This window comes from Lactuca sativa, chromosome 8, assembly GCF_002870075.4.
Source record: "Lactuca sativa cultivar Salinas chromosome 8, Lsat_Salinas_v11, whole genome shotgun sequence".
Classification (NCBI taxonomy): Eukaryota; Viridiplantae; Streptophyta; class Magnoliopsida; order Asterales; family Asteraceae; genus Lactuca; species Lactuca sativa.
The window spans coordinates 54437573-54509661 of NC_056630.2; the positions used below are offsets into that span (position 1 = coordinate 54437573).

General features: G+C 35.3%; 1 long non-coding RNA gene and 1 other non-coding gene across 2 annotated transcripts; both read right to left on the bottom strand.

The window, feature by feature from the left end:
* Positions 1-31060: 31060 nt before the first annotated feature.
* LOC111899951 (uncharacterized) lies at positions 31061-32378 on the bottom strand. Its single transcript, XR_002853085.3, has 2 exons — positions 32049-32378; positions 31061-31744 (listed from the first exon to the last, which is right to left on the bottom strand). It is a non-coding gene; the product is annotated as an uncharacterized LOC111899951 (long non-coding RNA).
* A 31608-nt stretch (positions 32379-63986) lies between these two features.
* LOC111899965 (small nucleolar RNA R71) lies at positions 63987-64093 on the bottom strand. Its single transcript, XR_002853088.1, has one exon. It is a non-coding gene; the product is annotated as a small nucleolar RNA R71 (small nucleolar RNA).
* Positions 64094-72089: the final 7996 nt, after the last annotated feature.

Sequence of the window (72089 nt, forward strand, 5' to 3'; positions counted from 1 at the left end):
TCCAATCGAGAGCTTGTCGGCTATTAGCAATCCAATCGGGAGATTATGGGCTAGAGTGGCAATCCAATCGGAAGATTGTGGGCCAGAGTAGCAATCCAATTGGGAGATTTTGGTCCAGAGTGGCAATCCAATTGGGAGATTGCGGGCCAAGGTAATCCATTTAGGGGACTGTAGACCCAACATACAATATGTATATTTGTTTGGTTGTGTGTGGTACTTTGGGGGAACTCACTAAGCTTTGGCTTACAATTTAAGTGTTATGTTTTAAGTGCTTCAGATGATCGGGCGTGGAAAAGGCTTGGTCGCGCACATCTTTCGGATTTTATGAGATTTGATTTTGGGATCCTCTGATTTGTGATTTTGACTTTTGGAAACTAATTTTTGTAAACTTTATGGTTTTTGGTTTGGTTTTGAAAAAGAAATTTTATACTTGCATTTTGGGATGTTACAATTTGGTATCAGAGCCCTGGTTTGAGCGAATTGGATGAGCATTCATGTGAATCCATACTCAAACTAAGGATTTGTAAAAGTTTTCAAAAATGGTTTTGAAAATTGTTTTTAAAAGTAACCAAGAAGGATGAGATGTCTACGATCAGCCGGTCCGAGCAAGTATACCCCATTTTACCTACATTTTTATTTTTTCATGATGATTATGATAGAATTTCATGCTATTTGTAAGCTATGGATCCTCAGGAATGGCATGATGGAATTGCCTGAATTATGATGCCTTATTTCCTATGGAGTTTTTCTAGTTGAATGTTGCTTGCTTGATGTTTAGTAGGACTCTTTCGTGTGTGAATTAACTACTAAATGAATATGTTAAGTCACATGTTGCAAATGTAAATAATCTTAGAGTAAAGGATTTGGTCCTATTGCACAGTTCTTATTTGAGTCCAACTGTTGTAGGGTTGATTCTTTTAATCTAAGATTATTTAAGTTATGCTTCATGTGATTGTATTCATGAAGTAGTTAACTGGAACTAATGGGGGTCTTTCGTCAAATGATGGCAGGGTGAGGTGGGGATCCTAGGATAGCCTAGTAAGTGTTGTAGTACACATGGTGTGCTGTTTAGTGGGTTTTGGTAGTATCATCATGAGGAGGTAACTTAGAAGATTCGGGATGATCCTTTAGGAAAGTATGGATAGGTGTGGAAGGTAGTATTGGGCCTATATTACTGGAAGCATAGGATCCATACTCGAACCAAGGATAGTCACGAGGAGTCTAAGAAGCCAGTAGAGGACGGTGTGAAGGTTTATATTTAGTGGGTAAAGTGTGATGGATTAATGATGACCGTTTGGTCTTGTTTAATAGGATGACGACGCCTGGACGAAAAGTAGAGCCCTCTGAGATTGGTGCAAACATAGGGTTACATGGTTGGATTGCCAATGAGGTTTCACATATATTGCGGGAAGAGTTGTCTGGTATCGTGTAACACTCGTGTTTCTAGCCTAGGCATTTATATTGAGTTGATAGTCTAGGTTAACCTTTGTAACTCATTTTGAAGAAATGAAAAGGAATTATGTGAATATTATGTGAATTATGTGTTTTATGCTTAATTATTAGGGCTTAATTAATTAAGAATAAAAATAAGCGTCAAAATTAAAGTGTGAGATAAGCCCGATATCTTTACATAAAGTTGTAGTGGTCGAAACAAGGATTTCGGGGATATAAAGAATACCAAAATCCGAGTTATAACGAAAAAGTTATGACCTGTCGAAGTTTCGCGACAAAACCGGCACGGTGCTGAATGTCGTAAAAAGTGAGTTTTCGATAAACTACTTTTTAGCCTTAGTAATTTAAACGAAAGTCATAGTATTCGTTAGACCGAGAAGTTTGATAAAAAGAACGCCCAAATCTAACTTCGTATGAGGAAGTTATGATTTTTCGAAGTTTCAGCTTAACAGTAGACAGCTATAAACTCGAATTTTAGATAGAGCGATTTTTAGCCTACACAACCTAAACGAGAATGGAAGGTCTCGTCATTAGGAGCATAACGGTAAAAAGTCTGACGAAAACGGACGTCGGATGAAGAAGTTATGAATTTTTAACGGATTTCCTGTCCCAGTCTGTTAAAAATAATAATATAAAATTTAAAGTCAAAATTAGCCGACGAAGTCTAAACGAAAGTTGTAGAGCGTAACTTTAGCTACACGTGCATATAAAGAACGTAAAAAACGGAGCTCGTATGCTAAAGTTATGGATTTTAGAAGTTTTGGCGCGAAAATCGAGAAAATTCGCATAGTCACGAGTTGCCACGTCACCCTCGCTGAAAAAGTGCCACGTGTCCTGCTGAGTCACCAGGCTGCTGAGTCACCGAAGCTGCCGAGTCATGCGAAGCCACGTGTCGGATCCTGATTCGACCGAGGAGGAGGCCCAATCCGAAGCAGCCAGCTCTCTGTCCGAGCCTCGCAATGCCTGCCGCGTGTTCCGAGCCTCGCATAGCCTAGCTCCGAGCCTCGCATAGCCTAGCTCCAAACCTCACAGGTGCACCAGTAGACTTCGGTCCACTTAGAAGCTGCCAACGAGCCCTCGCAGGTGCGACCCATGTGCGAGCCATGCGCAGCCTCGTGCGAGCCACCCCCCGCGAACCCTCTCAGCCGTCAGATCAGAAGGTTCTCAGCCCTTGGATCAGAAGCTTCACCCTATAAATAGAAGGCTGCGAGCCTTCTCGGATATTTTAAGAAATTGCCAGATTTAGCCCCTTTCTTCATATTTTCTTCATCTTAACATCCCGCAAAGCCCCGATATCGATTGTAAAGCCCGGAATACCCCACGAAGTGCCCGAGAAGCCCGGAAAATTTATCTTTTCGGTTTCGAAGCCCGACTTTTGCAGAGCCCGGTTTCTCAATAAAACTCCCGGTTTTAACATAGTATAGCATAAACATATAAACTAGCATGAACACATAAACTGCATACTGCATCGGGCCGTAGCCCGGAACACGTAATCCATAAATCCTGTCTGAGCCACGAAGGCATCAAACATCCTAACTACTGCATTGGACCGAAGTCCGGAAACTACTGCTAGTTAGACGGGCCGACATTGTGGCCTTAGACCCGTTCCTACTGAAAGGAAACTCACCTCGTGACACTGGCTGCTGAACTCCTGAATGAGAAATCCCTGACGGCTGCTCCGGCTGCTTCCCAGCTATAATAGGAAATAAATACTAAATCAGAATAGGGATTCCTTTATGGGTAAAATGACCATTTTACCCCTATTATGGTGTGGAACACAACAGGGCCCAAAACCTCAATTCCTTCTAAGTCCATCTATGGCCCCACTATAGGCCCACTAATGGCCCAATTTGCTATATCAGGCCTAGAACCCTTTTATTGGGCCTTACTCAAGCCCAATACTAAATCCTTGGTCCTTAGCAACTGAATTCTAATGGGCCATAAAGGCCCAAGGACCCTAAGCCTGAAACCCAGCCCACACCGAGGCCCAACACTCGAAGCCCAAACTGGTAGCGTATGCGGGGCGTACACCAAGGTACACTAAGCGGACTGGCTGCAGGCTTGTATGCGGCGTGTATTTCCTTGTATGCCCAGCGTACAGCCCTGTTAAGCCAACATCTCATTAAGTGCTTAATAATCCGATCTAGAAGCTACAAATCCAGATCCTAAGCTTATTCAATGACTTAAGCCATAAAGTTGCTTACTTGATGGCTTACAAGCCTCATAAAGGCTCAAACTCTCACAAATAACATTCTACTTCCATAAAACCAACTAGATCTCATGCATGGTTCCATATAAGCCTCAAAGATCGAAACTTTACTGCTATGGGGACACTTGAGCTTCAAGGATAACAATCCCAAGCTCCAAAAATGTAGTTGTAAGATAAAGGTCCTTCCTTTGGACCTAAAAGGTCCAAACTTCCAAAAACTCCTAGATCTAAACTTACAAGAGGAAAGTTGGAAGCTTTATACCTCTTTTGAATGCCAAACGAAGGAATAATCCAAGATCTATGAGCTCAAGGTACTCAAGTTCTCCATCTTCCACTTCTCTTCTTCTTCTTCTTCACAAAATAAGCTCAAAGATCAAACACACACAAGCAAGGAGCAAAGGGGACGAACTAGGGTTTTTCTGGGGTGAATGATAAGTGATGAGGCCAAATGAGAGGCTATAATGGGGTTTAAATACGTCTCAAACCCTAAAATTAGGGTTTTTCCTCTCGCCGCGTACGCTGGGAGTACACTATGGTACGTTGCACATACGCCTCTCCTTCCCGCGTTTCATTTAGTCATTACGCCCAGCGTACAACGGGTTACGCCCCGCGTACGGCTCATGGGCAGGCTATAACTTGGCCCAAAACAAAAGGCCCACTCTCATATAGTTCTATAATAGCCCAAATAAAACTTGAGAATTTAAATAAATTTATACCTCAGAAAACGATCGCTATAGAGTTACTTTAAATCGATATATGCTATCGAGGAAAAGATAGTTGAGGAATGTTCTAGATCTTGTTGAGAGGATTTCATGGATATTATGATCGTCGAAAACGGAGTTCGTAGGAGAAAGTTATGGTCGTTTGAAGTTTAGATGAAAGTACATTACTATAATGAGAAAGTTAACAGAAGTCAAGTCAACGGTCAAATTTTGATGCCCACGACGTGGCAATGAGTATGAGTCACTAAGACACGTATGAACTGGAGAGTAACACATGGTAATTAATTCCCCCACAACATGGCGTTTAAGGCAACGACGTGGCACCTATGAGTCAATTGTGACACGAGGCAAAAAAAGTATGATACATGGCAAAACATGAAGGCCACGGTGTGGCGATGCCCAGGTTATAATAATAAGTGTTTTATATAATTTGCGGAGTTTTTGGCACGTGATCGGGGATGCCGCTCGAGAGCCGTTCTCGGGAGATTATACTAGAGATGTTATAATATTATACAAGTGATACGGGGCCGAGTATGAGATACGTTAAAGTATCTTTTATCCCGTTAATTTATGATTTAGATATGCTATATTTATTAAGATATATTTGACCTGAATATGTGCTACTGGTATTCTTGATATGGTGTTGTTACAAACCTGTTAGTAAGATTAGTGAGTAAATCTTACGATCAAAGATTTAGTTGAGACTATAAGGGTTATAAACCCTAATATTTGTGAAATGATCATTATGAGAGATTTAACTAATGGATTATAAGTTAAGTCTATTATGTTAATATTATGAGATTTGATTAATTTGGTGACAAGAGGTCACTAAGGGTAGCTAGTAGTTAGTTATGACAAGTTTTGAGAGACTCATTATTTAATGATTAGATGCTACCACATGACGAGCTGACAGGCAGCGAAGAATTGAACTCGGAACTAAAAGATGACTAACTAGGTGAGTAACACTAATTTAACATCCATTGATGTGTTATCTGTTATATACATTATATGATCTAAAATTATTAATTATTAATGAGTAATGTTTTGATATTATAAATATTGATTACCAAGAGAGATTGATATCTGATTGAAAGATTGATCTTGATAGAGAGATGAATCATATTAACAGATAGATCATGTCTGAGTAATTATTGTATTTGATTTTTAATATTTATGATATATGTGATATGCAATGTATGAATTATACATAGATTTAGATACTGGATTATTTTTAGGAAATTATTTATTATTATGAGTTAAATCATTATTGAGAATGACATTATAAATGATAGATTAATTATGATTAAGAGATAGACCATGATAGATAGATTATTCATGAACAAGTGATTGATTAGGATAAAAAGATTAATTTCAATTGAAATAGATAGATCTTAATAGATAAACTTATTAATACTGAGAAAGATAAACTATGATAGTGAGGAACTTTGATAGATAAATTGTGAATTAAGAGATAGATCATGAGAGATAGTGAGAAAGAGATTGGGAAAGAGGGAAAAGGGGGACGAGAGAGAGAGAGAGAGAGAGAAGAAGAAGAAGAAGAAGAAGAAGAAGAAAGAAAGAAAGAAAGAAAGAAAGAAAGAAAGAAAGAAAGAAAGAAAGAAAGAGAGAGAAAGAGAGAGAGAGAGAGAGAGAGAGAGAGATAGATAGATAGATAGATAGATAGAGATGGAAAAGAGAGAGAGAGGAGAGAGAAGAGAGAAAAGAGAGAGAGAGAGAGAGAGTGAGTGAGTGAATGAGAGAGAGAGAGAAAGAGAAAGAGAGAGAGAGAGAGAGAGAGAGAGAGAAAGAAGGAGGGAAAGGGAGAGATCATTGATTGGGGAAATGATTACGATTGAGGAATATATTAATGACAGAGAGATAGATTATTAATTGAGGAGTAGATTCTTAAAAAGAGTATTAGATTATCACACAGAGGTTGGTTATGATAATACCCTTAATTACATAAATTAATTGTTAAGTAAGTTGTAATGTGATTTATATGATATATATCTTATTATGTTTTTAGTAGATGTTATTCACTAAAGTTGTGAGGCTTATTTTGTTATGATGATTTTTTTGCAGTTCTATAATTGTGACGTCTGGCTTGATCCTGTACCTGAGGCCAATACGATCCTTGTGATAACTACTTGTATTCCAGAGTACTAATGTACACCAAAACGATTGCAAACTTTTAAATGATAAGTGAAATTTTTTGGGTGTACATGGTATGAAATCATGGGTGTTACAAGTTGGTATTAGATTCATGGTTTAAATGAATTACGTTCTTGTAGTAGATTCCTAATCTTAAACCATAGAGTATAAATGATAATTTATTTGATATGATAACTCTGAGTTAGATATATTATTTGACATTTTGAAAATTTCGAGAAAAATAAATATATTATTATTTCCCTATAGATTATATTATGATGCTTTGCGGAGAGAGTTGTGGAATGTGACTGAGTGATCCATAGTGAAATACGTAGCGTGGGAACCAATGATGCGCGAAATAGTGATCCGAGATACTTGATGCATTTAGATTGATAATTAGCAATGTACTTTGTTAGTATCGACGTGAAGAGAGAGTGATCATAAGTAGGATGTTATAATGAAGTTGTATAGATTACGACGAGAGGAGAATAAGATCACGACGTATGAATTAAAATAGTGATATAACTTCAAAGTAAAGATAATGTGAGAAAATATAATGAGAACATCTGATTAGGATCATGATATTTACATAATAGATGCATGAGAGGTGATTGGATCTCATTGTATAAAATATCGAAATAAGTGAGACTTCTAATTGAGATCATAGACTTACATGATTATTTCATGTACACAATTGATAGACTTACATGATTGATCTATAAGAGGTGATTAGATCATTTCACGTAGACGATTGAGACTTATATGTTTAGGCCCGTGAGAGGTGATTGGGTTTACTCATGAAGACAATATTTGTGATTGAGTCTCTAAGAGGTGACGAGACCTAATCCCAATATGAGATCTATTATGATTAATTTTAGTAATTAATATGACTAAGTGATGTTAATTCGAGTAATCGATACAAGTAGATGATATTGATCTAAGTGATTCAAGAAATTTATCTGAATGGTTAATTTTAGTTAATAGTGATTAATATAAGAAATGGATTTAAGTAACCGATGAATCTGAGTGAACAATATTAACTTGAGTAATTGATTTAATGAAACTGAGAAATTGATCGGAGTGATAAATTTAAGTGATTGAGCAGAATAATTGATCTGAGTAATTACTTTGAATAGTTAGAGTAATTAGTTCAAATAACCAAGAGTAATCGATCCAAGTAAATTATGAGCATCTGAATAGATTAACTATACTAGGATTTTATAGCTTGAGAATGTATTATTCAACCCTATTTCATGTTCCTTGTTTGGTTGTGGGCTTATGGCAGAATCAAATATTCGACTGTCTATCAAATTCGACGTTATGTACAATCGTGATATATACCTCTATCAACTATGACAATAATGACTTTTGAAGTGATTAAAATCGATTTAAGAAATTTTAAACTTATGGGAGAAATAATCTCATAATTGAGTATGAAAAAGGTTCTGGAGAATAATCAGTTAAAAAGATCAATTAATAAATTTAGTAAGTAATTCAAGTAATTGATTAGGTTGAATTGAGTGAATGATTTGTGTGATTGAGTGAGATTGAACATAATGATTAATATTGATCAGGGCAATTGAATTGACTGGTTGATTATTCTGAATAAATTAAGATTCAATTGAGTGATTTATAATGATCAAAAAGATAGATATGAACGATTGATATTAATCTGAGTAATTGAAATTAATTTGAATAATTGATATCGATTAGAGTGATTGATTTCAGTAATTAATTTGAGTGAATGATCTGAGATATTGACCTAGTTATATAAGAAATTAAATTGAAGAATAAATCATTAACTAGAATAATTTGAGTGATTACCCAAGTGATTTGAGTGATTTAAAGATATTCGAGTGAATTAACTACATTGTAAGTACCATAGGGGATAACATGATTAATTTGAGTACTATGAGAACTAGTAGAACTATTCAGAGGTGAGTGATAGCAGTTGAGATGTGATTCACCATGGATCAATATGTGAAGTGCTTAATCGATATTCATTATATGAAAGACTTAATAAATTTCTATTTTACATGTTTAATAATTAGTAATATACTTGCAGCTTAGAAATGAGCTGTAAGTCAAGTACCAATTGATAATTTAGAAAATGCTAAAAGAAATAGCAAACTTTAAATGATAATATATGAAATATTACGAGTTTGTGATTGAGATGATTAAAAGGAGTTAGATAAAAATGAGAGTTAATTAAAGACGAAAAAAGTGTCTAAATATATGATGAGTTAAGTTGAATGAATAATTATAGTTTGAAACTATGACTAATGAGTTATTAGAGAAGATTTGATAGAAGGATTAATTCAAAAGACTTACAAGTATTTTACGATATAAGAAAAGAGATATAATTAATATACCCTTACTTATTGAGATTCCAAGAAAGGAATCTTTTAGGGGGGGGGGGGGGGGAGGGAGAACTTGTAATACTTGTCTTTCGTGACCAAATATCATTTCAAAAGATATAAAATGATATGAGGCGAGTAGGAGAAATAGAGTGTGGAGTTACTTTAAATCAAGAAATTCTATCTAGCAAAAGATAATTGAGGAATCTTGTAGAGCTTATTGAGAGGATTTCATGGATATAAACATAATCGAAAAAGGAATTTTTATGAAAAAGGTTATGGTCGTTTGAAGTTTAGATGAAAGTATGCTGCTATTATGAGAAAGTCAACGGAAGTCAAGTCAATGGTCAACTTTTGATGCCTACGATGTGGCATAAAAGGCCACGAAGTGGCAATGAGTATGAGTCACTAAGACACATGTCAACCGTAGAGTGACCCATGACAATTAATTCCCCCACAATGTTGCGTTGAAGGCCACGGTGTGGCACCTGATGACTCAATTGTGACACAGGGCAGAAGAGTGTGATATGTGGCAAAACATTAAGGCCAAAACGTGGCGATGCCCATGGTATAAAAATGAGTGTTTTGTATCATTTGAATAGTTTTTTGGCACGTGATCGGAGATACTACTCAGGAGCCGTTCTCGTGAGATTATATGGGTGATACGGGGACGAGTACGAGATGCGTTAAGGTATCTTTAACACCGTTAATTTTTTATTTCAATATTTTATATTTATTAAGATATATTTGACCCGAATATAGGCTACGAGTATTCATGATATGGTGTTGTTACGAACCCGTTAATAAGAATAGTGAGTAAATCTTACGATTAAAGATTTATTTGAGATTGTAAGAGTTATAAACCCTAATATTTGTGAAATGCCCATTATGAGAGATTTAACTAATTGCTTACAGGTTAATCCTATTATCTTAATATTATGAGATCTAATTAGTGTATCATTTGCAATTTTGGTATTTTTCTTTTAACCCTTCCTTTAAAAATCCTTACAATTTGGTCCCTAGCCGAGTACGTTGGGCATACTCTAGGAGTACTTTGGGCGTATTGGCTCGATTACATGATCATGGAGGCACCGTATGTGGGAGTATGTTGGGTGTACGTTCCGCTGGGGTAAACCCTATTTTTTTTAGGGTTTGTGCCCTATTTAAACACCTTAAGTTACGTCTAGACTCTCTTATGACTAGCCTCCACCTCTCCAAACCCAATGAACGAAACCCTGATTTCCTTGTGAATATTTTGATCTTGGAAGTGAACCTTGAGTGTGTTTTTTGGTGATTTTGATGGAAGATGAACTCTTGGAAGTTTGCATTGGTGTAGTTAGAGCTTGTGGATCCAGAATCATCATCAACTTGGAAGGCTATTTGAGGTATAAATCTCTTAACGTGATGGTTCTTTTGATAAGATCTAGTTAGGGATTTTTTGTATGCTTTTTATGGTCCTTTAAGCCATGCTGGAGAGTATGAGCTACTCCATAAGCTAAGAATGGTAGATCTTGGCATTTTTGAGTTCCCTTGTTCATAAAAATGCAATCTTGATGAGTTATCTTGGACCATGCATGAGTTAGGGTTAGTATTATGGGTTATTTTGAGTATTGGGTCCATTAAGTCATGAAAAGGTGTAAAGTTGCCAACTTTACGTGTTAAGACATCATTTAGGATCATATCTGAGAATTTGGCTTAGTGGCTTAACCGATTAAGCACTGAATGGCAAGTTTAGACTTTTAGGGAGTACAATGGCGAACCTAGCTCGTACTTTGTGCATACTGGATAAGGAGGGAGTACACATGGTGCAAGTCTGAGTACGCCGAGCATACTTAGCAGCCGTTGACTTGTGTTGACTTTTGCGTTTTGGGTCCTATTTGGACTATTAGGGTTTTGAGCTTTGTTAGGCCACTAGTCTTTACGACTTTGGGCCATTTGTTAGTCTTTGGGCTTTCATGGATTTGGGCCCATAATGGGCTTTGGGTGTCATTTAGGATTATGGGCCATATTCGATTTTTGGAGCCATTAGGTTGGGCCTTGGTTTTGGGCCAAGTAAAGAAAGGGTAAAATGGTCTTTTACCCTGGGTATTGGACAAGTGAACTAGATTTCTAGTTAAGGTTATGACCCGATTAATAATTGGTATCTTTATTTGATTGACTAGCGTGAGAATTTTTTGATTCAGCAGCCCGATCATTTGTTTGACTATCAACAGACTGAGGTGAGTTTGCTCACTATATTGTAGGACACTAGGATATGTTATGTGCTTGTATCCTTTGTGACTCCTATTGTATGTGTTATATACATGTGTTCCTATTTGCTATATGTATGTGGGGTGAAATAGACCCGGTACAGCCTTGTATTGGCACATGAGTTGAAATAGACTCGGGGGTGAAATAGACTCGTGGTGAAATAGACCTGGCATAAATTTGAGCTGGCATATATGTATGGTATGCGATATTTTGGGGAGCTCACTAAGCTTCATGCTTACGGTTTTCAGTTTATGTTTCAGGTACTTCCGGATCTAAAGGGATGAGCTCGGCGTGATCGCATCGCGCAAACACCATGAGTTCCGCTTTATATGACTCTAATGTATTGAGATTATTGATTGACTCACTCTCTTTTTCCTTTATGTTTTTATGAACATGTTTTGTTGGTTGAACATTTGGTTGATCAGATGCGGGAGTTCATTTCATCTATGATTACGTGCAGTATTCTTGAGCAAACTCCTGTGATCTCTGGTACGATCACGGAGGGTATTAGGGGGATTATGGGCACTTTTTGTTCTGATATGGTGGAGATGATGGGAGCTCGTACTTTAACTTTCTATGAGTTCCGGGCAAGTGGGGCTCCAAAGTTCTTCGGGAATAAGGACCCGATTGCGAGCAGTCATTGGTTGGCAGATGTCAGGAACAACTTCCGAGTTAGCCTTTGTACTAAGGAGGAGAAGGTCAGACTTGTATCCTGTCTTCTGAAAGACAAAGCTTGAGACTGGTGGGAGGAGGTTGGGTATGTCTTGGGAGGCGAGGAAATTGAGTCCATGAATTGGGAGGATTTTTTAGCGAGGTTTCGGCCTTATTTTACACATGTGATTGAGGTCCAGCAGTTGGCGAGGAAGTTTAAGGACCTTCGACAAACTATTGAGATAGTGGCAGAGATCACTGCTATGTTTCGTGGGAGAGCGTTATTGGTTCCGTAGTATGTGGCGGACGAGGAGATGAAGAAAGGGAGGTATCATGAGTTGTTGAGGAGCGATATCAGGCAATTTGTGAGCCGATCCAGTTGTATAACACTGGATGATATGATAGCGTGAGCCAGAGAGAGGGAGATAGACTTAGAGATGCAGAGGAAGAGGAAGCCGAATCAGGTTCAGGTTTAGAGGGTTCAGGAAAGAGGCCTAAGGTATTTGATTCGAGATTGAGAGGCCAGCAGGGTCGGGGTCACTGTGGCAAGTGTGACAAGACGCACGATGGAGCTCTCAGGGGTGGTGGTAGTTCAGGCTGCTATCAGTGTGGCAAGACTGGGCATTTTAGTTGAGATTGCACATTCACTACCTAGGAACCGAGCCTGATTAGCTTTAATTGCAATCAGAGGGGCCATAAAAGGCCCATTATCCAAGTATAGTTGTGGTAGGACCGGTTACAGCTCCCGCTCTGGTAACTTTGAGGATTACGGATGGCCGCCATGGCAAGGAGGATATGCCTGTTTTGAAGATCATGGATTTTTAGTTGACAATCGAGGAGGCTTGTGAAACACCTAATGTCGTGACGAGTATGTATCTTCTCACTATTTCTTTAATTATGTTAATTTTATGCTTATATCTGTGTGTTTTGTTTTAGGATTGTTCCTTGTGAATGGTATCTCTGCTTTGGTATTGTTTGTTTTGGGGGCTCCCCGATCCTTTGTATCTCTTGCGCTCAGCAAGAGGTTTTTTGATGCTCCAGGGGAGCTGGATTGTCCATTAGAGGTTTAGAATGCCGACGATCATCCTATGCGAGTATCTAGGGTTCATTTGGGTTGTGTTTTGGAGTTGTTCAGTGGGCGGTATCCGATCGATTTGGTTCCTGTTCCTGTGCATGAATGCAAGGTTATAATGGGGATGGATTAGTTGAGCCCCAATGGGGAATGATTGATTGAGAACAAAAGTTAGTGTGTATCCGAACCCCACGTAGGGGAGAGTTGGTGATTCAAGAAAAAGGTGTTCATGCGCGGGCCAATTTTATGTTCAACAGCTACGGTTAGACACTATCTTCAGCAGGGTTGTTCTGGATTTGTTGCCTATGTTATGGATACTTGGGAGAAGGGTAAGGCGACTGTGAATGATGTATCGGTTGTTCGGGAATATACAGATGTGTTCCCGGATGACTTTCCTGGAGTGCCTCCGGAGAGGCAGGTGGAGTTTTGGATTGACTTGGCATCCGGTGCGGCTCTGATAGCTAAAGCACCTTATCAATTAAAATATTGGATTGCTCGATGGAAGACTAGGGGTAAACTTGGAAGGGTTATGTTTTGGGCTTCTTGAATAAATTAAGGATTTTAGTTTGAGATGTTTTACTCATGACTATCAAGATACCATTATAGAGCTCGTCGACACCCTTCCGTTATATAAAGATTGTCAAAAACGGAGTTGGAATGAAGAAGTTATGGTTGTTTGAAGTTAAGTTGGAAAAAGAGAGTCTAGCAGTACACTGGGCGTACTCTAGGAGTACGTTGGGTGTAATAGGCATAATGATTATTGTTTTTAGGGTGTTACGCTACGCATAACTTAAGGTACACAGGGCGTACCGCCATAGTGTAAAAACCCTATTTTTGTGGTTTTGAGACCTATTTAAGGACTTTAACCCCTTGGGGTCCCCCGTAACATCAACCTCCACCGTATTGAGCCTCCAACTCGAAACCCTAGCCCCTAGAGCAAATCTTAAGCCTTTTTATGTGTTTTGGGTGCATTTTTAGATGAAAGAGAAGTTCAAGCTTGTTGATTTTTGAAGCTCAAGCTTGTGGATCTAGAGCTTACATTGCTTTTCTCATTTCCAGGAGGTATAAAGCTTGAACCTTGATGATGCATTTGTTAGATCTAACTAGTTTTGGGTTTTATGAGCTTTTTGGTCCCATAATCTTGGTATCTATGAGTATGGCTTACTCTAATCCAAATAAGTTGTCCTTTCAGATGTTTTTAGGTGCTAGGAACCATAAAAATGTGATCATGGTTCTTATATTCCCTCTGTGTAAGAGTTATGATGATTTGGGTTGTGTATTAAGTTAAGGTTTTGGTGTATGGACTCCTTCTAGCCATGAAAGTCATAAATGTGGAAACTTTATAACTTAGAATGATGTTTTGGTTATATATATATATGAGTTGTGGATGTGAGGTATGTATGGAATAAGCACTTAATGAGGATGTAAGGACTCAGATGAAGTACGACGGGTGTACCAAGTGGTACGTTGTGCATAATGGGCAGAAACCCCGATATTTTCATGGAACACGACTACACTCAGCTTAGTGACTAAGTACGCGGGGCGTACTTAGTCAGTGTTGACCTTTTTTGAATTTTTGACTTTTGACCTTGACCATGAATTTGACCAAGTTTGACTAAGGGGCATTAAGGTCACTGTTTGTTGTATAGGTGACCAATAGAGTCGGTAGTTGGAGTTGTGATCTATTCGGCTACATTTCGGACTATGATGTGAGTTTCTTCTCACTGTACTGCGGGTCAAAGGAACCAATGCCGACCTACTATTTTGTGTTATGTATCCTGACATATAGGATGATGTGTTATGTTGATTATATGTTAGATTGGTAGATCTGTATGATTACTTGTACTTGCTAGTTATTTGTTTATCTGTTACATATGTCGACATAGTGTGGGTGGGTTGAGGCTATACTACTTTGAATTGTCAGCCAATAATCCTTGACAATCCAATCTAGAGATTGTAGGCTAATGACAATCCAATTAGGAGATTATGGGCCAGAGCGGAAATCCAGCCGGAAGATTGTGGGATAGAGTTGTAATCCAATCGGGAGATTGTGGGCCAGAGTAGCAACCTAATCGGGAGATTATGGGCCAGGGTAATCCAGTCGGGAGACTGTGGACCCAAAATGCAATATGTGTATTTGTTTGGTTGTGTGTGGTACTTTGGGGGAACTCAGTAAGCTTTGGCTTATAGTTTAAGTGTTATGTTTCATGTAGTTCCGATGATCAGGGCAAGGTGAAGGCTTGATCGTGCACATCCGTCGAATTTTATGAGATTTGATTTTGGGATACTCTGATTTTTTATTTTAAATTTTGGAAACTAAGTTTTATAAACATGTTTGGTTTTGAAAAACAAAAATTTTACTTGATTTTTGGGATGTTACATACCCGCCAAAGCGTACTCCTCCTCCGGTGTCCACCATAATGGAGGTTCTTCGGTTTGCGCGATCGCTTTCCCTTTCTTTTTCTTTTTCCCTCTTCCACTCCTACTACCTCCCAGTTGCTTTTCAGCAACTGTATCTTGCGATGGTTATGTGGTTGACGGTTGTTTGTGACATGGAAGTAAACATATTACAAAAATTTGTTGTAGGTTTGATTTTTGTTGCATGTAGGCCAATGTAGGAAATTACATCGGGGTGAGGTGAAATTAAAATAGTTTTTCTTGAAATGATAATTGTGGTTTGTTTTGAATGTTGAGGAGGTTTGTGTAATTCTCATAGCGTGCAAACCCCATCAGAGTGGTTGTGTTTGTGCTTGTGTTTGGTGGAGGGGTGTTTGATTTTGGCTCGATAGTTAAAAAATGAAATGATTTTTGAATACATTGAGAGAAATTGAAGAATGATGTAGTAAAATGTTATAACACCACGGCGTAAAATGTTATAAAACAAAAATACATGGAGGGAGAAGTGTTTGTGCCGTTACCACGGCGTTGAAGTTTGGCCACGTCGGCTATAACACCTTATAACGGGCCCATATCTAGTCGCTTAAAATAAAGTTAGAGCAAGGAGGTATATTATACCAAACCAAGACCATTATGTAAATTAGTTTAAAAACAATAAGACATTTTTACTTTGTTAAAAGTTTGAATCTAAAATCATCCACGGATACTTACGAAACTTTTATATAATTAATTTTGAATTTTTCATATGCTACATACATAGAATTTTGAATTTTTGTATGCGTAATTGCGTATTGCTAAATAAATTGATCACTTTTGGAGCCCAAAGGTAATTATAGTGCAACTATTCATTAAGAAGCCCAATAAAATATTCTTTAAACATGAACCCAACTAGCTGCTGCGAATTTACTTTCATAGTTTCATTTCTTCTAATTTAACTCCAATAAATAAATTATGTTTAGAAAGGAATAACGATAACTATAATAATTATCCGTGTAAATTACTTGAGAAAGAATAATCAAATTCGAAAATTAAGAATATGTTAAGAAACAAGTGAAGCACTAGTTATGATATATTTTAAATGTAATATGCAAATGTAGATTATATTACCAAACAATATGCAAAAAGCTCATCGTTTGTCACTAACGGGATGATCGCGCATGACATGAAATGTTTATAATATTTTTTAAATTATGACATCAATTTTTTTTAAAGATTATAAATCAAAATGTATTAACTTTTGCAAATGAAGAATTGAAAGTGAAGAAATATTCTCTTGTATCTACTCCATTCATTACAACAAATATTTATATACAGATTACATTGAGCTATCATAAGCCTGTTAATATAAGCCCTAACTATAGTAAGCCTAACTAACTAAAACAAAAACAAAAAGACTCCTAACTAATAACCATTTTCTTAAATATCTCCCTTAAGATGGACTATGAAAGATGTCTTTCGAAGCAATCTTAGATAGTAAAGGATCCATTTTTTCTTTAGGAAGTGGTTTATTAAAGAGAACTGCTAATTGATGTTGTGTTCTGATTGACATTAACTTGATTGTGCGATCAATGACCTTCTCTCTAATAAAGTGGCAATCTAAGTCAACATGTGGTCCTTTCATGAAATGTTGGGTTGGATGCAAGCTTAATGCCTGATTCATTATCATATAAAATCAAAGTTGGTTGTGTAGAATCAATATTGAAGGCTTTAAGTAAAATAATTTCACTTGTTGTAGTTGCCAATGCCCGATACTTAGCCTCAGTGGAGAATCTAGATACCCTGGTTTGTTTCTTTGATTTCCACGAAATCAAAGAATCTCCTATGAATATACAAAAGCATGTAACTAATTTTATAGTGTTTAGACATCTAGCCCAATCCGAGTAATTGAATGCTCTTAATTTAAAAGACTGTTTAGACGACAAAAATAACCCTTAACCATGATTATGCTTTAAATATCCCAATAAATGATTGACAGCTGCCATGTATGGAACTCATGGTGCATATGTAATACATGGTCTGGTTTTAGTGAGATACATCAATGTCCTAATCAAACGTCTATATTGAACATGATCATCCAATGAATTGCCTTCACAATTGGATATTTTATGTTTAGGATCCATAGGGTAATGAGTTGGTTTTGTAGCAAGCATACCAGTATTTTAAAGAAGATCAAGAGTATATTTCCTTTGAGAAACAATTATCCCTTATTGAGATCTTACAATTTCTAAATTAAGAAAACGTTTTAAAGTGTCCAAATCATTTAGTTTAAAATTTACACTTAAACGATCTTCAAACAAATTAATTTCTTTCAGTGAAGCTCCAGTGAGGACTATATTGTCAACATTAATCAATAATGCCACATAAGTGGAACCACGACCTTTATAAAATAAAGAATAATCTGCTTTGGACCGCATAAAACATTCTTTAATTAGAATACAAGAAAACTTGGCATACCATTGTCTTGAGGCTTATCTTAAGCCATAAAGTGATTTTTGTAATTTGCATGCAAGCTTTACATAAGATGGAAAACAAGTAGGAGGTAAATGTCCCCATGGTAGTTTCACATATACTTCTTCTGATAAATCTCCATTAAGAAACCCGATGTTAACCTCTAATTATAACAAGGGTTATGATTGTTGTGCAACTAAGGCAAGTAGCAATTTAATTGACATTGGTGAAAAAGTATCAACAAAATCAATGTCTTCCTGTTGGTTAAAGTCCTTATCCATCAAACTTGCGTTGTAACGCTCAATAAAACCATCATATTTTCTCTTGATTTTGAACACACATTTGTAACCTAAAGCTTTTTTGTCACTGGGGAAAGGAACAATAGACCAAGTATTGTTAACTTCTAATGCATGTATTTCATAATTCATAGCATCAGTCCATTCTTTTGACATTTCATCCTCTTTAAATGTCTTTGGTTCAATTTCAGCCGAAATGCATAAAGAATAAGCCTTTTCATTTTGGGACAATTTTGAATAAGAAACAATTGCTTCCAAAGAATATTTAGCAATGGGTGTAAAAGGGTCATTCTTAAGAGAATAATTTTAAATGAGATTGCAATGATAGTCTTGTAAATATGTAGGCTTAGCACGAATTCTTTGAGGTATGGTTGAAATAGGAAGATTTAGATTTCCGTCATCGATGCCCTCCAAAAAAGAAGAACGATCATTAGAGATGGAGTTGAAAGGGTAGTATCATCATCTAAAACTGGATCAAAAACTATAGGAAATGTATGAAAAAGAAAAGGCTTAACTGTAGTTTGATTCGGAATCTAGGTAAATGGAAAAATGTTTTCATGGAACACATTATCCCTTGAATTAAAAGCTTGTATGGTTTTAGGATTAATAAAATTGAAACCTTCATTCCAGGAGTGTATCCGATAAATATACATGTTTTGGCACAACTCAAAGTTTGTGCGGTTAGAATTCATGGTAGATACAAAGGCTAAGCATCCAAAGGTTTAAAGGTTGGAATAATCGGGTTTGGCTTGATATAATCTTTTATACGGAGATATTTTTCCAAGACATTTAAATGGAATTCGATAAATGAGAAATGTAGCATGTAGAACACATTCAGACCAATAAATGATAGGCACTTTGGACTGAAAATATAATGCATGCGCCAGATTTAACAAGTGTTGATGCTTCTGTTCCACAACATAATTCTGTTGTTGTCTTTCCACACATGAATATTGGTGTAATGTACCCTTTTTACGAAAAAAAAAACATAGTGAATGCTAGCTCTTTAGCATTGTTAGATATGAAATGATATGAAATTTTTAATAACTACTCTAAATTGAATTTGAACCATTTGAAAAAAAATATTGGAATGACAAATTGAGCATCAGATTTATGCATGATCAAGTAAATCCAGGTAAACCTTGAGAACTCATCAACTAATGTGATGACATATCTAGAGCCATGATGAGAATCAACACTATACAGACCCCACATATAACAACGGATTAGATCAAAAGGATTTTATTTAACATTGTTCAAAGATGGAAATGTCAATTTCTTCTATTTTTATAAGTGGAAAACAGAACGTGGAATTTTATCAAAATCCTTGTTTAAAGAAAAAATAACACCGTCAAGCATCTTGAGCTTATTGAATGAAGGATGTCCAAAATGTTGATACCATTTCTGACATGAAATGGCTTGAATACATATTGCTGGTGTAGAAAAAATGCACAACCCTTCGTCAAGAACATATAAACCAACCTGCACTTTACTTGCCAATCATCTTCTTGTTGATTATATGCTTAATTTGATAAAAAATCATGATAAAACTTGATTGTAATTGTGTTTTCACTGGTTATGGATGTAACAGAAATAACATTAAGCTCAAATTGTGGCACAAATAAGACATCCTTTAGTAATAAACTATCACTAAGTTTAATGTTTCATGTAAAACGAACTGGAATTCTTGACTGATTAGGTAATAAAACTCTTGTGTTTGAGATTTCCTTCATATCATCAAACATATCTTTTTTTGTGACAAACATGATGAGTGGCTCTTGAATTTAAAACCCATACATTTGAATTATAATATCCAAAGGTTAGATTAAGAATGTAATGATTACCTATGATTGGTTTATTTGATTCAGTCACCTTGTTTGTAGAAGCCAATTTTCCAGAGAGTAAAGCAATGAGTTATTGACATTATGCATTAGTAAGACTTGTCATTGCATCATTTGTGTTTGTTCTTGAAATTAGATCTTGATTATTAGCTTCAAATGTATGCTTGAATGAGATAGAATTGAGAGCATTATCACTTATAGGTTGATTGTTTCTATAACCTGGAGAGAATCCATGCATGCAATAACACCTTTCTTGTGTGTGTCCAGTCCTTTTGAAATGTGTGCAGTAAAGAGACTTGTAATTGTTCTTAAAACCATAATTAGAACAAAACTTTTACCATTGTTGATTGGAGTATTTTGCAAACAATAAAAATGTAACGCCCCAAAAATAAGACAAAAAATTTCATTTTTAAATTAATAAAGCAGTATCCCAAAACATTATCATAAATCAAGAGTGGACCAAATGTATCAATACGTCATAAAATATTAGATTTAGCATGAAAATGCAGAACAATTGTTAAAAAAATAAATAAGATGATCGATAGATTCTATATTAATGACGTGAAGTTAAGACAAGAAACAATGATCAAAAGAGTGTCGAATGATTAGATTCAAACAGCTCTAGAAAAGTTCACAACGACGGAACTTCTCTGTGAGAGTGTACTAAAATAGTGTTTAGGGCCTACACAAACTGTAACCCTAAAATGTTACATGCATGCACTATTTATAGAGACTAGACAACTCAGTAATTCCGAATCTGGACAGGCCAATTTTGGAATAAACAAAATAATAAAGCATACATTTGACACACCACATAATAGACCTAACAACAATAACGTGTGTGCACTGAAATCACCCCGAGCTCTTCCCGTTTGCACCAGAAGTACCTGAAACACAAACTGAAAACCGTAAGTACGAAGCTTAGTGAGTTTCCCTCAAATACCGCGTACCACACATATCAAACATATAATAGGCCCGCCCAATGAGTGTAACGGGCCCCTCCCTAACTCGCATAATGGGCCCCTCCCACTGAGTATAACGGGCCTCGCCCTAACTCGCATAAAGGGCCCCGTCCACTGAGTATAACGGGCCTCCCCCTAACTCTCATAACGAGCCCGCCCAACATACAAACATACAAGTATGACAAACAATAGCATAAAGATTACCCATTGGGCCCTGCTTACTAAGCATAAAAACACATACACATACAAGAGTCATGCAAACATCTAGCACCCTAACATTATAAACCATGGACGATATTAGTGCCTTCGACCCGCTAACCATGGTGAGGAAGACTCACCTCTGAATATGAACAATAGCGAATGAGGTCCCGACTCCGAATCTCAGCTATAACTGACGCCTAACCATTAAAAAGACTAATTCTCAAACATAATCCAGAACACCCAAAATACCCCCATGAGTCAAACTAGGTTAAACAGTCAAAAAGTCAAGAAGATCCAACTCAGTTGACCGCCACATTGTGGTAGCCCTTTACCACGTCGTGGTGTCGAAAATGACAAAATAGTCACGACTAGCCCCGCCACCGCGTGGTAACAGGGTTTTCAGCAGCTTAACACATTTCGCCATTTTTTCGATTCTAAAGGGTCTCCAACTCAGATCTAGTCCAAAATAGGGTCTAGATGGATAAAATTTTCCAACTTTATCCAATAGAACCCTCTGAAGTGTATAGATCTCAACTATAAGGTCCAAAACACAACATGGCTTAAGCAATAATCACTCGATCTATAAGGTTACTTGTTCAAAAGTTCCAAAAGAATCTCTAACACCAAGCACATCATAAAAATGGATGCTTTTCAAATATGCATGTCCAATACATGTCTTGAACTCTTATTAGGCGAAAATAGGAAGAAAAAAAATGCCAAGATTCCATGCATGACCTTAAAACTCAAATCTTATTCAGATCCAAAGAGTCAAATGCTCCAAATGGCCTGAAGATTCATAAATTTGCAAGCTTTATGATGTTCAACCTTTCAAAGCAACAAGGCATAGAGAAAAGTGTACAAAATCCAAAGATCTATCAACTAACTCATCAAGATGAAGACTTTATATCTCCTTGAGATGCTCGAGGAAGATAAACACCTGGATCTACATTGCTTTGGACTCCCAATATGATCTTCCACCACCTTCTTCCTTCATGTTGGATTAGCTGTCTAAGCCCATAAATATAATTGATATATACTTAAACTGATAGTAGCATAGTCCTTTTGGGTTGCCCTCGAAACTAGCAACTGGACAGATGATTTTGGAGAAAGAGGTTGATTTATTATTTGATTAATAAATTAAAATAAATGACTTGTTAATATATTACGAGAATAATATATTTATTAGAAATAGTAATATTTTAATTAAAATTTAATCAGAAAGCAACTGTAATTAATTTTAGGATTAAAGGAATTTATTAAAAGTTCAGGGTCTGAAGTGAAATTGTTCAATAGTTGAGCAAGAGGCAATCTAGAACACCCCATAAGGCTTGGACGGTTTTCTTAGGGCCTTAGGGTTTCTAGAATAATCCATGGTGGATAAACAGGAAAGTGGATAATTACTCGGTTTAAGATAATCTTGGATTAGGGCTTATGTAGGGTTTCCTAACTGCACTATAAGTTCTGCCTCAAACCTAAGAATTTCGGCCACTTGCTACTTGTAAGACATAGAAAAAATTTTTAGCCTCCCTCTTCCTTCTCAATCGTCTTCCATTGCTAGTGTTGGGTGTGAACCACTAGAGGCGTGACATTCGTGACGCTTGCTCTCAAGGCTTCATTAACACAAGGATTTACATTGTTATTACTACATAACAATCAATTATGATTCTTATTACCCTATGTGTATTTTTGATTATATACTAATGTTCTAGGGTTTCTATTTTATTGTTCAACTTGTATGTTCAATTAGAGAAAACATAGATCAATTAATAGGGTTACATGCACACATAGGATTATTATGTTTTGCATGATTTCCATCAGTGCTATCAGAGCATAGATTTAGTTTTCTCTTGAATTGATACAATCGTTGAACTTAAACAAAGAGAAGCAAACAAAATTGTCATTTTGTTCCGCCACCACGACATGGTGGCTTTCACCACGGTGCGGTGACCTACGATTTTGCTCTACCACGGCGTGGTAATTGTTTACCACAACATGATGGGTTGTCAGATCCAAAAAATTTGGTTTTATTGATTATCTCATGAATTGATTAGGATAATTACCTTTAATAATGTTTTAATTGTATAAAAATGAATATTTTTCAAAAGTAATTTGATATCCTTATCATGAATTCATGATTGGCTTAAATTTTAAATTAAAAAATTAATTTATTAATTTTCGAAATTTAAAATATAACCTACTATTTTTGAAAAGTTTTAAAAATACGCCCTTATACTATATGTAAAATTAAATGTTTAATTATTACTATATTTATAAGAATAAGTCAGTCGAACCGCTAATACGCCTCATTCACGAAGCAGATCTATAAGGGGGGTTTAAGGAAGCAGCTTATAAAATGAATGTCATTAAACTCCCGCGATCCAAAAGCTTATCGCCACGCCGTGGTGAGGCTTCACCACGTCATGACCTTCGAAAGAAAATATCATACACAATCGAAAATAATTTCACACCTGGAATCGAGTGTTACAAAAAAACTATTGGAGATGAATTTGATTATGCCATTCCAACATCTCTTTGCCTCTCCTCTTGTATGACTAACGAATAGAAGGAATAGGATCCATAAGCAGAATTTGTCCTCTAACTTGTGAGAAAGTCTCATTTAATCCCATTAGGAAACTCATTGCTTGTTCAACTTCCCTGGCTCCTCCACAAGTACATAAACCACATGTGCAATTTGCATTATAATTTGTTAATTCCTCCCATAGAACCCTTGAGTTTAGCGAAGTAATTATTCACAGAATCTTGACCTTGAACATGATTCATTAAATCTCTCTTGATTTCGAAAATAATCAGGTCATTACCTTGTTGAAAATGTTCTTTAAGATCCTTCCAGATCTCAACAACAGTATCAAGGTAAATCATAGAAGCATAAATCTCATTGGATATAGAATTAAGCAGCCACGAAATAATAATGTTATTGTTTCTTGTCCAAGATTTGAGTCTAACCGGATCTGAATTATGAGGTTTTGGAAGGATTCCATCAATGAATTCAAGCTTATTTTTTACGGAAAATGATATGTTCATAGATCTGCTCCATGAAGCATAGTTTTCGCCAATAAAAATTTGCGAAACCAAAACAAGCCCAAGGCTATCAAAATGCTGAAAATAATAAGGATCATTTGAAGAATTTTGATCCATAGAGTTGTTCAAATTGTTGTTTGAAGAACTAGACATGATAAAAAATAGAATTAAGAACAATCAAAAAGAGGAAAGAATAACCAAAATCAATCAAGGAATCAAAAATCGATAAACGATTGTGTGATTTTTCATAAAAGAATCAAAGAAACACAAATGATAAACGGAATCAAATCAATTGAATAATCAAAATCAATTGCAGGATAGGAGAAGTGAATAAGAGACTCATTGACGAAAATAAGCAAAAGAAATGCAGAAAAGCTCTAATACCATATTAACTTTTGCAAATGAAGAATTGAAAGTAAAGAAATATTCTCTCGTATCTCTTCCATTCGTTATAACAGGTATTTATATAAAAATGACATTGAGTTATCATAACTTTTGATAATATAAGCCCTAACTATAGTGAGCCTAACTAACTTAACATAAAGACTTCTAACAAATTAACCCCTTTGCGATTTGTCAATAGTGATATGTCACAAAACTCCAATAAAATCCAAGTTATTGTTATTAATGCAAATTAGAGTTAAATACAAAAAATAGTAGCCTCAAACATTTCTTTTAAAGTTTTTTTTAGTCTTGATTTTTTGTCCATAATACGGCCAGTAGCAGTCATTGAATCTGGTTTTTTGGAGTTCAATTTCAGCACGGTCAGATTTTTTTTTCCGAACAGGTCTTGGACGTGCTACTTCTCATGTTGGGTGTAGTTCATGACCACTTCGATCTCACGTTCTGTGTGTTTGTTGTTCACTTCGGATTTTTTTTTTGGTTCAAGTTTCGGTTTATATATGTAGTATATATCTAATAATAAATAAGTTATAAATAAATTTTTTTTACATATAATACTATGTCTAAATATTATTAAAAGAGAAACCTTATGACATCATCTTAAATAATCTGGACCCTTGATTGTATTTCAATCTTATTTTTTTCATCCTTAGATCAAATTGCTGACATCATCTTCTCCATATGGAATGTATTTAATTCCAACAAATGTTTTCCAATCGTCAAACAATAACTTACATTTGTTGAAATGAAATGTATTTAATTCCAATAAAAAATTTCCATATTTTAAATTTTGAATTTCCGGTTATGAAGATTTTAATGTGGTCAGGTTTAAAAGCATATTACTAACAAACCATTTCAATCAAGACATTAATATCAACCATTAATATAAACTCATTTACATTAGTAAACCATTAATATAAAATCTATTTTTATTAGGAAATCATTAATACCGGAAAATCATATTCAAATTATCACATACATATATGATTCATCCTTAAATCCGCGGCTCACACTTATTTTCAATCGTTTCCTTTTTCTTCAAACCTTCTTCTACAACATCATTATTATTGCATATAACTACCATCATCGTTCTCTGCTTCAAACATTCACTCTTGTACGCTAGGAGGTCAGTACCTTCTTTCATTTTTTTTTTTATATTTTTTCGATTATTTTTTTGTTCCTATATCAAATGTATGTTGTAACACCCAAAGTCAGGAAGGTCAAGAAAGGAAAGGAAACCCTAATTTTAAGGGACGACTCGGCGAGTCCAAGGAGGAACTCGGCGAGTCCGAGCAGGATCCGGGTCGAGGAGTAAGTGACCGACTCGGCGAGTCGGCCAAGGAGACTCGGCGAGTCTGGTCTGTGCGAGGAAAACCCTAAATTCGGGACTTGGAGCCTATTTAAACGTCTCATTCTCTCCCCTAGGGTTCCTTTACTGCCTCTTTCACCCAGAACAATGAACCCTAAGCCCCATTGTTGCTCATTCAAGCTTCCAAGCCATTTTTTAGTGATCTGAAGGAAGAAGAAGAAGGGGAATCATTGGAGCTTCAAGGATTGGCCTTAGATCTGAAGATTGGGGAAACTTTCTGAGTTATTGAAGGTATTAAGTCGTTTCCCTCCTTTAGATCTATTATGGTTGTGAGTTTTGGGGGCTTTTTAGCCATGATTAGCTATCCATTTGAGTTAGAAGCCAGATCTGAAGTTGCTACTTCGGATCTAAGCATATTATGGTCTTGTGAAACATAAAGTATCTGTCCTTGAGTTGATTATGGAGCCTCTTTGCCTTAAACCCTAGTTTATGGTGTATTTTGCCTAGATCTCCTTCTCTACACGTAAAGTTTGCAACTTTACGTGAGGAATAGGCTTGGGAAGGGTAGATCTACAGTTTGGAGTCCATGCATGACTCAAAAGTCCTCTGCATGTATGAAGATTTGAATGGACTCGGCGAGTCCTTTGAGTGGACTCGGCGAGTAGCATGAAGATTTGGAGGAACTCGACGAGTGGGATGAACAGCTCGTCGAGTCGGATGAAGTTGGGAATGAACTCGGCGAGTTGGAAGAACAACTCGGCGAGTCTGTTCTTGGATTCGGTGAGTCAGGTCACGAAACCCCAAACCCTTCGAGTTGAGACTCGAATCAGTGAGTCGAGTGGAGACTCGGTGAGTTGGACATGTCAGGACTCGGAAATCGGTAGACTCAGCGAGTCATGGACTGACTCGGCGAGTCGAGTCGCAAATGGAGGGACTCTGAACATATGAACTCGGCGAGTCAGTAGGGTGACTTGGCGAGTAGGGTTGACCTGGAAGGTTGACTTTGACCAGGACTTTGACCTTGACCAGAGTTGACTTGATTATCTTTCGGGAGTCAGTTAGACTCAGTGTTGCATTGATATTGGTAGCTCGGGGAGCGAGTGGAGCAGGAGTTCAGAGAGTTGTCGGGCAGCGGCTAGTGGGATCATCAGCAAGTTCAGCCAATGCGGGTGAGTTTCCCTTTGTGTGAATGGGTCTAAGGCCACAATGCCGACCCATGTAGTTATGAGTAGAAGACATAGGGGTTAGCCCTAGGCACAGTATGCTATTATGATATTCAGGACGAGGTCCAATGATAGTGGGCGGGTGCCCAAGGAATGGTTTATGTGATAGTTTATACATGTTGTCTGTGTGATACTTGTATGTGCCTGGTAGGGAGATGAGTGTGGACGAGGTCCCGTAACTCACAAATAGCAGAGTGTGGATGGTGTTCCACATCTTATTAGCAGCAGATCAGGGGCGAGGCCCAAGTTAGGGAAAGAGTGAGGGTGGGCTAGGCCCGTACCTCACTATCAGCAGGAGTATGGACGGGGTTCCATGACTCATCAGTAGCAGGACAAGGGCGGGGCCCAGAGACAGGCGAGGCCTTAAGACATTAGTATGTGTTTAGCTTATGTGATGTGATATGTTTATGTGCTATTATATGTTAGCGGGCGAGGCCCTGTGACAGGTGAGGCCTAAGTGAAACAGATCTGTATCCGAGCGAGGCTCGAAGCCAGGCGGGGCCTAGAGTGGCGAGCCCGAGGTAGGGGGCGAGGCCCAGGATAGCGGGCGTGGCCCAGTATGTGCAGTATGTGGTTATGCATGGTATGTGGTAGGGTGGGGAACTCACTAAGCTTCGTGCTTACGATTTTCAGTTTTGGTTTCAGGTACTTCCGGTAGCAGAGGGAAGAGCTCGGGGTGATCGCATGGCACACACCATAGATTAGACAGTCTGAGAATGTTTTACTCTGATAACGAACATGTGTTTTGGAAATTAATACTCTGATTATGTTTGGATTGATGATTTTGCTTTAAGTAATGTTTTATTAAAAGAAAATTTTTAGTCTTGAATTTTGGGACGTTACATATGTATTCATATATTTCGATTTTCTTTATCACAAATTACATGAAATCAGTTAACTATTTTTCTGAAACTTTTCAAATAAACAGGAAAAGATATTACGTACCTTTAACAAATTAGAAATTAACTATCTTGGGAACTGACATTAATTACGAAAATGTTACTTTTATATATTAGAGATGATTATAATTTTTTTTTAATTTTTATATCATAAGAATCCGGTTAATTATGACATAATTTTAAAATATCATTGAAATTATTATGTTTTTGTATATCATATCAACCTATTTTTTTATTTTTATATAGTAACAATAAAATTTATAAATTTACACAACAAATATACATATTTCGGATTTTGTAATGTTATTATACCTTACAAAATATAACTTTTTCCAAAATAATTTTCGCCAGTAATTTCATCCATAATTTCACCAAATTTAAATTTTTATTTTCTTGATATAAATTTTTTTAATGATCCTGATTTTTTTCCGCCAAAAGTATATCAAGCATTTACGTCTTAGATAATGCTGCCCAATTATAATTATTACTTTCCAAAACTATATCCTTTTAATGAGGAATTTGATATAATAAAGGAAGTAAGTATTAATTAAAATGAGATATATATTCCATAATTATTACACGGATTTATTAAAAAAATAATATCAAGGTGTAAACATTAAGCATTTTTAAAGTGAAGTTTCAGAATACGTACAAACGATGATATTATACAATGAAATATAAAATTGAATAGACTGAAAAAAAAAACTATTAAGACAGTCAATCTTGAAAATAACATAGTTATGAAAATTATAAAGTAAGATAAAAATTATAAGATATTAGGAGATTTGTAAAAAGTATAATTAGTAAAAGCGTTACAGTTATTAGAAAAAATAAGATCGTTAAGATTAGTAAAAATACAATATATAAACTAAATTATCACAATAATAATGAAATGTCATTATTTGATATTTCATATAATTGAAAGATATACTAAAATTATTCAAAGTTGCGCCAAAACTAATGCAAAGTTCTTGCGAACACCAAATAAATAAGAACAAACATAAAAGCTAGCACTTATATTCATAATCAATTTAAAATAAACCAATCATGATTTAGAAAAAATCTCCATTGATGATATACTAAAATTAAATCCATATAACATTTAACATTCTATAAATTATATTATATAACTTTATTTGAATAAATGAAATAGTTGTCAATATTTAATGTAGTAGAAAAACGGTATATTGGTTGTCAATATATGTTTAAATTAGGTAACCTTATTATGGAAAGAACGTCTAATTAAAATGTTTATAATTATATAACAATATCATAACTATATGAGACGAGAAAGGTCGTTCAACTAATAAAACAAAAAATATTGTCTACAAAGAGGTCCTTCAATTATTATAGATATTTATCGTTTTCAATGTATTTTTCACACATTTCAATAATACCAATAACCATATATATATATATATATATATATATATATATATATATATATATATATATATATATATATATATATATATATATACTAGGAAAGCTTGAGGCCCGTGCTAAGCACGACCCACGAAAAGTAGTTTGGGTTTTTTTTTACTGTTATATAATTTTGTTGGATTTTCAATGTAAAATGCTTGAATTAGAAATGAAAGCGAAAGCATATTCTTATAATCACAAGTATGTTACTATCATTGGTAAACAACAAATACATTGCTATATTTGGGTAAAATTATAAGTTCAGTGATGTTACATGTAAAAAGTAATGTATAATGACAATAGTAATATAAAATTGATGTGTGTCATTCGTTGCAATTTACTCTTTTTAATATAGTGCTAAAAACTTATCACATGATAAAATTGATGTGTGTCATAATTAAGTATTTTTGTAGGCATATCAATAAATAATAATGTAATGTGTAATGACAATAATGACTAACTAATAGACGAAAGAGTCTCGTAGTGGGTTTCTCTCGATCAAATTGTCTGTCTATACTCTAGTTGCTTATGGATGCCACTCTAGTTGCTTATGATCCATCAATCATTGTATCTATTTTGCAGCTAGCATCATATGTATCCTACATCAAAAAGCCAAAAGTAAATGAAAACCCACATCCAAAATGTAAACTAAATGTAATAACATAAAAAGGTATGACAGTGAAGATATATGGATTACTCACGCTTTTAACTCTTGTATAGTATAAATTAGCAAATTCATCAACAAAGATAATATTGAGGAGCATAACATAGCACATCAAGTAGAATTTTAAGCAACATATCATAGCTAGAAAACAATGACTTAATAATAAACAATATATAAGGGTTATTTTAAGAATAAGTCGCTGCATAGAATGACAATCGGTAGAAAACCCTTCAGTCAATCTTGTAAAGATAACTCGAGTTCTTCTCCTTGTCCTTTTCATATGCAGAAGACGAACCATATAATTAAAGACCATAAATTCATTTGCGTTGACTATTTCTGCCAATTCCTTTTCTTCTACTTTTAGTTAATACCAATGCTGGCTTCAAATCAATGTTTCTGATGTGATAATATCTCACAGTTTATACCAATCAAACTCAATAATTTCATCATAATTCTATAAGTTGACATCCCTATCTACTACGAAATGACTCGAGACTACATAAAAACAAAACAAATTGCATTAACACATAAGAAATAATGAGAAATATATAGAGAATAGATGTACTCCCAAGTATGAAAACATGAATTGCAATGGAAGAAGGTGCCAATACTTTAACACTTCCTAACAGTTGTGAACGATATTCGTAGTTGCACTTAAATACATTAATATCGCTATTGAAAATTTAGTAAAAGTCCATGTGAGGCACTTCTCCACCTCATCCTCTGGTTTCTCCGGTGGCTTGTAAAAAGTGACTAATTTACACCAAATTGTTCAATAAATTTGACAAAATATGAGGATATAAATCAAGCATTACCCAAAGAAGAAGCTTTGGGTACCTGTAAAATCGAGTATCTGCTACAAAGAACTTCCACAAAAGGAGTAAAAAAATTGAAATTAGTGATTAGTTTTTGTCATTTGCGTGAGGTTTCTATATGGAATGAATGATAAGATCTATGGATATATTGATCTCGAACCAACAGATGCTCAATGTGAATCTTTGACTGCATTGTATTCTATTTATGGCAATTTCTTCGATCAACATTTGAATGTTTCAATGGTTTGTGATCTTTGGATTCTATAATGACAAATATATGACCATCAAATTTCATTCACGTTCCAGCTGTAATAATTTCATCATTTCAAGTAATCTGATAGCTAAGAGTTTCCTTGTTTCATCATACATAGTCTCTCGTAATCTTTAAATCAATTTAAAACCATTTCCATCATTTGTTCCAAATTCTTGATCATCACCTGAATAAGCTAGTCATTGAAACCGTCACAAGCAGCAGCAGAAACAATATTTCTTTCCCTAAAACATGAACCGGTAACATATATATTTTCTTGACATAACAAACACAAACAATATGCAAAGAAAATATGAGGAAGTGGACTTGGCTTTATAATCATATGTATAAAAAGTTTTATTGAAGCAAACAACCAGAAACAATGACATCTTCTCATTTAGGCATATCATCAACCAACTTGCCAACAATTGGAAAATCCACCAAGTAACTACATATGCGCTCCATTTCTAGGGTTTCTTGGGAAAATTATGACATTAATATGAAAAGATCAACCCACATACTTGAGATGAACCAATAAAAAAATTGATTGTTACTTACCATTTCCTCATGAATTCAATTAGATACAGGGAGCCAACCACGATACAACATCTCAAGAAAAATGTTGTCTTGATCTGTCACTTTTATATAATTGAATCTCAAAGGTATACAAAGTAAAAGTAACTAATGAAAAACTCTCATCAATCTATTTTCCCTGTTGCAATCGTTAATCAGAATTAGAATTGGAAAAGATGTAAATTCTTAGCAATATATTTTTCCCTGTTACAGTCATTAATCATAGGTAGAATTGGAGATGTATTTGGCAAAAAAAATTATAATTACTATCTGGAAAGAAAATATTAATCCTGAACATATATTTCACCCAAATCGAGTTTCCAGATTGAAGGAAAAACGACCATTTGAATAGATTTTAACACGGGAAGAAAATCCATCGATTGGATTGACGGTAAACAGAAAAAACAATTGGAATCAAATTAAGGTTCTTGAAGATAACATACCGGTGGGAAGATGCTGACGGCAGAAAGATCAATGTTATCATTCTTATTTAATCCAACATTCAGAATATTTGTTGTCAAGAATTGGGCGAATTTTATATTCGTCGCATAATAATTGATTTCCATTTTCTGGATGATATGTCAGATTTTTCTTGATGAGGAACCGTTCGTGCATTTGGAGAGATGTAGAACCGATGGGTGATCAGAATTGGAAAAGGTAAGTGTTAGAAGGGAGGCAATGATCAGAAAGATTTAATCGACATTTGTGCACGTTGTGTCGTTCCGAGAGTTGGATACGTGGAGGAACTGTCACCCTATGAATTTCCTCTAGCCGGCACCAGATTAAAAGGCTTTCATATATATATATATATATATATATATATATATATATATATATATATATATATATATATATATATATATATATATATATATATATATACTAGAAATATGCTAAGGCCCGTGCTTAGCACGGTCCATGAAAGGTATTTTTGGTATTTCTTGAAATAATTATAAGATCACAATGAAAAAGAATCCCCAAAAAATATTGAAATGCTCTTTCTTGAATTTTATATAAGGCAAATAGCAATGAACTTTCCTTCCTGCTTGTTTGATATTGATTCTATCAATTAAAAAAACACAAGAACAATGTTATTATTGGTAAACAGATATAAGTGCATTGCTATTATGGGTAAAAAAAAACTTATAAAACTTCTTTAAAGAAAGGTTAAAACCTTCGACATTCGATTGAAATAGTTATTTTTATCATTATTTGCATTCATGCAAAATGTTTATATTAATCTTACTTTATTCAAATAAATGTTGTCTATTCATCAAGGTTCAAGGTTCAAGTAACTGGTTAACAAAAGACGTTAAAAATTACATCATTAGTTTAATCTTTTCAGGAGCTACTTTTTTGGATTATGATAAACCATATGTTTTTGACGAGTTATAGTTACACTCACAGTCTTGTAGATAAACTATGGTGCATCAGAGGGCTGGAGAGAGAACTGGTAAGCATGTTCACCCTCAACCTACAATTTCATTTAAAGTTTAGAATGTATATAAATCTTGTAAATTGTGTTCACTAAGTGGCTATACATATTCACCTGAATATCACAAGTATGAAAAAGTTTCGTGTAATTGGCTATATACTAAACAGGTCCATGGAGTATGGACTATGTATCTTGAGCCTTTGTTAGTCATACAATCTTACATTATATTTTGTATCTAACTATCAGTTAATTTATTAAACTACAAAATATTTGCAATATTAAAAGATACATCTCATGTTGATAACAAATATAATGATTCTTTTATACAAAGCAAAAAAAAAAAAAAGAACAAAAAAAGATTATCATAACTTCCTTTCTTGTAAAATAATCCAACAAATTGCAAAAGATTATAATACTCACAGCTTAACCGAAAATCAAAATTATGCATAAAATACAAAAGTTCCTTATCTAGATAGCACACAATAGACGGAAATCATTAATAAAAAAACAAAATAAAGGCCAAGAGGTCAATAACTCATGAGGACTGTCTATTGATAGTAACTCAAATATACTTTAACCATTTTTTATCCTTACAAACTCAAGCCATAGCAGGTGTTTGAAGTTGTGACCAAAGATAGCAATCCAATTTCAAATAAATGATTCTTCTTCTCTAGTTTTAAAATTGATGGTGGAAACTTACATCCAAACACCACTAATTATAGTGGGTTAATGACCCGAGATGGAGAAAACCACAAGACCACCCAACTCTATTTTTTACATTGAACAGAGAAAATCCAACTTAACAGTTGAAAGAAAATCATGAATTATCCTACTTGTATAACTTGACAACTTTTATAGGCATTGTGGTTTCATGGTCTTATGGCTATAAGGTCTTTTTTTCTTTTTCCGATTGAATACATTGTTGGCATGAGACTAAATGACCATTTTACCCCAGCACAATCCAAACCAGCTTCACAAAATCTTCCAGCTAAAGGGACAAAAAAATAGTCAAGTGGTCAGAAACTTGATCACTTTGTGTCATCCCTCTAACCCAAGTCCTGCAACAATTCTTCTTCCATTTTTATGCATCTAAGAGCATACTTACTACTTAAGTTTTTTTTACATGCCTAGATCAATAGATCAAGTTCATAACAGGTTGTAACTTACTTTTTCTTTTTTATCATTGTTTAACAACTATTGACTTTAGTAAGTCAATCGAGTAGATCACGTTCATGCATCGTTGCAATGAAAGGTAAACCCTGCCTTTTTTCAATCGCATGAAACCAGTGATAACACCATGCACAAGGAAAATATAAATTACCATTATAACCTCTCAGTATTTATGAAGCACCAAAAAGTCAAAAAGAAAAATAAAAAATTAAAACATTATGATTATATAAGAAATAAGTGTATATGACAAATGACCAAATTGGGTCTTTTACATTTACCTTCGCCAATAGATGATGTCAGAAGCAAGCCATTTGTCTTGATTTTGGAAAACAATTAATTAACATTGAGGACTTGAACTTTATGCAAGAAAACCAATCTTCCTTCTAGTTCTATCTAAAATTTCAAGATATTGAATACGAATCACATAGTCAAATGTTGCTCATTTAGATCACACTACACATGAATTATTAGCACATAAATTGCCCAATTAGACTGCTTTTTTTATGGCAGACGGTCAAATAAGTTTCGTTAAATTTAAACATGAACAAAGAAACAGAAAAATAAGCATGTGAAAACAAATTATGATGAACACCAATTAGATCATGGATCGACTGAACTGCCAAAGACGAATCATTTTTCTGGGGAGCACCGAAATATATAATTGTGTAAATATTTTTTAATTATTCAAATAAAGAAAATATGCAGATGTATCCCTCTCACAGAAATTTGATCGTTCTGCATCTAATCCAACATATAGGAATATAAATTCCAAATCCCAAATCTTGAATATAAATCCGATTAGAAAAAAGGAAATCGGGAAAGGGACGATACAGTAGAGTTAAAAAAAACCAACTGGAATTATTATCAGTATATCAGGAATTATATTGTTATCATTTCATAATTGTATATTCAAAATTGATTATTGAACCAATAATTGATGAAGGGTATTTGGTAAATATATATAAGTGTAAAAATCAAAAAAAAAATAAAATAACACCATTTTGGGTTTGTTAAAAGAAAAAAGAGAAGCAGAATGTCTGGAATGCTCTCTTGCTCTCTGTACTCATAACCAACATATAGGAATGATGATGTAGCTGTGAAATATAAGCAATTCTTATTAGTCTTTTTGCATTTTGTCATTGATAGCGAATTATGGAAAATTAGAAATATATCCATTCATAGTGTCTGTAAACCAAATATAAGTTAAAAGGTACTATAATGATGATGATTGATGAACTCTAAAAAAGCATATTTGGATGTTGCAATGTTTAGTTATTTACCAGCTATTAAATTCAAGTTCTTTTATGTTGGAAAATTTTCAGGCAGATGGGGGAAATTGCAGTAATTTGTACAATAGGATTACTTATTTTCCTTCTTAAATGCTGTCAAGAGTGGGAGTACTTAAATGAACCAATTAAATTTGAAATTAATGTGCATATTAAGATGTAAGGAAAATGTAATATGCTGTATATTTGTTTGAAGGAATTTAAATTTCCCTTTTACACGATTGAAAACAAAAAGGAAAAACAGATTGCAATATGATATGCATTTCTAGGAATAATACTGAGCTTTTATATACTTGAATCTCAAGGATATACAATGTAAAAGCAACCAATGGAACAAATTGTCCGCAATATTTTCCCTTGGTGCAATCGTTCATGATAATTACAATTAGAAAATATGTTAACTATCTGGAATAATTTATCCATGTGCAATCGTTAATCATAATTACAATACAATTGGACAAAATTATGCCTGAACGGATATTTCACCGAAATGGAGTTTGCCGATTGGAGGAAACACACCGGTCAAATAAATTTTAACGGGATAGGAAAATACATCAACAGATTAACGGTAAAGAATAGGAAAGAACTAAAATCAAATTAGGGTTTGTGTAGAAAACATACCAGTAGGAAGATGATGATGGCAGATGGAGATGACGACAGGAGGATCAATGTGTCGTTCTTATTTGATTCATATTACGAATGTTTGCGGTGAAGATTAGGGGGAATTGTGTGTTCGTTGCGTAATAATTGCAATCCGTTTTGTGGATGATTTGGTTAGATTTTGTTGATGAGGTACCGTTGCGTGTATTCGAAGAGGCGTAGAATGAAGGAGTAATTGAATTTGGAAAAGGTGTATGTCTGGGATTGGGTACGTGGAGGAACCGGAACACTAAAGGGCTTTTATATATATATATATATATATATATATATATATATATATATATATATATATATATATATATATATATATATATATATATATATATATATATATATATATATATATATATATATATATATATATATATATATATATATATATATATATATATATATATATATATATATATATATATATATATATTGAGACCATTCTAATTTTGTGAGATCGTGAGACCAAATCTAAAAATAATTTTAAAATGCAAAATAAATGGAAAAATCCAAAAATTCTTTTTTTAAATGTTATTTTCGGAACTTGAATTAACTAAAAAAAATATTAAAAAAATATAAAAAAAATAAAAAAAAATCCGTTTTTTTTTTTTGAAAAATACGTGAAATATTCTAAATAGAATATTTCACTGACATATTCTAAAAAATAATTTTAAAATGCAAAATAAATGAAAAAAATCTAAAAATTCTTTTTTTAAATATTATTTTCGGAACTTGAATTAACTAAAAAAAATAAAAAAATAAAAAAAAAATTCTATTTTTTTTGAAAAATACGTGAAATATTCTAAATAGAATATTACACTGTACATATTCTAAAAATAATTTTAAAATGCAAAATAAATGGAAAAATCAAAAAATTCTTTTTTTAAATATTATTTTCGGAACATGAATTAACTAAAAAAAAAATAAAAAAAAATAAAAAAATAAACAAATGCGTCTCACGGTCTCACAAAATATAAGTGGTCTCAAATGAACCTAACCCTATATATATATATATATATATATATATATATATATATATATATATATATATATATATATATATATATATATATATATATATATATATATATATATATATATATATATATATATATATATATATATATCGACGCCATGCCCCAACACCACGGACGACAGAAGACACAAGTTCTTTTCTCTGAAAAACACATATTCTTCGCAACAACTCTACATCTGGTAGGTTCTCGTTATTTATCTGTAAATGTGGAACAATTAGGGCTTCATTAATAACATGGTTTTAATTGTTCTTATTTTTTGGGATTAGTGAAATCCGTGTATTACACGGGTTAATTTAAAAAAATTAGACATTAAAGTCTAAATAGATAAATATTTTTTAATGTACAACTTTAAAATAAAGAAAAAACATATTTATTGCAATTTAATATCATATCATATATATGATATTTAATACTTTACATATATAAATATATGACTTTAATTTTAAAAATTGAAACAAACTAAAAATTGACAAGTGGATAATATTTATTTCAAAAATACCACAAAATGACAAGTGTCAAAACTTATGAGAGACTGACATGTGACAAAAAAAAAACTTCATTTATTAAGAAGGATATGATAGGATTCTGTAGTAGTGGTACAACGGTTATCATATAGTTGAGTGTCCTAGGGGTTGTATGTAGTCATGTAGGATAACATGAGAACTCTTGATCTAGGCTTTCTTGCATGTTCCTTGTTTGGGTGTGGCTCTAGAGTAGGATCTCCGGGTGGCTAACTCACCACTGGTTACTTACGATTACACATTTCATGGAGGTTAGCTGGTAGCGAGACTGTGTGTTGTGAGAAAACTAGTAGGCGGTAAGAAGTTGTATGATTAATATTTAATGTTGCCTATATTATGTGCCTACTTGATCCTTGATATATATATATATATATATATATATATATATATATATATATATATAATCATTAGGCAATATTTGTAAACGATTATATATTTTTCTATGCGTTTTCCGCGTTTAACGCAGGCTATAATCTAATTATATTTACTATATCTAATAATAGATAAGTTATCAATGTAATTTTTGATATTATAGTTTGTGGATTTATGATTCGTAATCGTTATCAACCTTATAATCGTTATCAACATTATATGAAGAGTTAAAGTCGGTGGCTCGACGCCGAAGCCGAAGTGTAGAATATGGTGGGCTGTGTATTTGTTTGGGCTGTGGTGGGGCTGAGTGCACGTGAAGTGCTGCTGGGTAAGGCATTTAGCCTTCAAAGATTGGCCGACAAACGTACATGGCTTTTTTTAGTTCTCCTGTTTGCTTTTTGTAAATTCACTATGCACGTGTGCAGGGCACGGTGCCCCTTTTTATGTAAATATTTTTTAATCACCTTTTGTCTAAAATATATAATCAAAATTATCTATATTTTAGACTTTTGGATACAATGGGTTTCTTTGTTTTTCTTTTAAAAAAAACCGTTTCATACATTATATTCTTCAGAACACTGCGTAACATTTGGTTTTTGTAGTTATTTATTTTTTAGAAGAGTTCTTATTTAAAAAGTATTATGTGTGCTCCGACAACACAATACAACACGAACTCTTCTTTTCAAACATCTTATAGCCATACTTAAGATATATTATTCAACATAAAATTGTTGTTTTCTTTTTTCTATATGTTTATTAGTTTATTAATATTATGATGTTTATTATAAACAATTCAAATATAATTTATATAATTTCGAAGCAGTTTGATAAATTATATATATATATATTAAGAATTTTTTTTGGTACGAAGGTAAAAAGTTTTTTTTCTACATATTTTTTTTGACGAACGAAAAAAATGAATCATTAAATGAATAAAAAATAACATGATTCACAAAAAAAAAATTCTCAAAAATATATCTCGATGATTCATTTATATAATGATTTTGTTGTAATTAACTAAAATTGTCATAAAAGTGATTTTTTTTTCTTAATTTACTTAAAAATTAATCATGAAAATGTTTTTTTTTGGGAATTTTTTCTTGTGAATCATCTAAATTTTGAATAATCTAATGATTTATTTTGTTTGTTCGGTAAAAAAAATATGTAAAAAAAAACTATTTACCTTTCTACCAAAATTTTACTTCTTATTTGATCTTGACTCTCTCTCTCTCTCTCTCTCTCTGTATGTATATATATATATATATATATATATATATATATATATATATATATATATATATATATATATATATATATATACACACACATAAATGAATCGTGAAGATGTTTTTTTGTGAATTTTTTCTTGTGAATCATCTAATTATTCATTTTGTTTGTTCGGTAAAAAAATATGTAGAAAAAAACTATTACCTTCCTACCAAAATTTTACTTCTTATTTGATCTTGACTCTCTCTCTCTCTCTCTCTCTCTCTATATATATATATATATATATATATATATATATATATACATATATATATATATATATATATATATATATATATATATATATATTTGTGTTACATAGTCTATAACTAAATATTGATAAATTAAAAAATTATTCACTAAAATAACCAAATCTATTGAAGCTAATAAAAAAATAATTATCATAGTTACTGAAGTGACTTCTATATTTGATCTGAATACATGACATAACTTACTATATGTTAAACATCAATTTTGTTAACAACCATAAAATTAAATATAATTTAAATAAATAAATATAATATGTTTAACATATTTCACTTGTATTATATGGTCTAGAGGTGTATTTTCAAAAAATTATTGTAATATGAAATTATTTGAAATTTGTAAAATCAGTTTATTTAAATTTTAGCTTATTACAACAGTCTGCAGACATTAAAAAAAAAAAAAAAATTCTTATTACAGGTTGCAGTTATTTAGTCCACATATTCTGCTATAAAGTGTTGCAAATATGTTCCGTAGACTTCAGATGTTCTCGCTTCGAGAGAAAACAACATTTATATCTTCGAAACAACAATAAATAATAAATATAACTTCTAATTATATTTATGAAAACAATTACGATAATATTATATAAAATTCATTATATTTTGGTTATTTGTATAGGATATTGATTAAATTAATTTTTTGTGTGTGTTTACTATTAATAAAAATGTTCATTTGCTTTTTATTTTTTTAAAACGAACCATCTCTATATATATTAAAAGAGAAACTGCCGACAGTATCTTTAACAATCAGGTCATTCGTTGTGTTTTCTTTATTAATTTCAACTATTTGATTATTTTGATGATGTCATCATAAAATAAAATAAAATTAAATTAATATTGACTAAATTTAAAAACTTGACTAACTAATTTATGTTAACGCCATTTACAAAAAGAATGTATTCAACTCATTTAAACATTATCATAATTTTTGAAAGTAAATTTCATTCATTCATAATTAAAATCATGTTCTTAATTGACGTATTTCGTATATTTTTTCAATTCACATCTATCGTATGAAACATACCTATAAGATTACGGGATATCGTCGCTCAATTTCAAAAAATCAAAGAATTCAAAATCATATATAGTTTCCATAATCATTGTTGAAAGTTGTGTATAAATCATGTGCTGCTGTTCGTACATTATGTTTTTTTCAGACCCTTAGTAGCATCATGTTCGAACAACATCACCCTTTGCAAGCATCAAGTTCATCATCTAGGCTCATTCTTCAATATGATGTTCTTAATTTTTATTGTATTCGATTTTTTGATTCTTATTAGTGTTGTATTTGACTGTGATCTTTAAATGCATGAATAATTTTGATTATAAATGTTAGTATTAGTTTTTCAATCTTTTACTTTTGTCTTTTTAATCTTGCATTTGATGTTGCACTCTATATTTTTGATAAAATGCCCATGAGAAAAGCGCAATGACTTTTGATTAACTATATTTATGTATGTGTGTCTAACGTAATTAATTTTTTTTTTTTTTGAGATTGTTTGGATTACACGGTAGTTAATGATTGAAAACTATCATTTACCCTCTAGTGTTTTTAATTATCAATATTACACTGCTATTAATTTGACGTATTTGTCCATAATTCTTGGTTTTTAATAGATTTAGTTAATAACAATGTAGTTTGACTTTAATCTATAATGTTTTGAATTGCAATTTCTAAATTTCTTTTGAGTTGTTGTAAATGGATACAAAGTGCATTGTAATTTCTATTTTGTTTTTTAACATATTTAGTTAATAGCAATGTGTGTATGTAGTTTTCTTATTTAAAAAGTCAAAACTCTTATTTCAACATTTTTTCCTAATATGTCTATCTTTGAAAGGTCATATTCCGGTCATGAGAAACCCTTTTTGGTCGAAATTAGTGAACAAAGCTTTGTATTTAAGACAATCAATCTTGAAATTAGCATAGTTATGGAAAATTATAAAGTAAGATAAAAAAAATTATAAGATATTAGGAGATTTGTAAAAAGTACAATTAATAAAAGCGTTACGGATATTAGAAAAAAAAAAATAATAAGATCGTTAATATTAGTAAAACTGCAATATATAAACTAAATTATATTGATGATGTACCAAAATTATTCAAAGTTGCGCCAAGCCTAATGCAAGGTTCTTACGAACACCAAATAAATAAGAACAAACATAAAAGCTAAAACTTATATTCATAATCAATTTAAAACAAATCAATCATTATTTAGAAAAGAATTTTCATTGATTATATACTAAAATTAAATCCGTATAATATTTAACATTCTATAAATTATACTTTATGACTTTATTTGAATAAATTAAATAGTTGTCAATATTGCAGTGAACAAAATAATATATTGGTTGTCAATATAGGTTTAAATTAAGTAACCTTAATGTCGAAGGAATGTCTAATTATAATGTTTATGCTATATAACAATATAATTAAGTAATATTTTTAAATAATTGAAAACATAGAATAATGACAAGTGAAAAATAGTTAATTCAAACATCCAAAAATTACCATGTGGCAAAATGAATGAAAAAATGACATGTGACAAAATGATTTTTATTTATTAAGATAGATTTTTTTATTGCTTTATCTTATTTTTTTATTGTCCTTTTATAACTTTATATGTATTTTTCTATATGTTCCCCCACGTTCAAAATTTTTATATTTTGACGACTTACGCGTTTTCTTTATCAAATTCAAAATTTCCAAAATCGGAATACGATCGTAATCTATCAATTTAATCATCATTAATTTCATCTATAATTTTAACCAATTTAAATTTGTATTCCTTATATAATTTTTTTACTGATTCAAAATTTTCCCTCCAAAAATATTTTAAGCATATATTTCTTATGTATTCCTTTATCAAATTTAAATTTGTATTTCCTTATATCCATAAATTTTTTATTTTGATAACTTATGCGTTTCTTTTATCAAATTTTAACTTTCCAAAATCGGATTCAATCGTAACCTACCAATTTAATCGTCATTAATTTCATCCATAATTTCACCCAATTTAAATTTGTATTTTCCATATATAAATTTTTTAATGGTCTCAAATTTTTCCCTTCAAAAATATTTCAAGCATTTACTTTTAGACAACGTTGCCCCATTATATTTATTACTTTTTCTCATATAAAATAATAAAATTTACGAATATGCATATATATATATATATATATATATATATATATATATATATATATATATATATATATATATATATTGATTTTATAAGAAACATTAACACTAAAACAAAGTGATTAAATTTCTTTTCGTATAACATATCAACCTATTTTGTTTTATCTTTATATAGTAACAATAAAATTTATAAACTTACACTGAAAATGTACATATTTTGAATTTAGTCATAATATTATACCTTACAAAATATAATTCTCTTCAAAATAGTATTCGTCAGTAATTGCATCCATAATTTAACTCAATCTAAATTTATATTTTCCTTATATACATTTTTTTAATGATCATGATTTTTTCCTCCAAAAATATTTCAAACATTTATTTCTTACATAATGAAACTCCATTATAATTATTACTTTCCTCATATAAAATAATAAAACATACCAATATGCCTATATATCTATATTTAACTTTTATAAGCAACATTAACAATAAAATAAAGTGATGGATTCAAATGACGATTTATCTCCTTAAAGAAAAATAAGCTAAAAGTCTTGTCCATAATATTTTATCCATCAATCTTTCATCAAATTACACTAATGTAATTATCTATGATTTAGAAGGTACTCATATGTGATGAAGAATGTCGTTCAAGTAATAGACACAAAAATATTGTATACAAAGAGGTACTTCAATGATTATAAATATTTATAAATTTCAATGTATCTTCTACATATTTCAATAATACCAATAACGATAATTTTTTATAACAATTATCAAGGTTGTGAAAATTGTTCGGCGGTAGTTTGACGGTCAACTGACGTTAAGCGTTCGGTAGGGATTAATCGGGAACCCTAAATTATTTAAAAAATTAATATATCCTAAAAAAAGAAGTATTTAAAAATTTAAATTTTGATATTTTCAAAATTTTAAAATTTTAGTATAGTATCTTAAAATTTGAAAGCTTAAAAATTTCAAAATTTAAAATTTTAGTGTAATATTTGAAAATTAAAAAATTTAAAATTTTTAAATATTTCCTGCCTATAAGCGCCAATCCCGATTTTGACAAATTTCCGCCAAGCACCAAAATCGTAATCGGTTCAAGGCGACCAAACGATTAATCGGCAGCCAAGACCGATTTCTATAACACTTATAATTATTATGCAATATATGATGACATTTATATGTTTTTATGCATTTAACGTAAGTTATAATCTAGTCTTATCTATGAAAAATCATTCTGAATCAAATAAAAACATATTAGAGTTTATTTTTGTGGTCCCGTCTATATAAATGCGACACACCTCATACCAGAAAGTTGTTTCATATTGTTTTGAAAACATCCGGCACAAGATTTTAAGAATATTTTGAAGATGCATAGATTCGACGAATCATATTAGTTTCATATGTTTTTCTACTATGAATTAAATTTTGAATATGTAAAATGTATGTCCAGATAAATGCGAAGAACAAGTCTAATAAATGGCAAATAATTTTAGAACATCTCATATTAAAGGGCTCGTTGCAAGTCTCTTTCCCCATTTTTGATTTGCTGTTAGATTATATATTAGACGAATCGGTGTGGGCAACGACGAGTGTCGTTTTGATGACATGGACATCCGTTAAAAACATTACCATGGGTTGAATACCGCCCTTTTCCCGTTGAGCCTCGTTTCATTATCCTTCGTTACCATCGCAACACGTTATAACGTGTGAAATTCGAAAGAAACGGCCAAAAAGATCATTGAGGAATGGTCAAAAACCATTTTTTACCTATTATAATGTCACATACACAAAAAACATTTTACTACACCAATCTATCATTCTATTTAACTCAAAAAAAATCAACCACATTTTCTTTTTATCCAGAGCAAAATCCGGATACCCCTCTTCCAAACACAAACACATCCGCTCTGATGAGGTTCGCACAATACAAAAGTTATATGAAACTACTCAACACAAACTCACCACAAATACCATTTCAAGGGAACTTCTTTAATCTCACCTCACCCCCATTCAATTTCCTACACCGCACTACGTGCAACAAAACCAAAATCATCAACAAAGCATCTTCAATAATTTTGTTTCCATGCGACAAACAACCACACAACCTCCACCCACACAACTAATGCAAGAAAATATTCCCAAAACGCAACTAGGAGGTGGTCGGAAAGGTAGAGGAAAGGAAAAAGGAAAAAGAAGACAGCCGTGGAAAGTGAAGAAGAACCTCAACTGTGATGGACACTGGATGAGTATTACGTGTTGGTTGTGGCATTGTGTGAGACTTCAAAAATCCAACTGTAGGAAATGATACGCGGAGAGTTGGTTTTTACGAAACTGTGCTCAGAATTCCATGTGATTTTGAAGAAACAACTATATCGCAATATTAGTATGCTTAATAGCAAGTGGACTCCAATCAATTATCGGTGCACCAAGTTTAATGGGATTTTCATGAGACAAGGTTCGCCAAAGCAATGTGGAGCAAATGATTTTGATGTGTTCAAAGTCGTGAGGGAACAATATCACGTCGAAATGGAGCACTCTTTTGAGTTTGAAAAAGTATGGGGGATTGTCAGAAAAGATCCAAAGTGAATTAAGGCACAAACATCGTCGGAGGCACAATCAAAGAGGTCTTGCAATTCTAGTTCGTTTGACGTTTCCGACGCATGGACTAACGTCGACCTCAACGTCGATACATGTTACATCCCCAATGACATTGAAGAGACCCCCCCCCCCCCCCTCACGACGACCGGTCGGGCACGACAAAGCGAAGCGTACTCAACGACACGCGAACGAAGCCGAGATAAGGGCACAAGAGTTGGTGAAAATGAAAAAAAAAGTTAGGCCAACACAATCTAATTTCACAACAAAAGGTTTAAGTGCAAGATGAGCACTTGGAGTTCCTTTGTAGGCAAGTAGAGGAAGATCAAATGTAGCAATTTTTCAAACCAACGAGGAAAATATGGGACCACGAAAAGTGTAAGGGCTCCGAAAGATGAAGGAGAGGATCTTGAAGAAATATTTGGATTACCACTATTAAATCGTTTTTATGTTTTTAAATTAGGATTATCGTATTTTTTTCATTCAATGTTCTTTTGTAATTCTAGTTCGTTTGACGTTTCCGACGCATGGACTAACGTCGACCTCAACGTCGATACATGTTACATCCCCAATGACATTGAAGAGACCCCCCCCCCCCTCACGACGACCGGTCGGGCACGACAAAGCGAAGCGTACTCAACGACACGCGAACGAAGCCGAGATAAGGGCACAAGAGTTGGTGAAAATGAAAAAAAAAGTTAGGCCAACACAATCTAATTTCACAACAAAAGGTTTAAGTGCAAGATGAGCACTTGGAGTTCCTTTGTAGGCAAGTAGAGGAAGATCAAATGTAGCAATTTTTCAAACCAACGAGGAAAATATGGGACCACGAAAAGTGTAAGGGCTCCGAAAGATGAAGGAGAGGATCTTGAAGAAATATTTGGATTACCACTATTAAATCGTTTTTATGTTTTTAAATTAGGATTATCGTATTTTTTTCATTCAATGTTCTTTTGTTCTGTAATTTCATTTTTAGTTTTTAAATGTTATGTTTAATTTAGGATTTAATTAAATTGCATGTCTTATTTTTATTTTTTATAAATATTATAACATAAATAAAAAAACAAATTGAAAAAATAAAAAAAAAACTCGTAAAAGGAAATGATGATATGGAAATTAGCGGATGTTATTATTGGGTCATGAGCAAAACAACATTCCTATGGTGTTCATGAAAACCCTAATTGTTTGGATCTAGTTTTTCTATTTGTACATACAATATTGTCCAAGACTTGCAAACCGTAATCTAACATACAACAAAACGTTAAATCAACATAAATAAACCAGTAAGAATGTTACCTTTGATTGTTGCTTGAAGATCTTTAGCTTATGAGAACCTAGCACCTCAAATGCAATGCCTCTAATGAATCACAAACACCAAAGCAAGTTGGAAAATCTTGGAGAGAGGGGAAAGGCTCAAAATCGGCTCTTGGATCTCTAGGGTTCAAGTGGTAGCCGAAATATGAAGCATAGGGGTCCTTTATATAGGTGTGAGATTAGGGTTTCAGTCAGAGTCCTTATCCGGTTACTTAGTCACCAAGCAGCCCATAAGAACCTTCTGGATCCCTATCTTGGACGAAATCTTATGGGCTATCCATAAGGATTTCGTCCACCTTATCCCTAGGGTTTCTCAACCTACTTTGCAACTATCCAATAATTACAATTTCAGTCCCCAAAGTTTAATTAATCTCTTTTGATCACAAAATTAATTCTTAATTAATTCTTGACCAATATTAACTAAACAAATATGATTTCTCCTTTAATATATTATTCATATAATATAGTAATAAACCATAATAATCTCTTTCTCCATTAATCATCCGGTCAAGTTGCTCTGGTGAAGGCAACCCAAAAAGACCATGCTACAACCGAGTCAAGTACATACCAAATATAGTTATGGACTTAGACACTAATCCAACAGTCTCCCACTTGGATAAGTCTAATAACTAAAGATGCAAGTACGACTTCAAAATCTGATTAGTAATCGTAGCTCTCAAAAGCCTCTGTTGAACTTTGTCACGTCCTTTAGATAAGGGATTGTATAGTCCTCCGTTCTCAAGATATCGTGTAGACAATCACATGGAACATAGTCATACTTATTGTCCAACAGTTTGTTTCTTGATCTCTGATCTATCTGACATAGAACTTAATTGAACACATCAACTCAGTCATGATTGGGCCCGACACATAAGTCAAACCAAATCATCGAGGGGCCCAAGATATCGCTTTTACCCTCGCAGGATAAAAGGAACAGATAAACTTCGACTTATATGCATTTACTATTCACTCATCAAATCATACACAACAATGCGTTTTATAACATCATGTTACTGATGCGTTTACGCATTATCAATGCACAACCAACTCGCAAACAATAAACCATCTATCTAGGTTTAAATACTATATGATATTATCGTCTCACAATCACTCGTGATTAATTCCATGAAGTGATTTAAGTGAATGCGGGTCTAATCCAATACTCAAATCTTATTTCATAAGTACTCATGAATGTTACAGAAAACTTTTGCTATGTCTAATACACTTTAGACAGTCTACAAGACAATTCATGACAGTCTTCTTTCATGTCTACTTCCAACATAAACCACAGTGGACAATTTAAATAATCTTATTATTTAGGAAGTCAAAACGTGCAAAATGAAATAATAGTAAATAATTAACACATGACAGTAATTTTACTTATAAATAAAACACTTTATTTAATCATCAAATGTTAATTACAAATTTCTATTACAAGTTTCTAAAAGCTATATAATCACTAAAACTGATATCGTCCTTCAGCCCAATGTTCCTAGCGTGCTCCAAGTGCTTGACCCTACTTAGTCCCTTCGTGAGGGGATCTACCGAGTTCTCCTCTGACGATACCCTCTTAACTATGAGGAGTCCATCTTCTACCCGATGTTTAATAAAGTGATATTTCCTGTAGATATGTCTGGATCTGCCATGATCCCTCAGTTCCTTGGTCAAGGCAATCGGATCTTCATTATCACAGAAAATCTCCATAGGCTCCTTTATGGCTGGCACAACTCCAAGGTCTTCGATGAAGTTCGTCAACCATATCGCCTCCTTTGACGCTTCGCTCGCTGCTATGTACTCTGATTCGCATGTTGAATCAGCTACGGTCTCCTGCTTGGAACTTTTCTAAGTTACTGCTCCTCCATTCAGGGTAAAGATCCAGCCTGATTGAGACCAGAAGTTGTATCGGTCGGTCTGAAAACTGGCGTCACTATACCCTCGCACCCTTAAGTCATCACTCCCACCGAGGATAAGAAACCATTCCTTGGTCCTCCGAAGGTACTTAAGAATATTCTTGACTGCGTTCCAATGTGCTCTACCAGGGTTCCCTTGATATCTGCTGACCATGCTCAAAGCGAAGGCTACATTAGGGCAAGTACAAGTCATATCATACATGATCGAGCCAACGAAGGAAGCGTAAGGTACTTGACTCATTTATGCTATCTCGACTTCAGTACTCAGGCTTTGAGTCTTACTCAACTTGGCATTGCTTTGGATTGATAACTCCCTTTTCTTGGAATTCTCCATACTAAAACGCTTTAATACATTATCCAAGTAAGTACTTTGACTAAGTCATATCAGTCTTTTACTCCTATTTCTCACTATCCTTATCCCAAGAATATAAGCAACTTCTCCGATGTCCTTCATAGCGAAGCACTTCCCAAGACAAGACTTAACCTCCTGTAGGGTTGGGATGTCGTTTTCCATGAGTAGTATGTCATCAAAATACAAAAGGAGGAAGCTAACTATACTCCCATTAGCTTTGAAATATACGCATGACTCATCCTCGCTTCGCAAGAAACCAAACTCTTTGACTTTCTCATCGAAACAAAGATTCCATCTACGAGTTGCTTGTTTTAATCCATAAATGGATTTCTTAAGCTTGCACACTCTATTAGGATGTTTTTTCATCGACAAAACCCTCTGTTTGACTCATGTAAACATCCTCAGCCAATTTCCCATTAAGGAAAGCGGTTTTGACATCCATCTGCCATATTTCATAATCATGAAACGCAGCAATGGCTATCATCACCCTTATAGACTTTATCTTTGCTACTGGTGAGAAGGTCAGATCATAGTCAACTCCGAGAGTTTGAGTAAAGACCTTTGCAACCAATCGCGCCTTATAAGTGTAAACTTTCCTATCCATGTCGGTTTTCTTCTTGAAGAACCATTTGCACCCAACCGTCTTACGACCTGACACATTGTCAACCAAATTCCAAACTTGGTTGTCATACATGGACTAAATCTCGCTATCCACAACCTCCTTCCACTTTGTAGACTCCGGGCCTGCCATGGCTTCCTTGTAGCTGTTAGGTTCATCCAAATTTACTAGTGTACTATCACTAATAAACGTATCACCCACACTTATGATATGAAAACCATACAACACAGGTGGAACACTAACATTACTGGAATGTCTAAGAGGTAAGGACTCGTCAATCGGTTTAATAGGAGTTTCCTCCTCGGGTTGAGCGCTAGTGCTAGAGGTTCCTTCATCGCTTGATTCTTAAAGCTCTTCAAGATCAATTTGCCTCCAACTTTCCCCTTGGCTTATGAGTTCTCGCTCTCGAAAAACTCCTCTCTTCACAACGAAGACAATATTGTCACTCGATCTATAGAAGAGATATCCAAAGGATTAATGTGGATAGCTGATGAAACTACACCTCTCACTACGAGGTTCGAGCTTGCCGTGAGTCTCTCGTCTTACGAAAACCTCGCAACCCCAAACCTCGATATGTGCCAAAAAGGGATCTTTCGATGTCCACATCTCGTGAGGTGTTTTGACAACCTTCTTTGTAGGGACTAAGTTAAGGATATGGGTGGTAGTCTCTAAGGCATACCCCAAAAATGAGATAGGTAATGAAGCACGACTCATCATGGAACAAACCATGTCCAACATGGTTCGATTACGCCTCTTATCCACACCATTCAATTGCGGTGTCATAGGTGGCGTCAATTGTGAAAAAATTCCGCATTCCTTGAGGTAGTCGTGGAATTCAAGACTAAGGTACTCACTTCCTCGATCAGATCAGAGCATCTTAATTTTCCTGCCCAGTTGATTCTCCACTTCTTACTTAAACTCTTTGAACTTTTCAAAGGTTTCTGACTTGTGCTTGATTAAGTAGATATACCCATATCTGCTATAATCATCAGTGAAAGTCACATAGAAGCGGTACACATCCCTTGTGGTGGATCTAAAGGGCGTATACACATCGGTGTGTATGAGATCCAATAAACCTCATCTCTTTCACAAGTTCCAGTGAAGGGTGACTTGGTCATCTTTCCAAGTAAACAAGACTCGCACACGTCATCTTCCCTAAGGTCGAATGACTCCAACAATCCATCCTTTTGGAGTTGGGTTATGTGCTTCTTGTTGACATGTCCAAGACGACAATTCCACAAGCATGCTTTATCCAAATCATTGGAAGAATCGATATACAATACATCATTTCCTAAGTTTTCTACAACTACCACAGTTTCATATATTCCATTACAAAGCAATGCTTCAAAATAGAAAGTACCATTAAAGAAAGCATTAATAGAACCTTTTTCATTATCAAACGAAAATCTAAAACCTTGTTTATACAAACCATGAAAATAAATAATGTTTCGTGTCATTTTTGACGAATAACAACAATTATTCAAATCCAAACCTAACCCACTACTAAGCACTAAAGAGTAAACTCCAATATTGGTGACAAGCGACGCTTTCATATTCCCCATGATCAAGTTTATCTTCCCATGCTCCACATCCCTACTTCTTCTTAGACCCCGCAAATCAGAACAAATGTGAAAACCACATCCTGTATCGAGGACCCAAGACATAGAATGTGATATATTGTTAGAATGAATAGTATAAATAACTGCGAAGGACAAATTTATCTTTCCATCCTTGATATCTTGCAAGTATATCGAGCAGCTTCGTTTCCAATGCCCTTTGTCGTGGCAGTAGAAGCAATCAGTATCCTTCAGGTTCGAGGAGGGCGTAGCGGGACCAGCCTTGGTTCCACTAGAAGAGGTGTCATCTTGGGACTTTCCCTTGTGGTGGCTCTTAGAAGGATCCTTCCTCTTCTTACCCTTCCCTTCCCCAATAGCCAAGACGAGGGCATTAGCAGTAGGAGTTGATGCAACAAATTTATCTTTTAGACTACTCTCAGCAGTCCTTAGCAGGCATTGAAGCTTGCTTAGAGTGACCTCCTCTTTGTTCATGTGGTAGGTCATGTGGAACTGGTTGTAACACAGAGTTTAGGAGTGAAGTATGATATTTATGACCAGCTCCTCATCGAAGTTAACATTTAACTTCAGCAAGCGGTCCACATATCTCTGCATTTTTTGCAGGTGGGCCGTGACAGACTCTTCATCCTTCATTTTGGTAGTGATCATCGCAGCGATGATCTCATACCTCTCATGCGTTGCGCTTTGATGGTGCCTATCTATCAAATCTTGATGCATCTTGTAGAGTTGGTAGTCCTTGTAGGACTATTGGAGTTTGGCGGTCATTGTCGCAAGCATGATGCAATGAACTTTCATAGCATCTTGCTCGTGAGCTTCAAAGGCAGCGATCTCTTCGGGAGTAGCAGTGTTGACGTTGACTTCTTTCAGCTCCTTGTCGAGGGCATACTCCTTGTCCTCGTAACGGGTAACCATTCGAATGTTGTGGATCCAATCGTTGAAGTGGGACCCATTGAAAATCACCCTCCCCCACAAATTCATGAGTGAGAATGAGCCGGAAGAGGTCGAGCCAGAAGCGTTGTTGTTGTTCAAAGTAGACATCTGAAATAGAAAAGAGACAAAGTTTGATTAGATAATAATCCCCAATTAAACACCCAAATATAAAATTAGGGCTAGGATCCAACAACATTTAAATAGTTCAAATTAAACATTTTAATCATAAAACTTAAATTTCAAAACTTAAGGACACGTTTTGAACTTTTTCATAACACAAAGATCAAATAACAAATAATTTTCAATTAAACATTTAATTTAATAAGTATCTAAATTTGACCTAGTCAATATTACTTGCAAGATAATTCAAAAATTAATTTAAATAATCAACTATTATAAAATAAGGAAATTATTATTTAAACAATTGGTAATTATCTTTTGTTTTGATGAGGATATTGATAAAAAGTAATAAAATTCGGATTTTATTAGCCTAAAACAATTTAGGTAATTATCCTTAAGCAAAACAACAAGAAATCCCGAAATTCCCTCTGTCTGACGCTCCGACTCGCCGAGTCCCTTTATGGACTCGGATTTAACCAATTACAACAGTACTCAATTATATGATAACCAGGATAACAATCCAAAAGGGTCGGCCTTGGTGCATTCGACCCAACAAGTATAGTGAGGAGTACTCACCTCACAAGTAGTGCTGAGCTGATAAAATCCAACTCCAAACTCAGCTCCGGACTCAAATGCCTACAACCACCATGTAACCATTTATATCAAAACCCTGAAATACCAAAAATGCCCTCAAAGTCAAACTGGGTCAACCATGGTCAAAGCCAAAGTCAATAATCATGGTTAACAATCCATGTTGACCCAACTCGTTGAGTTACTACAACATCTAAAGAAGCGGGAAAACCCAGGCCAACTCGCCGAGTAATCAGGACCAACACGTCGAGTTACTACAACATCCAGAGAAGCGCGAAAACCCGAGCCAACTCTCCAAGTTGTCAGGATAACTCATCGAGTTTTCTTGGTCTTAACACATTCAGCCCCTTCTTATCGAATCTAATGCTTAGAAAATGCAGATATGATACCCAAGGGTTGGGAACCAACGTAAAATTGCTGACTTTATGTTCATGCATGACACTAGGAGGCTCCAATACTCAAGAAAGACTTAATAAGGTACCTAAAGTATGAAAGCGGCCTAGAACTTGATAAAGCTTGCAACTTTAAGTCCAAAGAGGCCATAAGACGTCCAGATCTGAAGTGATAACTTTATGAAATACTCAACCCAAGAACAATCCCCAAAATAAGCCAAATATGATAATAAACTTCCAAGAAAGAGATCTAAGCAATAGATAAGCAAGTTATCGACTTTTTACCAAAGAGTAGCTAAACTCAAGGAGATTCTGGATCTATAGCTTCCCCCTCCCAGCTAGGCACCACCAACTTCAAGCTCTTTCAAAATGAGACCAAAAGAAGTAACTTTTAAGCTCACACACTCAACTTGGGATAAGATGCATGGAATCTAGGGTTTCTAGACTAAGAAGGAGATTAGGGTGGCCAACAATGGGACTTAAGGCCTTTAAATAGGGTGCGACACCCTAAATATTAGGGTTTCATATTTAGCCACCAACTCGTTGAGTTTTCCTCTCCAACTCGTCGAGTTGGTCCAAAAAGATCCGCGACCCTAAAACTTTCAACACATCGAGTTGAGGCCATCAACTCGATGAGTTCCAAGGAAAAGTTTACCTTTTTAATAAAATTATCATACATGGGAATCAGGATGTTACAACTCTTCCCCACTTCGACTAGGCTTCGTCTTCGAAGCCTGCTGTGGTGAACAAATCTAGATAATGCTCCTGCGTCTCGGCCTCCGGCTCCCAGGTCCACCCGGATCCCTTCCGATGCTGCCACTGTACCTTTACCAAAGGTATCTCCTTGTTACATAGAACCTTTACCTTCCTTTCCAGAACAGCCACCGGCCTCTCAACATAGTTTAGGTGCTCATCAACCTGAATGTCATCTAATGATACCACTGCATCCTCGTCCAATACGCACTTTCGCAACTTTGAAACATGGAAAGTGCTATGAATCTGACTGAGCTCCTCGAGAAGATCCAGTCTATACGCAACCTTGCTGTAACATCCGGATTTTCAGGTACATTATTTATTCATTATTTTTTTTGGAGATTTTGTGAGGGACTCGGCGAGTTGATGCTTAGACTCACTGAGTAGTGTCGCGATTTTCTATCCGGTTTAATGACCGGACTCGGCGAGTCCACGCTGTTTAATGAAACCCTAATTTCCGGGGTTTGAGACCTATTTAAAGGCCCTTATGGCCTTCATTTGCGGCTACCAGTTGATAGAGAGAGACCCTAGAGTGTGTGAACGTTTTAGAGAGAAAGGAAGCAATTTTTGATCCTTGTGTGGGTGATTTTGCAAGAAGAAGGTGACCAAGGCAAGAGGAAACTGAAGAGGGTGCTAATCTATGGATTTCAGAGCTTATGGACTTCATCTTGAGGTATATATTCGATCCCCTTTCAGTTTTGGTGTAAGTTTTGAGAGTTAGGGTTTCTAGCCCCTTTTTGAGTATGATTTGTGAAGCAATTGGTCCCTTCTTGTGTTGAGCCTTCGAATCTGGATCCAAAGAGGTCCAAAGACCTTAAATTCTTGATCTTTATGGGTGTCATGGAGAGTTATGAGCTTAGGGTGGCATATTGAGTCCATTTCTCCAAATAGAGCCATTAGGTCGTTGTATGGGCATCAAGATCCAAACTTTACGTGTTTATATTGCTTAAGGAGGACAGATCTATGAGTTAGAGGAACGGATCTGACCTCAGGAGCTCATTTGAGCTCGAGCATGGCATGAACTCGCCGAGTACCAAGAGCAGACTCGGCGAGTAGGGTTAGGGTTTCCCCATAGTTCACTCAGTGAGTGCTTTCCGAGTTGGGAGAATGACTCAGTGAGTCAGAAGGAACTAGAGGACTGGAGTTCAAGGCAGAACTCGCTGAGTTCATAATGGGACTCGACGAGTTTAGTCGGGGTGGCCCCGTGACTCATGCCAGGTGTGACCCATCGAGCGGGGGAAAGACTCGACGTGTCATGCGGGACTAAAGGGATAGTGGTCACGCGAAGACTCGCCGAGTCACCTAAGTGCACTCGGCGAGTTGGGTCAGAGTCTGACCATTGACTTTGTTGGCTTTGAGGATTGGTCAACAATGGAGTCTTCGTTTCAAGAGAGGGTTGAGTCTAGTCTCTAGGGTTATATTTATGAGAGTATTTTACTTTATGTGATTAGGCGGAGGCTAGACCGTATTGCTACAGAGTCAGAGCTTTACCGAGACATCTGAGGTGAGTCTTCTCACTATACTTTACCTTGAGTGGTAAGTAGGGTTATGTGACAGAGTATCTTGTATGCTATGTTCGTGATGTGTTTCACTGCATTATTTCTATGTGATTTATGCTGTGTGTATTCCAGAGTTCACAGAGTTAGGACTAGAAGGTCCACAGAGTTAGAGCCAGTGGGCCCACAGAGTTATAGCCTCGAGTGGCTAACATGTGTTATATGTGGTATTTTGGGGAACTCACTAAGCTTTATGCTTACAGTGTTATGTGTTATGTGTTTCAGGTACCAGTGATGATCGTAGGAAGGCGCCGACATGATTCGTACACACACCTAGGATTTTATGTATTTTGATCTTGGGAAATGTTTTTGTGAAACAAAGATATGATACAATGAGATTTTGTTAATAAATGTGTTTGGCAAATGTGTTTTGAAAATTTAAAAATTGTTTAAATTTTTACGGTGTTACACTTGCCAACCCTGGAAACAATCCGAAATGGTCTGATATATCAAGGGCCCAACTTCCCCTTCTTCCTGAAGCGAATCACACCCTTCCAGAGTGAGACCTTCAGCAACACTATGTCGCTGACCTGAAACTCCAACTCAGATCGGCGTCAGTTGGCATAACTCTTCTGCCGAATCTGAGCAGTCTACAATCTCTGCCTAATCTGCTGAATCATCTCTGTAGTCTACAAAACCACCTCTGTCCGACCCATGACCCTATGACCAACCTCGCCCCAACAAACTGGGGTACAACACATCTGCCCTACAACAGCTCAAAAGGCGGAGCACCAATACTGGAGTGAAAATTGTTGTTATAGGAGAACACTGCAAGAGGTAGGTAGGAGTCCCATCTCCCACCAAAATCAATAACGCATGCTTGTAACATATCCCCGAGGGTCTGAATGGTCCGTTCGCTCTGGTCGTCGGTCTGCTAATGATAAGTTGTGCTGAAATGCAGCCTCTTTCCCAGTTCCTCATGGAACTTCTGCTAGAAACGGGAGGTGAACCGAACATCATGGTCTGAAACAATAGAGACCAGATCCCCATGGCGAGCAATGATCTCGCGAATATACACATAGGCCAACGAGCTCTCTCGAATTGCCAGAAAATGGGCACTCTTGGTCAATCGATCCATGATGACCCAAATAGCATCAAATTCCTTCATTGTATTCGGCAACTTAGTGATGAAATCCATCAACATATGCTCCTATTTCCACATGGGAACCTTGAGAGGCTATAGCTTGCCATGCGGCCACTAATGCTCAGCGTTGACCATCCTGCAGGTCAAGTACCTCTCGACATACCAGGCAATCTCCCTCTTCATGCATGACCACCAATAACTCAACCTCAAACTAGACATGGAGGTGGTTAAGCTGTAATGACCAAACGTACCAACAATGACATAGTAAGGTTTGAGAAGGATGAAATCGATTTCTATGAAATATATTTAGAGTTCCTCCTGGAAGTTTTGATCTTATCATCAACTGTAAATCTGCAAAAGAAATCTTGGATGTTCTTAAAAATCTTTATGAAGGAACTGAACAAGCTCAATACAAGAAGCTGACTAGCGCCTTGAATGATTTCAACAACTTAAAAGCTCTCCCTGTAGAAAGTCTTGATGATTCCTTAAAAAGATTTAACCTCATCTTCAACAAGCTCTCAAATGCAGGTATTACTTGAAGTGATTATGAAATAAATCTATAATTTCTGAATGGTTTAGGAAAGTAGTAGACTACCGTGAAGACGATAGTCCAAGGAGATAGAAAGATCAAAACCCTTTCATTCTACAAAATCTATGGTAAAATTCAAGCTCAAGAGTCTAAGATGATGAAAGACTGCATGGATCTTGGTAGACCACTCGCCTTGGTCGCTCATTCACCGCAGTCTACCACTACATCACCCCAGTATCCTCATACCGGAGAGTCCTCATACTAAAACACATATGACAACACACTTTCGTCATACGAACCAAAGATGCAACCAGATAATGAAGAAGCCTTTCAACATGCTTTACCTTTAGTCATTCAAAGGTTCAACAGGCTCTCTCCACCAAAATACCGTAAAAATCAACAATTTGGCAGACCTCCCATTAAGCGAAGCTACAATCCACATAACAATACTCATCATCACTATCCTCAACCCTCCAGATACCCTAGAAATCCATCATATCAACTATAGTCTCAAAAAACACCCTTAATGATTACCAACTCCATTGAAGTACAAATGGAAGATAAACCTTTTGACACCACAGATGTGACCAAAGAGAAGAAAGAAGGAGTTATTATTTGTCAAAAATTTCATAAGGAAAATCATTTTTCTAGAGATTATAAGGCTAATGTAGGAGAAGGCAAAGCATTCTACCTTAGAATGGTTAGGAGGTTGATGAAGGGAAAGAGCGATTGAGAAAGCGTTTGTGGAACAAGTGAGGAGAGACCATTAACTATGGTCTTTGGGAGATGAATATGATGAAACAAATAACAAGAGGAAACGAGGAAGCTTGTGTCTTGTTGCAAAGAAGAGTGTTATCACCAAAGATAAATCTTCTAGACTGAAGAAGAACCTAGTTCATAAGAAGAGAAGCGAACATCAACATCGTTGAATAGGTAAAATGTATGATTCATTCAAACTATTATAACATGCATGATTGTGCACCACATCTAGAAAAACATACTCAAACATGTGCTGACGGCCTTACAGATTATAACAAAGCCTTAGATGAAAAGAACATAACGACCCAATAGTTGTACCACTTGAGAGGAAGACTAGAAGACAAGAATCTTAAGGTCAATATGTTAGAAATAGATCTGAAACTAGAGAAAGATGCTAGGTTACTTAGTCAAACTCAGTTAGATGTTGCTTTTAATCAACAGGATTTAGGCCGAGCTGAAATTATACGTTTCAATCAATTAACAGAAAAGCTCTTTAATGAAAGCAAAGCATTCAAAACCGTAGTTAATAATGGGTTTGTAGATAATACTTACAATTGGGGATGGTCAAATAGATTCAATACCGGAGAAAAGTCTCCACCTCGGTGTGATTCCGAACAACCTTATGTTCCACTTGATAGGCCTTTTCATTTTCCCATCAATGACAAGACCTACTATGAAGATATACAATGTCATTTTGGAAAACTTCATGTTTTAAGCAATCACTACGTCATTGAAGAGATTCTCCCAGACACATCGAGACTTTCTGATGAGTGTTACTCTATACCAGTAATTGGAACAATCTTTCATGGATCCGAATCTGAAGTGGATGAAGAGATCATTTTAGAAGGACTAAATTTGTCCCCAAAATCTTATGTTGACGAAGAGATAATCTTAGAAGGACCGAACTTACCTTTAAAAACAGATGTCACTGAAGTTGTGAGTACTACATCCTATGCAGTATTTTACTCTTCGGCTCAAATAAAAGTCTCACAAGAGACTTCTGTTAAGTCAAATACAAATATTCAAGCTCTTCCATAAGGACTAAGAATATACAAGTTTAAAATTGGACAGTGTTCCAGATGTCATGAACTCTAGAGTTCCGATGACTCCTCACCAAGACCCATACCGAAGTCCAGACTTTTCAAAAGAAAAAGACCTACATTGAACAAATTGGGAATTTTTTTCACCAAAGGATGAAGCAAAGAAAGCCTTAAAATTTGAAATTAAATCTCGCATTGAGAAAAGGCAAGCTGAGTCAAATTCAGTTGGTGTAGAAAATAAAAGGTCATCATTTTCAAAGAAATTTTTTTCTAAAGAGTGTACGGTAGGAAAATCCTGTTCAAAATAACTCTGCGCATAATAATTTTTTCAAAATTAACTCTTTACAGAAGTTAAAAAGAAATCAAAATTTCAAAAGTCCCAACAGATGACCTAGTCCAAAAAGGTCTCATAGTCCAAAACCAATAAAATGTAACAACACCACAATTGTTATTCATGAGAACAATAAATCTGACCAAAAGCTTAAGACTATCATGATTGATGACATCGCATTTTTCAATTGAAGGAATAAATAAAAGTATGAAATGAAAAAAAATCTTGATAAACATATTGATTACATTCCAAATTCTATACCTAGAAAAACATTGAGTATAAATGAAAAGAAACTCACATTTAGCACTCATCCACCCATTAAGAAATTTGCCTTTAAGTCTAAGAAAGCGGATCTCATTTTAATGAAAATTTGGAAAAGAAAAGAGGTTCAGAACACCACATCGCCAAAAGTTGTTAAATCATACATCACAACAACATCTCACACTGCAGATTCTTTTCACAAATTTGTTAAGAAATCATACGATGTTACTACGGGCCCAAAACTAATTAATTATGTAGGCAATGTGCAAGGAGGATCATAAAATTGAATGGTTAATTCATAGTGCATACTCCTTTCATATGATGAGAAGGTTGGAATACCTTCGTGACTTTAAGTCAGTCACACATGGTGGTCACATAACTTTTGGAAATGATGCTAATGGAACAATTAGAGGGTATGCTGTTTTAACAAATGGAAACTTTTCAATTCAAAGGGTTGCCTACATCGAAGGCCTAAAATATAATCTTATTACTGTTGGGCAACTCTGCAAGGTTGGTCATCGAGTTGAATTCGATGATGAATACAACTACATCATGAAGAAAGATAGATCAAGGTGTCTAATCAAATAAAAGGTTGTTGGAACAATGTTCCCATTAGACGTATCTCTAGTCATTGGTAAACCGCGACTATGTTTTTTTTGTCAAAAGCAGTCTCCGAGGTCAGCTAGGGTGTGATCATCCGTTCGAAGTTTGATCACATTGCCCTCACCTTGGATGTGCATTATGTGGTCCTTTCTCTTTGATCTAGGGGTGGCACTGTAAATTGAATGTAATTCATGTCTAGGGAGTGACTCCTCTGTCCTGAACTCTTGGGAGACAAACTCTATCTTAATGTGCGTTTGTAATCCTTCTTGCGTATTACCTAGCGGTATTCAGCTTGTTCTGGGGTCGTGTGTTTCTAGACCTATTGTTTTTCGATGCCCAATCTCCTACATTGGAGCTTTCCACTCGTATACACTAAGTGTGGTGATTTTTTTGCGTTTGCCATATGGGCGGCTTGGCGGAGTCTAGCGGTCTCGTGTTTCTTGTTGAGTGTTCATTTTTTTGAACATTGCTTCGTCTTGTTGGTGCTTACACCAAAGTTTAGCATAGGCAATGAACTGTTTTCAATCCTAAGTGGTGAAATTTATTTTGTGCCTCGTGTCAGATTGAAGGCTACTTCTCTGACATCAGATCTTGGGGCCAAGCGATGTAGCTGAGAGGTTGTTGGCGATTCCCCGATCTAGGATTTTTCGATCCTGATGGATGCTCGGTTCTTGTCCGCTTAATGAAACGGTCGGCAGTAACTAAAGAGAACCTGGCTCCTCCTGGGGTGATAACAGGTGACCCCATATCGTCTTATGCCCTGTTGACCGGCTGGATGATGGCTATTGGTTAGAGTCATGGCATGTTAGTTTCGAGAAGGTATGAGAACCTGGTATCCTAGGTATTCCTCAACAGCATTTTCTGGGCTGTCGATCGCATCTCTGTATGCGTTGGGCTGATATGCTCCTGGTTGAGGCGTCCCTCTGGAGACGACTCTCAGGCCACCTTATGCTCTGGTTTTGCTTGCATGATTCCTTTCTAAGGGCAAGTGTCTTTTTTTCCTGGCTATGATTTCCCTATTACGAATTACGTAACCATGACGCTGACCTTTTTGTCATTTAAGAGATCGCTTGTAAGAGACTCGCGCGAGAAGTGACCCAACAAATATTTGAGTCGATTAGAGATTTATATGGCATTGGTGATCTATTTTTTGTTGATGACTCTTCCCCAGAGGGCATTAGTCGGTATCTTCTTGATTCGATGGTCAAAGGATGCTGAGGGAACCTGTTCTGAGCGTTGGTACTCGCGACTTCCTCTCAGGGGTGTGTTTGACCTTTAAATCCCCGCTAAATCATGTCAATTCTTACTCCATGTTTTGGTATCTTTCGCCCTTCTGATATTTGACCCTATGGGTGACAACAACCCTATTGGTGGTAGATAGACATTCACCGAGGGTCGGAGAGTGTTCTGATCTGACTTCCTGTTGCTGGAAGACGCCTTTTCTATGTCCTTCTTTGTGTGTTGTTTTGTTCTTTATGAGGGGATTTTGAATATTGCTCTGAGGCGAGGTAACTTCTACTTGGTTATTCAAGGATTGGCCTTCCACATCCTTGATAATGAACTTGCATGGACATGGCGTCATTTGCGTTTTTATTGGGGTCTGAGAAGTTTGATATTGCCATATTTATACCTATTTTTAGGCAATATTTAAGTACATTTTTATATATAAGTTGGTAATTTGTTTAGAATAATGGTACTTATGGGTTTAAATGTTATTTGCAGCCAAAAAGAAGACATTTTGAAGAAAAGGGACTAAAAACGTTAAAGGAAGAAACTTTGGGAGTTAAAAGATTAAAGGACAAGAAAATCAAGAAAAAGCATTCTCACGTCATGAGAATTGGAAGATTCACGACATGAGCATAAGTTCTAGAAGATATGTACGCGGGTGAAGGAATCCTTTCCGAACACGGTTATCTTGTATTCACGACGTGAATAATTTATTGTTCACGACGTGAATTATTAAAATCGGGAAACTATATATATCCTTGACCATTGCGAATTGAAGAGACTTTTGGCAGAAGAAAGAGATTCCAAAAGGCGAAATTCAGAAGAAAAATAGATCTGGAAGTGGTTTTCAACACCAAAGAAGAGGAAGTTCATAATTTGCTTTATAAACTTGGTACACTAAACATGTGTTTAATTATAGCTTTTAACTGTTTAGCTATTATATGTCCAGCTAAATCTAGCTGCTTCTGTTAGCTAGATGAGGCTGGAACTCATGGTTTGAATGCATTAGATTTGACTTTATTTGTTGGTTATATGCTTGTGTTGATTGATTTTACCTATCATGTTTAGTTAATGATTTAAGTGCTTTAAATTCTTGTTCTGTGTAGTTAGTGAACACAAATTTGCATGAATATGAATACCTAATAACAAAGTGAAAAATAGTTTATTAGAGATAAGATCAAACCAATCATAGATAAGTAATTGAATCATTGAATTAAGTTGTGTTAGAGAACGCATATTATGACTGTAATTGTGTTTTGATTAATCAATCTTCATAGCTCCAATCTTATTTAATAATTGATTATGTGTTAACTATTGTGTGACCATACATAGATTTACATATATTGATTAATAATTAGTAGGTTTAGAACTAAACTGCTAATACTTCTTAAATTGGTAACCAACGGTAATAGTCTTGACTAATGTATAACCATTGAGTGAAAGTGGATTCGAACTAACAAAAGTATTTTGTTTATTGATTGATTTTTGTTAAAGAATTAAGTTTATCTAAACTTGCAAAATTAGATACAAACCCTTTTAGCTTATTAATAATTAGATTAATTTAGTAGTGAATATATAAATTAATAACACCGTTCCCTGTGATCGACACCTGACTTACCCAAGCTATACTGTAATCTAACTAGGTACACTGCCTATAAGTGCATAGTTAGTCTAAGTTTGTTAGGTTATATATATTAAAATTAGTGGGTACTTCCGTGCACATCAAGTTTTTGGCGCCGTTGCCGGGGAACGACTTAGTTTATTAGTTTATTTAGTTGCATTAGATTAATCGATCCTTTTTGTGGGATAAAACCTGCAAAAAGTTAATTAGTTATTTTTTGTTTATTAGCTTAGTTTATTAGCATATTATTTTAGAAAAAATTTTGATTTTTTTTTCTGTCACAGAACTCACAACGTGAGCTATATACACTCATGACGTGAATGTTGTGATTCTTAGTTTTCCTTAGTTTTTAGTTTATTTTTTTATTTTAGTTTAGTTTTACGTTTTTATCTTGTTTAATTTGTAGGAGTTCATGACCAGAGGCTCTAACACACCTTTGGTGCCACCGATTGAAGATCCAGAAGCTGCACTTCACAAAAAGACTGATAAGAAGATGCCATTGCAAGAACTATAGTTAACATTTTCAAGGAAGTCGGGAAAGAAGACAGGAGAGTCAAGTTCATCCTCAAAGAACAAGAGCAAGCTTGAACACTTGGATTAAATACCCGTCCAAACCAAATCCGAATACGATACCGAGCTTGAATTTGAAGAACATACGAGCGAACCCGAGAACGAGCCAAGGAACGAGATGGCAAACATTGAGGAGATGTCCATGGGAGCTTACAAGAAGCGGATCCGAGAAGATGTGGGTCCCGTTTTAGTCCAACCCACAATACCTGCCACTTCCACATTCGAGCTGAAGGGGCACATCTTGACTGCACTGAAGGATATCCCATTCTATGGGAAAGATCATGAGGATGCTTTTAAGCATCTAGACGAAGTCAATGACATTGCGGATTACTTCAATGTCCCAAATGTCAATAGAAACACCGTACTGCTCAGGATGCTTCCCATTACTTTGAAGGGAACTGCTAAAGAGTGGTTAAAATCACTTCCACCGGGTATGATCACCACTTGGGCTCAAATGCGTGAGCAATTTATGGACCAGTTTTCCTATCATCCAAGATAGCTAAACTCAAGAAGGAAATAGCCAACTTTGAACAACAGCCGGGGGAGTCATTATACGAAGCATGGGAGCGGTACAAGGGCTTGCTCAGAAATTGCCCTCAGCATGATCTTAATGTGCAACAAGAGATGTCGATTTTCTATGATGGGGTCAAAGTTAAGACAAGAAAACTCCTTGACTCTCAAGGACCTTTGACAAAGAAAAATCCAAGGGCGGTCAAGGAGCTGATTGAAGAATTCGCGAAGCACTCTCGCGAATACCACAACCCTAGGCAAGATGGAATCTAAGGCGGTGGAGGGGCCCAAACTGAAGAAATAGAAGCTATGATGGCTATGCTAAATAATATGGATCGGAGATTGACACAAATGGACAACTCAATTCATGCCATAAGAGTTGGTTGCGAGAGGTGTAGTGGTCCACACTTAACCAAGGACTGCAATTTAGATGAGTTTGGGAACAGAAAAGCTCAAGTGTGCTACTCGAGTGGGGACAAGTATGATGAAGACTAGAGGAAACCAAAGAAGGAGTGGCTGCCATATGAAGAATTTAAGAAGCAAAAAGAAGCTTGGTCTAAAATTCCTGAAAAATTAGCCTTTTATGATTACATCGGAAATAATCCGGCAAAAGAGAAGTATAGGCAAACAAGCCGAGACTTCTACCAAAAGGAGCAGCTGCCAGCTGAGAAGAAACCCGATCTAGAGACCATGTTGATGAAGTTTATGGAAGCCTCGGAAAAGAGACACGAGGCTACTGATTCTGCTATTAATGAACAAAGAACTTTGGTAAAGAATCATCATGCATTAATGGTAGAACATCAAGCTTTAATAAAAAAATCAACAAGCCTCCATTAATAATCTTGAAGTGCAACTTGGTCAACTAGCCACTCTGGTTCATGAGAAGTTGTCCCCGAAAAATCTTGAAACGAAGGCCCAATCTCATGTAATGGCCATAGATACTGAAGAAGAGGCCATCTCTGAGTTCCTAGAAGCCTTAGAAGAAGAACCACAACAGCCCGATCCAAAACCAAAGAAACCCAAGCTCGAGAATCAAGATGCTGCTGAATTGACGAACTCACGACGTGAGCCATATAAGCTCACGACGTGGGCCCGTCATGAACAGAAAAATTCTGTAGTTTTTTCGGTTTATCAGCCGCCTTTGCCGTTTCCTTCTCGAGCTGCCCTTAGTCCACTAGAAAGAGAGCATCTAGAGTTTGTTAAGCACGTGAAGGGTATCCCGATTAATACTCCCTTTGTCGAGTCCTTATCCAAAATTCCCGAGTATCAAAAATTACTGCAAGACTTGATAGACACTCGCAAGCAATTAAAGAAGCATTCCAAGGTGATTCTAAGTGAGCAAAGCTCAAGAGTTGTGTTGGGAGATATACCAAAAAAGATGGGGGATCCTGGACGCCTAACTCTTCCATGTGAGTTTGGGAACAACATGAAGGTTGATGCTTTAGCCGATTCTGGGGCGAGCATTAACTTGATGCCTTATTTGTTTTATCAGAAGTTAGATATGCAGAAGTTGAAGACCACAAGAATTACTATTCACATGGTGAACCGTTCAGTGACACAGCCCCGGGGCATTATGGAAGATATTTTAGTAAAAATTGGAAAATTAGTTTTTCCAATAGATTTTGTAGTGTTGGATATGAAGGAAGACCCCGATGTTCCAATTATCCTTGGTCGTCCATTGCTTAACACTGTTGGAGCTCTTGTTGATATTCGCGAGTCTAAGCTCACCTTGAGGGTTGGTGATGAAAAAGAAGTTTTTGGGATAGAAGATGGCTTTCAAAGGAATCATGTTCAAGAAGAGGTGTTCACCATTAATGAAGAAAATGAATTAGAAGAATTAGAAAAGCTTATGGAAGAAGAGATCAAGACAGTTCATCAAGTCAAAAGAACAAAACCAAGAGCATCTGTTCCATATTTGGTTGAAGTCATTGCTTACAAGAGTCCATCTTCTTGGGTAAGCAAGGAAGATGATGAGATGACAAGTGATGAAGAGGAGGTTACTTCAAAGGTGACAAAGCCAGTAGTGAAAGAGGAGAAGGATGCTATGGAGTGCAAGGAGGAAACTAAAGGGACCAAACGCAAGCTTGAGGAAGATAAGGTCAAAGCTGAAAAGGAAAATTCGAAAAAGGCGTACAAAAGACAAGTTCAAGCTTACAAGAGGTGTTTCAAGGAACAGAAGATCCCAGTGGTAGACTCTTCAGACGATTCGACATAGGATGCACGGAGTCCAACTCAAGACTCCAAGAAAAAGAAGCGCTTCTCGGGAGGCAATCCGAGTTTGGTTTGCAATTTTTTTTATTTTCTTTTTAGTTTTTGCGTTTTAGTCTTAAAAACATAGATCATATCATCCAACTTGCTTATAACATAATTAAACACTGAATGTGAGGGCCCTAAAATGGAAGTAGTAATAATTGAGAATTTAGTTAAAAGTCAAATTTGATTTAGTATGAATTTTCCCTTCCAGACAAAATTCACGACGTGACTTTTTCAGAATTCATGCCATGAATCGTGAATAAACTGGATAATAAGTCAATAATACAGTTTAGCCCATTTTATATTAGACTAAGTGGCCCAAGACCAATCCTTGAGTGCATGGCCAATATTAAGCCCGGACGAAATTCACTACGTGAATTGTAATAAACTCACGAAGTGAGTTTTGAATTGCACCGGACCACAGAATAAAGACCTAGAAACCAGTTGACTCTCATTTCTTTATTCCTCACGAAGTGAACAAGCAATTTGGCCCCCCTTGCTCCGTTTAGGCCGACAATACTCAATTTTTGTGCTTATTTACGTAATAATTCCATACAAGGTAATGATTCTTCTATTCTATGTTTAATTTTGCTCTAATAGTTGAATTTAGGGCTAGGGTTTGTTCATTTGTTAAATTGTATAAAATACGCCCTAAGATTCGTGAATTACCCTTGGAATATAGTTGATTATTGGTTGAGAATGTCATAGGAGTAAACCCCCAACACTATCATGGCCGATTTGTACAGAAACAAGACCAAATATCGAATCTAACTACGAACTCACGCCGTGAATTCTGGACTGTGCAAGTTCTTTGTTACTTTTATTTCTAAACTGTTGGGTTGTTGTTTTCGCTGTGTTTGTTCCTTGTTTTTGCAGAGATGGAACCTAGAAGGGAAATACCTCTTGGAGTTGCGGGTTTGCACCCGTTTTACAATTTTCCCACCACCATGTCCCGTGACATCTTGACCCGATGGAACAACAAGTTAGGGTGGCTTTATAACCGCGAGATTGTTGTTGATCCTACAATCAATTGGACACGTTTGAGGGAAGTTGGGCTCGTGGAAAGGTTGTCCCCATTTTTGACAAAAGTATTTATTGGAGATGGATACTCGTTCACTTGTTCGGGTTGGCACAATCTATTTCGGATTCAAGAGCGGGTCTATAAGGAATTTTGTGTTGATTTTTTCTCAATAGTGACATTCTAGGAGACAGTCCAAACCCAACATTGGTCGCAAGCTTTGGTGTTTCGGTTGGGGGGTGAGTACCGGGAGCGCAACCTCATTGAATTTGCTTGGAGAGTTGGACTATATGATCGAAAAGAGGCAATGACTCCCGAATTTGGTATGTTTTTGAGCGCGGCTGCTAGAGGATATATGGAGGGTGTCACTGGGTATGCTTTCTGGCATAATATTGCGTCCAGAATGTTTAATTCCGGAGTGTCTCCCGAGAGCAGTATTCGGTCCCCGATCCATCGCTTACTTCACCGTTTCATCACATTTTGCATCAATCATTGGAGGCATGGAGATAAAGTGACAAAGCAAAATTTATTCTTCTTATGGTGTATCTTACAGCCCGGCGTGTGTTGCAATATTCCTTATTTTCTGGCATGTTTTCTGGCCAGGTCTGCAGCTAGTTCGTGGCCTGGGAGCCCCATTTGTGTAGGACAATTTATTACGCGTTTGGCCCGCTCGTATCATTTGGTTGTTACTGATATTATTCGTTCCATGACTTGTGTGGATGAGCATGAGTTTGGCATGGGGTATTTGGAGACTATGCGGGTTGTCAGAAACTTCGGGTCCCATTGGGGCATAGTACCTTCAGATGGTGAGGGTGATGATGGTGATGACCAGCCGGCTGACCAACCTGAACCACAACCGAGGCCGAGGCGCAGGAACTTGAGAGGAAGGGGAGAACGCAGGCAACCAATGCATCCACCCGCATCCATGGTGGGAGCACCTTTTGGGAGTGACATGGCTGGTTATTTTGACCAGTTATCTTTGAGTGTCAATTGGATTGGTGGTACCATGGAGAACGTTGTTTGACACCTTGGAGTGGAGCAGCCGCCTCATTTGGGGTATCATTACCCAATGTGCCCGAGGTGGACGGAGTATAGAGGACATGGAGCCGACGGAGCCGGGACGAGCGGGGCGAACGAGGATGAGGAGGATGATTGAGTGTTTTGTCTATTTTTATTTTGTTTGATTTGTTTTGGTTTGTTTTTATTTTGTTTTGTTTGGTTTTATTTTGTTTGAGATTGTAAAAACTGTTAAGATATTGTGTTACTTTTATTCTTCTTTGGTTGTTATTTCTCAGAAATTGCTAGGAGCGCCTAAAAAGGATATCGAGATATAAGTGCGTATGTATTTAGCCGGGAGTATTTAAAGTTGAGAGTCGAGACCCATATTTTCAATTAAGTGTGGGGTGAGTCAAGAGAGTAGATAGTCAGCGAAAGAGTAAAAAATGGTGAATTTAGAAGAGTCTTAATACATTAAGACATTGGGTTGAATTGTGCACATTAAAAGAAGATTTGGCTAAATGTTTTTCTGTCTGCCCAGTTCTCACGTCGTGAGTCAGTTCTCAGGGGTTCCCAGAATAAGCGTGATTGCGACTTCACGTCGTGACTTTTCTTATCTCACGTCGTGAATCGGTATTCTTCACAAGTTCAAAGACCCTTGACATATTATTATTCCATGGGTTGATACCATTCTTCGTGTCATTATTATGACGATTATTTTGGCTCATTTTCACTACCATACAATGTGGTGTATGCTTTCCCACATTACTCGTTCTATTTTGGAGATTTCCACCACATTTGTAGAAGATTGAAGGCTCGATTTCATGTTTTGTCGGTACATTCCTCATCTCGCATGTTCAAGATCCAAGTTTCTATTTCTCAGAGTCCATATTCAAGATGCGCGTTTCCCACACTTTTGGAGATGCTTACGCCGCTATCCCAGGGGAGTCTGTTCCTTTTTCTCCGTTTTCTTAATTTTGATTTATCCTAGGCATACAATTAGGGCATTGTATGAAATAAGTGTGGGGTAGGGGGTAGAAAAAGTTAATTGCTAGATAATGGTAAATTTTGAAAATTGAAAATTTTAATCTAGTAATAATATATGGGATGATCCGATAAAAGCTCAAATGTTTAGTTGAGCCAATACACGTTATAGTGCATTTGTGGCCTCCCTTATTTTAGTGAAATCATGGAACAAAAACACATCGCTTAGCTTGAGGGATGCAATATGTTTAGCAGCCTAAACCTGAAATGTATCCAGGAAAGCTATGTCTTAACCAATAAAGGTTGAAGTTAAGCGCCCCTGCTTAAGCATGTAGGTTTTGAGTGAAAAAAGTGAGTTATACATGTAAAAAAAAGAGAGAGAAATTACTGAAAAGTAAGAATTCTTGAAGAGTTTTGGAGCTATCAAAGTATGAAGATCAAAAGATCAAAATTCCAAAAGTTCAAAAGTTGAAGATACCAAAAATCAAATCATGAAAGAAGTGAATTCAAAGAAATCAAGATTAAACTATCAAAGAAGTGAAGAATTCAAGAACTCCAAGTATTGGCATCTTAAAGTTGTAATTCTCTAGTTTATGTATGCTTGGGTAGCTTTACAAAAATACTTTGAGGTTAAGTAAGATTTCTGCGAATGGATTCGGAGGGTTGCATAAAATGAGCATTGTTCGAAAGAAGTGGGCGCGTGTTTATGAAGATTGTGAGTATTTAAAGTATGGGGGTACTTTAGGAAAATTTTAGACACAAATGCATGCCTTGAGGTCTTGGCATAATGGCTGAGTTGGAATCGGATTGTTCTATGTGATGTTAGTAATAAAGGGTTAAGTTTAAATTTGCTTGAGGGCAAGCAAAGCCCAAGTGTGGGGTATTTTGATATTGCCATATTTATACCTATATTTAGGCAATATTTAAGTACATTTTTATATATAAGTTGGTAATTTGTTTAGAATAATGGTACTTATGAGTTTAAATGTTATTTGCAGCCAAAAAGAAGACATTATGAAGAAAAGGGACTAAAAACATTAAAGGAAGAAACTTTGGGAGTTAAAAGATTAAAGGACAAGAAAATCAGGGAAAAGCGTTCTCACGTCATGAGAATTGGAAGATTCACGACGTGAGCTTAAGTTCTAGAAGATATGTACGCAGGTGAAGGAATCCTTTCCGAACACGGTTATCTTGTATTCACGACGTGAATAATTTATTGTTCACGACGTGAATTATTAAAATCGGGAAACTATATATATCCTTGACCATTGCGAATTGAAGAGACTTTTGGCAGAAGAAAGAGATTCCAAAAGGCGAAATTCAGAAGAAAAATAGATCTGGAAGTGGTTTTCAACACCAAAGAAGAGGAAGTTCATAATTTGCTTTATAAACTTGGTACACTAAACATGTGTTTGATTATAGCTTTTAACTGTTTAGCTATTATATGTCCAGCTAAATCTAGCTGCTTCTGTTAGCTAGATGAGGCTGGAACTCATGGTTTGAATGCATTAGATTTGACTTTATTTGTTGGTTATATGCTTGTGTTGATTGATTTTACCTAGCATGTTTAGTTAATGATTTAAGTGCTTTAAATTCTTGTTCTGTGTAGTTAGTGAACACAAATCTGCATGAATATGAATACCTAATAACAAAGTGAAAAATAGTTTATTAGATCTAAGATCAAACCAATCTTAGATAAGTAATTGAATTATTGAATTAAGCTGTGTTAGAGAACGCATATTATGACTGTAATTGTGTTTTGATTAATCAATCTTCATATCTCCAATCTTATTTAATAATTGATTATGTTTTAACTATTGTGTGACCATACATAGATTTACATGAATTGATTAATAATTAGTAGGTTTAGAACTAAACTGCTAATACTTCTTAAATTGGTAACCAACGGTAATAGTCTTGACTAATGTATAACCATTTAGTGAAAGTGGATTCGAACTAACATAAGTATTTTGTTTATTGATTGTGTTTTTGTTAAAGAATTAAGTTTATCTAAACTTGCAAAATTAGATACAAACCCTTTTAGCTTATTAATAATTAGATTAATTTAGTAGTGAATATATAAATTAATAACACCGTTCCTTGTGATCAACACCCGACTTACCCAAGCTATACTGTAATCTGACTAGGTACGCTGCCTATAAGTGTATAGTTAGTCTAAGTTTGTTAGGTTATAAATATTAAAATTAGTGGGTACTTCCGTGCACATCAGTTGCAGAGCAGCATTGTTTCACTCAGGTCAAGGTAGCTAATGTGTTTCCTCTACAACATGTTGTGCTTTCTTGCCACCATTCGGTTTGCGACCTAGCTAGGGAGATTGATTCTAGGTGTGCTTGTACCTACTGACCTTACAAATTCATGCTTTGTTATCCTGCTCTTCTCTCCTAGTTGCCCTGCTTTTTGTTCTTCAATTGAGGTTCGTGCCAGCTCTGAGGCAGCGAGGGTCTGATAGCGACAATGTACACACGGGCTATTGGCAATGATAGTGGGTGATCTAGTACTCGTGTAAAACTTCACAATGTTGTGGTTCGCCGATGGTATGACCCGCAGTTTGAAGAGCGTCGGTCGCCCGAGCAGGACATCGTGCTCTATCGGGATGCGTACAATTGAAAACATTATTCTGTGTGTGACCTTGTCTCTTCTCTCATTGACTGGTTATAGTAAGAGGGAGATGTATAATACCAAGTGGCCATAAGTTGTGCTATGTAAACCCTATGAGTAGGCCGACAGTCGGAGGTGTTAAAGCTTCCTTCCAGGAGGTTGGCAATTGCTGGAAACAATGCTCGTAAAGGATGTCGATACCAATGTCGTTGTCTACATAGACA